Source organism: Notothenia rossii (genome assembly GCF_949606895.1).
Source record: "Notothenia rossii genome assembly, chromosome: 2".
Classification (NCBI taxonomy): Eukaryota; Metazoa; Chordata; class Actinopteri; order Perciformes; family Nototheniidae; genus Notothenia; species Notothenia rossii.
Genome location: NC_136904.1, coordinates 46133615 through 46201352, shown reverse-complemented (window position 1 = coordinate 46201352; position 67738 = coordinate 46133615). Strand labels below are relative to the sequence as shown.

At 42.3% G+C, this 67738-nt stretch overlaps 2 protein-coding genes and 3 long non-coding RNA genes across 7 annotated transcripts; 3 read left to right on the top strand and 2 right to left on the bottom strand.

Moving 5' to 3' along the window:
* The first annotated feature begins 21349 nt into the window (after window positions 1–21349).
* LOC307028987 lies at window positions 21350–22884 on the top strand. Its single transcript, XR_013805186.1, has 3 exons — window positions 21350–21410; window positions 21844–22215; window positions 22779–22884. It is a non-coding gene; the product is annotated as an uncharacterized lncRNA (long non-coding RNA).
* On the bottom strand, window positions 22422–25114 carry LOC307028986. Its single transcript, XR_013805185.1, has 3 exons — window positions 24633–25114; window positions 23498–24237; window positions 22422–23318 (listed from the first exon to the last, which is right to left on the bottom strand). It is a non-coding gene; the product is annotated as an uncharacterized lncRNA (long non-coding RNA).
* Window positions 25115–25639: 525 nt separating this feature from the next.
* On the top strand, window positions 25640–30441 carry LOC307028607 (uncharacterized protein). Of its 3 annotated transcripts, none has more exons than XM_079663777.1 (4): window positions 25640–26077; window positions 26309–26490; window positions 28082–29089; window positions 29333–30441. In XM_079663777.1, the coding sequence occupies exons 3-4, from the start codon at window positions 28939–28941 to the stop codon at window positions 30160–30162; spliced, it is 981 nt and encodes a 326-aa protein (XP_079519903.1). In that variant the 5' UTR covers window positions 25640–26077; window positions 26309–26490; window positions 28082–28938; the 3' UTR covers window positions 30163–30441. The 3 variants fall into 3 exon arrangements, with proteins under 3 accessions (XP_079519903.1, XP_079519904.1, XP_079519902.1); XM_079663778.1 differs by having other exon boundaries at window positions 25640–26490; window positions 28082–28691; window positions 28833–29089; XM_079663776.1 differs by having other exon boundaries at window positions 25640–26490.
* On the bottom strand, window positions 30391–52589 carry LOC307028608 (proteasome subunit beta type-3-like). The gene is made up of 4 exons (XM_079663779.1): window positions 52506–52589; window positions 31505–31689; window positions 31039–31146; window positions 30391–30937 (listed from the first exon to the last, which is right to left on the bottom strand). Exons 1-4 carry the CDS (start codon window positions 52506–52508, stop codon window positions 30718–30720), a joined length of 516 nt encoding a protein of 171 aa, XP_079519905.1. The 5' UTR covers window positions 52509–52589; the 3' UTR covers window positions 30391–30717.
* A 180-nt stretch (window positions 52590–52769) lies between these two features.
* LOC307028609 lies at window positions 52770–54112 on the top strand. The gene is made up of 2 exons (XR_013805049.1): window positions 52770–53454; window positions 53979–54112. It is a non-coding gene; the product is annotated as an uncharacterized lncRNA (long non-coding RNA).
* The last annotated feature ends 13626 nt before the right edge of the window (window positions 54113–67738 follow it).

The following is a 67738-nucleotide window of genomic DNA, read 5'->3' as shown; positions in this document are numbered from 1 at the left end:
GACACAACAAATAGCAACTTCTATTAGCATTACTAATGGTTGCACTATTTAAAATAAAAAACGCAAAGCAGCCAGGAGTTACATGTGGAGTCCATGTAGCCCTGACATGTAGTTACATTTATGAAGAGCAGCTCCGCTCCGCTAGAACCCTTAACATGACTACCAGTGTGTTGGAACGCACCCTCAGGCTCATGATGTTCCTGTTTTGACTTCCCCCCAGCTAATGGCTACGATACAAATCCTGCTTTCCCTGGATCTTTGGTTGGACACTTCCTACTAAAACACCTGGAATACATTTTAGAATGTCACTTTCAAGAATATCCCATAATGGATTTCTGAGACCAATACTAATATTGATATTATAGCATTTTTTACATGACCTTTCAGAAGAAAGATGAAATATACAATATATCTACCAGTATGCCTTTCTTCAGCAATCACATAGCATACACAAGCATTTTGAGAAGGATTCCTTACATTTTGTTATTAAAGCTGCATATACTCAAAAGTCCATTTGTTGTCCGATCATTTCACACTGATATTTCCACGCTTGGATAGCATTTATAATCCCGCAGCTACATATTTAATACCCTGAAAAGTACATAAACTAAAAGCAAGGACCGAAAAATATTTTTAAAAGAAAATGTTGCCGGGCTAACGTGATAAAAATCGAATCTCCTCTCCACGTATTCACACTGAGCACAGAAACAGTTTAGGATGGGTTGTGAAATTGCCATGACAGCAGTGTTATTCTGCCTCACCCAGGGTTTCCCCACCATGCATCTTGGATTGCACTCTGGCCATAGACAAAGCGGGTAATTGGATTCACATTGTGTCTGTGAGGGAGGAGGGAACAACCCCCAACTCTCCCCAGGCTGGCCCATGGCGGCCAGTGTGATGGTGATATTGTACTGACCCTGCCTTTCAGGGGTCACAATGAGGAATTATAGTGTCAGCTGTCAAGCTGAGACCCATAATCTGCCCAGAGGTGAGGCAAACACACAGCCCCTAACCAGACTCTCTGACACACTCACACACAGACAGAGAAACACACACTGTATATCTCTGTTTCTGACTCTCATTCTCTCTCAGTACACAGCTTGCTCTCATTGGCTGTACGAGCCAGTGGTTGCCCTCCAGGGGTGAGAGAGGGGAGAGAGGGGGGAGAGAGAGGGGAGAGAGAGGGGAGAGAAATCAGCCAGCTACAGCAGAGCCACTGATTGAGAGCGACAGACTGAGGCCCGATGGCTACTGTGACATCAGTTCATACAAAACCAACAACTATTGTAAAGGCCCTCAAAACGATAACAGTAAATACTTTGAGTAGGGGGGCTCAGCTTTTCCTATAGTTGTATACAACTGTATCGTCTTTGTACATCTGATGACCAGCCTGAACAAAATGATATTGTATTTGTATTGATAATGTCTTAATCTATTACATGTTTTTTAATTAATGTCTAGGAAAATTTCCCCATCAAGTGACCTTTTTCTCTGTAAAAATGTTCCCACACTTGGAAATGTTGGTCTGGCAAATTGTAATGTGTGTGTGTAACACATTTTTTTAAGTCAACAAATTGTTTTAATTTGCTTTTGTAATCATAGTGAGATAATGTGATTTGGAAACCCTTTGTATCAGGCCATACAGTAGTAGGATTAGTTTGGCCCTCCACAAAAGAATTTGAGTGTACACTGAAACATTGAAACATTGACCAAATTTCCCATGACTGTATTAGGTTAGGTGAAAGCAATACTATTAAGTTGAACCTAATATATATATTTTTTTAGGGCTGTCAGTTGATTAAAATATTTAATTGCGATTAATCGCATGATGTCCATAGTTAATCGCGATTAATCGCACATTTTTTATCTGTTCTAAATGTACCTTAGAGGAATATTTTTCAAGTTTTTAATACTCTTATATCAACATATGAGTTGACAAATATGCTCTATGCAAATGTTTGTTTATTATCATTGCAACAATGACAAATATTCTCCTGAATATTCTCAACACAACAACCTCTGAACAATGACAAATATTCTCCTGAATATTTTCAATACAACAACCTGGAACCTCTCTCCCTCTCTTACACTCTCTCCCAAACCTGTGTACTTCTTAGCACTGAGCCAGTTGCTCAAACAGACAAGCCTGTTTACAGTTGTCGGCGAAATGCCGCTCCTCTGTCTTCATAACAGTCACAGCATGAGACTGAGGTTACCTACTGTAACCCCAGCTTCAATGAGTAAATGGCGCAGCCCTCTAAGGCTATCGCTATTGGGTAATCCCCCTGCGCACCCGCGCAGCACTGAAGCACTTGTAGTCCACGCCCACCCGCAAGGTGGGCCCCACCCTCGGGCCTCCTTCCGGTATAAATAGGAAGGAGGCCCGGCAATCTGCTCCCATACCAAATAACTTTTCTTCAGCTATTCGTAGAGCCAGTGGGGCCCAGCACTTAGAGGGCTACGCCATTTACTCATAGAAGCTGGGGTTACAGTAGGTAACCTCAGTTCTATTTCGTATTTGGCTTCGCCCTCTAAGGCTATCGCAATTGGGTTAAGGGCGAAGCATGATGTAGTCTGCGCCCCACTGGGTCCGCCCGGCACTAGAAGCACAGACACACCTGCTCAATAACACCCCATGCCTGTTGTGCCATGCGTAATGGCGCATCACCGTCCCTGGAACATAGCAAAACATGCCCATCTTCCCTGACGGGATGAAGGCTGGGAACAATACATACCCAGCCGCTGTGAGAAAGTAGAGACGAAGGTCCCACCTTGCCCAGCGATCATAGAGGGGGAACAGCAGCTCTCTACGTGTCAGACAGGAGAGCGCCCAGCTGGATCCCTGACGTCACTCACTCTCACAAGACACTCCGTACAAGGTGCGTCAGAGAGGAATGGGAGACATCCCTTAAATACAATTGAATAAATGAACAGGGGGAAGACCAAGATGCAGCAGTGCAAATGTCTTCCACTGACATTCCTCCGTGCAAAGCCGTGGAGGAGGACATTCCTCCGGTGGAGTGCGCATTGATGTTCTCCGGGGGATCCACCCCATGAGGAGACATGCCTGTGACACAGCTTCACACAGCCAGTGTGACAGCCGTTGTGCAGACGGAGGCTGCCCGATCGAGCGCTCTCTATAGTGCACAAACAGGCGCTGAGAATGGCGCAAGGCAGCCGTGCGCGCCACTAGCAGGACAGCGCGCGCACAGGACAGAGGAGATGAGACGCGGCTTCTTCCTCCGACCTGTGAGGGGGGGGAAAGAAGCCATCCAAGGTGATCACTCATGACTCTAACGCCCTAAACTTTGGCATAAAAGCCGGGTTAGGGCGTAAAACAGGTGAACTGCCATCTCCTTGGATCCGGAGGCATGACGGAGTCACAGAGAGAGCAGACAAATCACTCACCCTTTTCACTGATAGAGCCAAAAGTAATACTACTTTGGCTGACAACAGTTTAAGGGGAACCTGGTCTAAAGGTTCAAATGGGGCTTTGCTTTAGTGCGCGTAACACCAAAGCCAAATCCCACTCAGGCGCCAGTGTGCGTGACACAGTTCTGAGTCTCCGTACTCTCGCATAACACGGCTGCTGCGCTCTGCGAGCCCCTCTGTTCAATTCGCCGGGAATATACATTGCTCTGATGAGAGCAACGTGTGTGCGGGCCCAGAACAGCAGCCGCCTGGCTGCGTTCAGAAGCTGCGCAGATCGTACTCCTCCCTGGCGATTGAGGTAGGCTGCTTCCATAGCCGTGGCCTGTTGTCTATGGAAATAAACATATTGATTGTGCAGCAACGGGGCGACACCCCCGTTTTTTTCCGAGATTTGGAAAAATAGCGTAAAAACCGTGCAAGACACTGTTCCTGGGATGACAGGAGTATCTTGTATCCCATGGAACTGCTGGGGGGGGAGACTTCTCTGTGATGTGCCGTAATGGTCGTCATGGTGACGAGCCACGGCATCACCGCCGCTGCCCGTGAGGCAAAAGGGCTGCGAGGGAGTTTCCACACGCTGCATTTCACTCCGTCTCTCATCATGAGGCGCGTACACGCCCAGGGGATGAGAGGTGTGTGCATGCTGTCCACACGAGGCGTTATAACGGTGCTCGTGGGTTATTATGACCGTGTGTAGGAGGCATATCTGGGACAGAGGAATAGCGAGCTCTGCAGTTTATAAACCAATAGGTTAAAAACAGCAGGCTTCTGCAGTGGATGAACCACCTCTGGAGACCCCCTGTTGGAAGAGACCCAGGGGTATCATCACGTGACCAGCTGACGCCAACGCAGAGCAGCTGCGTCACGGAGAGGGCTGTGTGGGTTGTGACACGCTGGAGGAGAGCTGTCAGTTCCTCCCCTCGCTGCCGCGAGAGTCGCGCTCTCATGCTGGCTGAGTTTAACTCCACTCCCAGATAACGATTGTCTGAGAGGGAAGAGGACAGCTCTCCTTCCAATTTATTATGAAACCCAGGCTTTGACAGATGCGACACGAGATGTACCGTCTGTAAAGCGACTTCCTCTCTGGAGCGAGCCAGCAAATAGCAGGTCGTCCAGAGAAAACCACACTCTCATCCCTCCTCTGTGTAGTGGCTACAGCCTTCTCTAAACAAAAATGCGAGGAGCCAGGAAATATCCGAACGGCAGACGATTGTCTGGTCTGATATTCCCTGAAATGAGAAAACGCAGGAATTTCCTGTGTTTCGGGATGGTGGGTACGTGGAAGTATGCATCCTTCAGGTGGAAGTGAACCAGTCGTCCTGGTGAACACATTCCAGCACCTGTTCGATCGTCAGCATGTGGAATACTGACAGATCTAGGATGTCTCATTCCCCCAGTCTTTTTCGGGATTAGAAAATTAACGGGTGTGAAAACCCCTGATTTTCCTCCCTTTGAGGAACCCTGGAAAAATCCTCTTTCAACAGGAGTTCCAGCAGCTCGGATTGGACCGCAAGACATAGCTTCTGGGATAACAGGAGTGTTTCCTGTATCCCATTGAACTATCGGGGGGGGAGAGGCGAACTGCAGGACGTATCCTCTGCTGATCAGCCTGCTCATCCATCTGTCCATCTGAGAAAAACTCAGAGAAAAACTCTGAGAGCGGGCGCACGTGCTCGAGATGTGTTTTTGGTCATCATGGTGACGAGCCACGCCACGCCAGAGCCCCTGCCGCCGCTGCCCGTGAGGCAACCCAAGGTGTGCTTGGACCGAAAGGGCCGAAACCAGGCTTCTACAGCGAGCCCCGCTGTCTACTAATCAACAGATTAGTGGCAGCCGGCTTAATTAGCACGCTCTGAAATGTATTAACCGACAGGTGAAAACCAGGCTTTAGCAACGAGCCCTGCTGGCTATTAACCGACAGGTTATAGGCAGCTGGTTTACACAGGGCGTGAGGCAACCCAAGGTGGGCTTGGACCGAAAGGGCTGCGCGGGGGCCTCCACACGCTGCGTCTCACTCCGACTCTCATCATGAGGCGCGTACACGCTCAGGGGATAGATGGAGGTGTGTGCAGTGCTGCCCACATGAGGCGTTATATAACGGCGCTCATGGGTTTATTATGACCGTGTGTAGGAGGCGTATCTCGGACAGAGGAATGCCGCGAGCTCTGCAGGTTATTAACCGAGGTTAAAACCAGCAGGCTTCTGCAGCGAGCCCTGCTGTCTACTAATCAACAGATTAGTGGCAGCCGGCTTAATTAGCGAGCTCTGCAGTTTATTAACCGATAGGTTAAAACCAGCAGGCTTCTGCAGCAAGCCCTAGGCGCCGTGGCGCTGCGGCCGCTGCCGCTGGGGGCACTCAGCCTGGAATACTGCTCATTCCCCCTGTTCTGGCTTCTCTGTGATGTGCTGTGCTGGTCGTCATGGTGACGAGCCACGCCATTGCCCTCGCCGCTGCCCGGGCGCTGGATCTGTGTCACCCACGCGGAAATCCTCGCCTGGGAGACAGCGACGGACGCGCACAGAGTGAGCGCCGTGCTGGCCGCCTTGCTGATTTCCTCTGCCTCTGTGATGAACCGCTCTAACAGTGTCACCACCGAGTTGGAGAGCAGCGCGATGATATTCGCCGCCGCCTGAAAGGCACACTGGTGCACCCGGTCGGCCTGGCGGGCGACATACTCTCTGGGGGAGCTCAACGTAGGGCGCCGTCCTGTGGCGACGGAGAAGGGGACCGGCACAATGTGAGCAAGCGACCTGCTGGCTGAGAGCCGCGTCTGCGTGCTCTGGCCCCAGGCAGGATTCGCACATTGCGTGCTGGTCGTAGCTCATGATATATCCTGAGCCACATGAGTATGGTTCTGTGCTTCAGTAACTGCCGAGGTTTGATGAAGAAAAGAGGGAGCAGATTGCCGGGCCTCCTTCCTATTTATACCGGAAGGAGGCCCGAGGGCGGGGCCCACCTTGCGGGTGGGCGTGGACTACAAGTGTTTCAGTGCTGCGCGGGTGCGCAGGGGGATTACCCAATAGCGATAGCCTTAGAGGTCGAAGCCATATACAAAATAGAACTGAAGTTCCCACAGTGGGTCACAATAATACGCTGTGATGTGCAGTCGACACGTTGGATGCGATCCGAATTATCTAACGCAGCCCCTCGTCCTCCACAATGTTAAGCTGTAGCCACCCATTTAGCTATCGCTGTTGAAAGCTTGTTGCTGGTAGAAGTGTCCGGGGGGGTATATTACAAAGCTGGTTCAACCTAACCTGGATATGTTTGAGTTAGCCGGTTGGCCTAATCCAAAACATACGCGCTCTCGCTAAACGGTACTACGACGCGGGTTATCAAGTGGATCGCTCAAGCCAGCCGTGTCCTATCAGCCGTGTCCTATCTAGTTAGGTGCGCGTTCACATGAGAGGGGTGGTATTTGGAGCATTCGACCAATCAAAAACGTGGAGAAGCGTACTGACAGCGCGGCGTCATACTTCCTGAATGAAAAGTCAACTATAATATTAGACATATGAAGAAGTTAAACTTTAAACATCCATGACTCAAACACTTTATCCAGGATAAAAGCCACATAGCTTTGCAAGGTGAAAACAGCTGGTAAAAGAAAAAGTGTTTTAATGCGTACATTAACAGGTTTATGATATCACTGCCAAGATACCACTAAGACAAGAGTGGATCTGATTTGAATTACATTTGTCTCGAGTGTTTCGTCAACTTAATGTGTTGCTTAAAATAATACTTCTGCATACAGTATGTGACACTGTGAGTGTTGCACGGCCAGATACGGCTCAGCTGACTCAGATAAGGAAATATATAATACATTATGATGTGATATGCCGCGGACTGTACTTAATGTTACTTTGATCCGGTTACTTATGTTGTGGCAGATATTTAAGTAAGCTTTCTTAACGCTAATGTTATAATAGTCAGATTGCTCCGTAGATGGGAGGTGATATTCTATTAATGTTCACGTTCACACAGTCGGTGATTTTTGCCGGCCGTCCTTCCTGCAACGGCAGCTTTTCTGTATTTCCTTTCTCCTGTAATATAACTTGATCGCTTTAAACTCCGCACACTGAGCTCTGATTGGTCAGCAGGCAGTGCTTTCACTGAGTTGAGCTCTTAGCCTGCAACCTAACCTGCTCCGGGGCAGGTTAGCCGCACAGCATAAGTTACCATGGAGATCTAGCCTGCTAAAAAGAGACCCAGCTTCGTAGGACCGGAAACCCCGACTTTTCCCTGAAGTTAGCCGGCTAAGCGAAAATCCTGCTTCGTAGTATACCCCCCAGGCGTCTCCCCGGAAAACTTTCAAGCATGGTCTGCGAGCGGCAAGAGCGGGGCTGTCAGCATCCGCTGTCTGCTTGGCTTTCTGTTTAAAACACCTTTTTTTTTATCCATATCTCTCGCTAGAATCTCCCACCATCCAACTAACAACAACAACAACAACGTTGTCAAGCCTTTGGGCTCTGAAACTACGGGGTGGGCCGAGGACAAATACACATGCGTTAATCGTACGTTAAAATAATTATTAACGCGTTAACTTGACAGCCCTAATCTTTCTTGTATTAATATGGTTGCTTTCAACTAACCTAATACATTCATGTGAAATTGGTTGACATGATACATTTAATTAAAGTCAATGGTTCAGGTTTTTTTAGAGTAAGATCCCTTTGTTTTATTGATCCATGTATTTACCCATGGAAGACATTTATTTGTATTTCAGTGTTAAGACATGTTGTGAGGAACTTGCAAATAATATAAAATAGGTTAAAATTATTTTCATCAAGTTATTTTGAGGCAATATGTTTCTTCATCGAGGCAAACTAACTGCTTTTCTGCACATGGTATAGTTTATTTCACTCACAGGGACTTGACTCAAGCATCATTACAAATTAATCTTTTATTTTATTGAAACATTTATTAGCCATTTAACGTTTGGTAACAATTGACCTGACCCTTGTCTTACTGTACTCACGTATTTAGTTGTAGTTCCAAAGTCAGTCAAATAAATGATAAGTAAATAGTTTTGCTCTTGCAGAGTCTGTAGAGTCTCTCGTCAATGTGTACACAAACATGAATTTTAGTTGTTGGCCTCTCCTCGCAGCCAGCCGTGTGCTTAAGAAGAACCTGTCTCCTGTCCGGCTTTTTCTATCTTCTCCCGTCACACGCTGACACCACAGCAGCACTTCAAAGGGGCCGTCTTTTGATGCTAACCGTCAATATGCATTTCATCCTGCACCACTTTCTCCCCAGCATTCCTCCTCTGTGTCCTCTCTCCGCAGTAATTGCCTTCAAAGCCAATTAGCGCAAATTATTTGCGACCGCACTGGTGGTAAAAACCCACCGCTTGTCGGCAGAGGTGTCCTGGAGGTCAGATGTATTAGCTCAGTTGCTCTCATTTTCTGTAAGCTCTTTCCGGTCTCTACTTGTACAAATAGACTCTGAGTATAACCCGTGTCAACCTTACTACATTAATCTCCAAATGTGGGTTCTGTAAATGCGCTATTATAAAAAAGCAGCAGCTCACAATTTTTCAAGGCTCACGGGGCATGCTTTCCTAAATGTGAGACTGGTAAGTACGTTTAGTTAATTTGTCGGGTTGTGTGTTGGTGGTTTGCATCCGCAGCCTAAGCCGATGTTTGGCTAATGCTGCCAGGGCTATTTCTGCTGTATCTCCCCTCAGAAAATACATGTTTCACTCTGTGAGCCAGATCAAAGCCAAGACGCCGGGATCAAAGACCGGCATCACGCCGCTTTGGTCACATCTGTGTTGTTTACATGAATGCTAAAGGCACTATCACATATGACCAACTTTGAAAGATATATGTGTTGAATCAAAGTATTTTGATGTCACTTTTGAAGTACATCAGTGCATTCGGGGATAATTTTGAAAATCTCCCCACAATTTCACAACAATTTTGTAAGCCTTAAACAAGATGGGAGAACTTAGCCCTGGTAGAGTATGCATCTGTAAGCATCACCCCCTACCTTTCCCACTCCCATTTCCAAATTCCGCCACATCCTCCCTATAACAGCGTGGCCCCCTGTAGGTATGTCTCTGAGAGCTTAGCCTCCCAGTGTCCTACCAATGGACTTAAAAATGCAGGATCAAAAACTTCATCAGCCCTTACCATATAAGATAGGGAAATAAAGAAACATAAGGGGGGGATACTGTACCTCTCTCTCTGGCTGTTGTTTATCTGTTGACCTCAGATTTTCTCTGAAGTGAGGAAGCGGAGGGGGAGTGGATGTGGTGGGGGGGGGGTGAGGAGCTAGGAGGGAGGAGGAGGAGAAGAAGGGGGTTCAATGACCTGTGAGCCTGCCTGCTGTTGGGCTGGGGGCTAAACACCCACCCGATCGTCGACCCCCCCTTTACCTCTAACTGGATTATAGATGTTGCCATTCGCCTTGCAAAGGAGCAGGCAAGACACACACACAGACACACACACAGACACACACACAGACACACACACACACACACACACACACACACACACACACACACACACACACACACACACACAAGGGGTCCTCTCACAAACAGAATTCACCCCTCCTGTTGTTGGTGGTCTCTTCACTCTTGCTACGTCTCCTCCAGGTACAGCCCCCCCCCCCCCCCCCCCCCCCCCCTGTCTTACACTGTGTGTCTGCCAGCAGCTGACCCTCCTCAGTGGTTTGTGTTGGAGATAAGTATGTCAGGGCTCCGGAGGAATGTGGGCTTCAGAGTTTCAGCAAGACTCGAACAACAGCCCTGTTCACCAACAAAACACATGCTTTGTTATTTTAGAACTGAAAAATGACCTCATATTGAATTTGATTGTCATGTTGTTATTTTTAAACAGTGTAATGTAATATGTATCCATTTGTTAGCATTAAAAGTTGTTTCTGCTATCCAAGAGTGAAATAAGATGGATCCTAACCCTCCTGTTGTGTGCGGGTCAAATCTGACTACTTCCATCAATCATAAATATTGTTTTACATTTGATTGCTTCAAGGCCTTATGCTACCCTCCACAGTAGGCATTTGAACATATACAATTACTGATCACAACATTCATTGCATTTTGAGAGGTTTAGTCAACTTTGTAACACCTATGGTGTTACTGGTCAAAAATGACCGCCATAGGAATTAAATGTTCATCCACACACAGAAATCCACAAAATGTTTTGGAAAACATTTTCAGTGTCTATTCTTTGTATATTCTCTGCAGTTATTCATGTAATAATGTAAAAAAGAATTGACCTCCATTTTGTTTAGGGGGGGATATATCTCCCCACCTGGACAGATCTAACTCAAACTATCTGCATGATATATATGCATTTTTGACTTTGTAAGCTAAAACACTGATAAAAAACAATGTGGAATAACTTCTATGTGAACTCTTGCTGCGTTGCCTCCTTCTTTCTCACTCCCCCAAGAAACTAGGGGGAGAGATAGAGCAGCATTCCCAAACGAAGAGAGGTTGGATGAAAGACACAGACTGTATATCATATAGTTGTACTCCAGCTCCCGGTGCATGAGAGGTGCAGCTCGGTACGGTTCAGCAGGCAGGTCAGCGCTTCAAGGTTCTGCTGAATGACAGTCTGCTCTCACAGGCTGAGTGGCCGGAGCCCTTCATGAGTAAAGCTGCTCTGCTACCTTCACATGTCATGGAGAGGAGCTGGCAGGCGGAGAGCAGCCAACAGATGCAGGCCGACACTCCCAGGCCCCGGAGCCAAAGCACAATCACAAATGCCTGCTCAGGCAACCGGAAGAGGTGACAAAACACATCAGGTAACTTTGCCTTTCCGGATGGTTCCCACCCTCTCCTGTCACAGATGCCTTCACTTCAGACGTTAATGGTCACTGAAAGTGACAGGGACCTTTCCAAGGTAGGACGTGTGCATCCGGGGCGTTTAGCTGATCATTAACTGGTGCAGCTCAAAACAACTGGTAGTACCCAGTGAGAGAAAACAAACCTGTAAATATTGACATTGTAAGAAGGCTGTGCTAGGGCCTGACAGGTCTCTGAAGAGATGAGGTGTTCATTTGCACAACGGACAGGTGTCAGGAGAAAGGGAGAGCATCATCAAGAAAGCAGAGCTCATTAGTGGCCCTGATGGTGTTCATTAGGACAATGTCTTAGGGTGCTCATTGCTCCTCATGCTATATAGTTGTATGCATTGACAGGCAGAAACATTAAGACTGGCTGTGAATACCAAAGATCTGCATCACAATGAAGTCTTACTTTTACCTCTGCATTGTTAATTGAAACCTTTTATAAATAATGTTACATCTACATTTAAACACCTGTGCACAATATTATCTTTCCTCGCAGTCATACCTATATTAAAAAATAACTAGCTTTTGCTACAGTCCAACAACTTAATTACAACAAAAGTTGCTGTAATTCGAGTCCAAAAAGAGATTTGTGAAGTCATATAAATTGACCGCTTCTCAAGGTTTCAAGGTTTCAAGGCTTTTATTGTCATGTGAGCATAGCTACGGTGTAGTTATGACAATGGAAATCTTAGGTCACAGGCTCCTCCAACAGGTCAAGATTCTCTCTATGGTGCACCTGTAGAAGGTCAGGATCCTCTCCATGGTGCACCTGTAGAAGGTCAGGATGCTCTCTATGGTGCACCTGTAGAAGGTCAGGATCCTCTCTATGGTGCACCTGTAGAAGGTCAGGATCCTCTCCATGGTGCACCTGTAGAAGGTCAGGATGCTCTCTATGGTGCACCTGTAGAAGGTCAGGATGCTCTCTATGGTGCACCTGTAGAAGGTCAGGATTCTCTCTATGGAGCACCTGTAGAAGGTCAGGATGCTCTCTATGGTGCACCTGTAGAAGGTCAGGATCCTCTCTATGGTGCACCTGTAGAAGGTCAGGATCCTCTATATGGTGCACCTGTAGAAGGTCAGGATGCTCTCTATGGTACACCTGTAGAAGGTCAGGATGCTCTCTATGGTGCACCTGTAGAAGGTCAGGATCCTCTCTATGGTGCACCATTAGAAGGTCAGGATCCTCTCTATGGTGCACCTGTAGAAGGTCAGGATTCTCTCTATGGAGCACCTGTAGAAGGTCAGGATGCTCTCTATGGTGCACCTGTAGAAGGTCAGGATCCTCTCTATGGTGCACCTGTAGAAGGTCAGGATCCTCTATATGGTGCACCTGTAGAAGGTCAGGATGCTCTCTATGGTACACCTGTAGAAGGTCAGGATGCTCTCTATGTTGCACCTGTAGAAGGTCAGGATCCTCTCTATGGTGCACCATTAGAAGGTCAGGATCCTCTCTATGGTGCACCTGTAGAAGGTCAGGATCCTCTCTATGGTACACCTGTAGAAGGTCAGGATGCTCTCTATGGTGCACCTGTAGAAGGTCAGGATCCTCTCTATGGTGCACCATTAGAAGGTCAGGATCCTCTCTATGGTGCACCTGTAGAAGGTCAGGATCCTCTCTATGGTGCACCTGTAGAAGGTGCCGTCGGTGATCAGGCGGTGATCAGGCCGATGACGGTTGTGTCGTCAGCAAACTTCACGATGGTGTTGGAGCTGTGTGTGGCCACGCAGTCGTGAGTGAACAGGGAGTAGAGCAGAGGGCTGAGCAAGCAGCCTTGAGGGGCACTGGTGTTGAGGATCAGGGTGGAGGATTTGATGTTTCCCACCCGCACTGCCTGGGGTCTGCCCATCAGGAAGTTCAGGATCTAATCACAGAGGGCGCTGTTGAGCTGTTCTTGCCAGTGTTGGGCAAGTTACTTCCAAAATGTAATATATTACATATTACTTATTACTCTCTTTTGAAAGTAATAAGTTACATTACAATATTACTGTCTCTGAAATGTAATGAGTTACACTACTTTAGTTACTTTTTAGTTAATTTCACCAAAATAACCGCAAAAGAATAGCTAGGTATTTTAAATGCTAAAATGTAGTTTAGTGCAGCTCATTATGCATCCAGTGAAGGGCAATGTGGTATAGCATAACAACTGTGTAGGCCCTTAAGGCTACTAACAACTTGTATTACAGGGCGTAGTTGAATACTCCATTCTGATTGTAAATTCTTAACATGTGACACGTTGTTAATACAGCAGTACAGACCGCTGTCAAGGACTATAATGAAGGTTAACATATTGTAAATCAAGGCAAATATTATTTAGACAATGCTCATGGTTTGAAATGGCAAACATTGAAAGGCAAAAGTATTATTAAAACCATGTAGCCTACTACATCATCACCTTGGTCCCATCATATACGCTGGGAAGAGAATATTTACTGTGCTTGAAAACTGGTATCACATCATCATGTGAGGTTGACTTTGTGACCTGGAGAACATTTCAGCTGCAACATCAGCTCGTTGATAATAAGCTTGGGATATGAGATATCTTTGTAGCCATTCGTGGTGAAGGCATCTGTGCTATTGTATGCATTATTTTTGACCCAACATTTCTACAGGCATGTCAGAATATGGTACTATTTTCACATGAATATTCTAGCCATTGTCTATTTTTATACCACAAGCTGCAAAATGACCGCCTTACCCCACTGTACAGGCGGGTAGTTGTTTAAATATACCTGGCACCTGCGGGCCGCAGAGAGGCGGCGTAGTTTCAGGCGACGAAGGACCTGACACAATTTGTTGTTTTTATTTTTCGCTACGTTCTCTTTTTTGAATGGTTGCATAACGTTCAACTTCCCCGAAGATCTCGACGCGAAGCCTGAAGGGTAAACACCAGGTTTACTAATCTACCCGCACAATTTTTCCGGTGTCGGAATGTCTCGCTATGTTAGTACATTCTTAAAAAACAAAACACCATTTAATTTCGGGTTAAAATGTGTTGTAACTGCGTTACTGAGCATTGTAACGGGTAATATATTACCCACATTTCATTAGTAATGCGTTACATTACTTCGTTACAGCAAAAAGTAATATATTACTGTAACTCCGTTACTTTTGTAACGCGTTACACCCAACACTGGTTCTTGCCTATACATCCATCATAAACCCAACACTCCAACAAGTCCCTTCCTCATCACTCCCTCACTGTGAGTGTTACCAAGGAAACTCACCTGATTCCACTGCAGCCAATTAACAAAAACTAAAACAAAAAGCAACTACAATGGTTTGGCTTACTGAAAGCTAATGTGCTAACAGGATCCTTGCTATCTCCAGTTTGTCTCGTCATGGTTGATTGCACTTATTGTAAGTCGCTTTGGATAAAAGCCTCAGCTAAATGTAATGTCATCTCTGCTGCAGGCTACACAAAACATTCTTAAAATGTCAAGATACATATTTTGTCTTGCAAACGGTTAGATTAGAAACTTCAGTTCACACGTCTCGTATCCAAATTGAAGAAAATTACCATAAAGAAATACAAATTATCACAAATTAATAAATTCCATTTCAGAAGTCTACTAATCAAGGACAGTATAATTAAATACTATCAAGCAATGAAGCAGTCTAATGTTAACTAACTTTGTGTACAATTGTCTTGAACAAAATATTGAGTAAATATTCTAAATTCAATATGAATTTGATACCTTAACCTGTTAAGCACCATCCCCCCGGGGGGAAAAACGCATCATCTGCAGGAAACAGCGTCTGAGGGCTTCTTACTATTTAATAAACTATGAATGCTTTATATCAATGTAACGGGAAGAAACTCATATTTATGTATAAAAGACATCAAAAAGTGCATTTTGCATGATAGGTCCCCTTTAACAGGACTATTGACGTAAGCAATGATTCACAGTCATTATTAGTTTGTACTTGAGAATAGAGTTTTGGTAAATGCCTGGTTAATTTACCTTAAAGCATAACAAACAACAAGCCAGAGCAGCAAAATAAACTATTCATAACTGCAGCAAAATTCAGGAGAGGGCTTCATTTTGAAAATAGATTCAGTCATCTGTCATTTTAGATCACATAATCAACTAAGCATGCACAGCAGAAAATGAAGAAATGGGGGATATTAAACGTTAATTGGCCACAGTTTTGTTCTGTGCAGATGTCTGTGAGTGTACTGCAGGGTGATTACATGCAGGGTGGCATACCAAGTCCAGTCATTAGTCCTGCTGGTTCTTGAAATCTCACATCACAGCCAGGGCCCGGCCCTCAGTGAAGCCCCTCCACTGCTGCGATTGGTGTCATTACACTGAAATATTAAACACTTGTGCGTATCATGCTTTTTAAATGCACTGAAGCATATTTTGTGTAGTGCTTAGGAATATTAAAGCATAATTTATATTTCAAGAGTTTGACACCTTGACATTTTGGCACCTCTGTTTTGAATTTCAGCATGCGGTTTGACATGTTTGTATTAATAACATTGTGATCTCGGAGGGCCATGGCCTCAGGCTACTTGAACAAGACTACTAAAGAAAGGGATTTCAAAAGGAATTGTAGAGCAGCCTAGGGACTCGTCAAAATCAGCCCTGATACTGTTGCCCTGATAAAAATCCATTACCCGCAAACGTGAAGGGGGATGGTGGTGATGTGTGTGTGTGTGTGTGTGTGTGTGTGTGTGTGTGTGTGTGTGTGTGTGTGTGTGTGTGTGTGTGTGTGTGTGTGTGTGTGTGTGTGTGTGTGTGCGCGCGCGTGCGTGCGTGTGCGCGCGCGAGAGAGAGAGAGAGAGAGAGAGAGAGAGAGAGAGAGAGAGAGAGAGTCGTGTAGTGTTTAACGAGGGCGTTCCGTTTTTTATTTATCCTTTTGGACTGTTTGTGGTGAATCTGGTGTGATCTCCTCGCTGCATCATATCTGATCTCTCCTAAACCAAACATGTATCTTTTCTCTCCCTTTATTGTGTTTCACACAGGGTAAAAAGTCATTTCCAGCACTAGTTTTGTGTCTCAATTGGGATACTTTCCTTGGTACACTGCCATGTGGTTCACAGTGAACACATGCAGGTGTGTGTGCATTTCGATCAGGTAGCTTCTCAAATGGCACCCTCCTGCTGTGCACTCACCAGAAGTGCTAGCAACATTATTGTTTGTAGCAGTCATTACATTATTGTGGTAGGTTCAGTGCTTGAATTGGGCCGGTACTCACCGGTACGCAGTACCGGCACTTCTCATTTTTACCCATGTGGTACCGGCACTTCAAAAAATGCCGGTACTCAGCCGCCGGCAGCACGTCATGACGGCCCGGACTGGCCATCAGGAGGACCGGGAGGTTTCCCGATGGCCTGGCTTGTTAAGTGGCCTGCTGGCCTGAGGACTTTTTTTATATGTATGTATTGTGAACACAACGCTACGCAAATGTGGGTCTGACTCTGCCTCACAGAGGGTGACTGGCTGTCTACATGATGTGGCCTGCCAAAATGGCCACTTTCATACAGATCATAGCCTACTAATGCCCTCGCTTGGTCTCTGTGTGTCATTCAAGCTCGGGAGGCAGGGCCGCCTTAACCCTTTGGAGTCCTGGGCTAATTTGGCCGTTTTCGCATACTTTTGATTTGTCTTACTAAACCCCATTAAGATATTGTTGCCATGTCAATGTTTCGTATCCTATTTTTAAGGACAACCTCACCTATATAACCTGATAGTTATTTATTTCATTTTGAGATACTATATGAACATTTTGGACCCAAAATCACAAAAAAATGTAAAAACCAGATTTTGAAAATGATATTATTTTTCATATAGGTAACACAAACATACACAACGAAACCATTTGAAAGCTGGAAATATATACATGGGATGTCACTATGATAATGTGAAAGTTTGATTGAGGTAGCATAAACCTATATACACATTTTATGAACAAATAACAGGTGTATCCATAGGCTTTTTTCCCTCATTTCTCAAGTTCTGTCAACAGTGACACAGTAGGCACAACAAAACATTTAAAAGCTTAAATAATGTACATGGGATTTCATTCTGATAAGGCAAAAGTGTTATTATAAATATAATACGAATATATATATACTAGGGCCGGGACTTTAACGCGTTAATTAAGATTAATTAATTACACAAAGATGTACGCGTTAAAAAGATTTACGCATTTTAATCGCACTTATTTTTGCACCGCGGAACGTTTCTTACTGGATGAGTTTCAGGGGTACCGATTATACTGGAGCACCAACTAACGTTCATGACTTCAGACAACAACAAACCACAGTGAACAATAGTCAAACGTGAACGAAGAAGCTGATGAGGCCGCTTTGGTTGGCCCCCTGGATGGGACATTTTGTTTGAAAAAATGGACGGATGGAAGCGTCAATACAATTATGCAAAAAGGAATTTGCATATCACCGCAGCACATCAAGCCTCAAGTATCACCTCAATGCAAAACCTATAGCAGCTAGCGTGGAAGCTAGCGTGGACGTTAGCCCGACTCGGAGTACAAGGACCCACACCCAATTCGCGTTGATCAAACAGTGGCCTATGCAACAGAGAGATTTTATTTTTCATCAGGATATTGGAAGAATAGGAGGGATTGAGGTCAGTCACTGGCACTTTTTTTATTTTATTTTAAATGGTACAGTACACTTTATGTTGAACTATTTATTATGTTGTTGGTGCAACTGGCACTTTATGTTGAACTGTTTATTGTTTTGGCCAAGGTTATTGAGAGAGTTGGACTGAAATGTATTAGATTTTTTAAATCAACTATTGGTAAATCAACAAAGTCTGTTATGGCCTCTGAAGCAACAGAGAGATGTTTTCTAATAGTCAGGGTTTCCAATGTTCTGAATGTACTTGAAAGTATTGTGTTTTACTTAAAAAACAAAGTGTTATAGTTTACAGAAGGTCTACCTACCTATAGGCTACCTGAATCTCTGAAATGTACTATATTCCTAAATATGCTATTGCTACACTTTATGGCAAAAATTTCACTTTTCTGTTGGTCTTGGTTAAGTACCACCTTGAAAAAATAAACAATGTTTTGTTGCTTAAGCTTATGTATTCAGTCATTATTCAATGGTATACTAAAATCCATGTGAAAAAAATTGCTTCTCACTGTTCTCAGGTCAAATATTTATATGTGATTAAAAATGCGATTAATTTCGATTAATTAATTACAAAGCCTGTAATTAATTAGATTAATTTTTTTAATCGAGTCCCGGCCCTAATATATACAGGACTGTCTCAGAAAATTAGAATATTGTGATAAAGTTCTTTATTTTCTGTAATGCAATTAAAAAAACAAAAATGTCCTACATTCTGGATTCATTACAAATCAACTGAAATATTGCAAGCCTTTTATTATTTTAATATTGCTGATTATGGCATACAGCTTAAGAAAACTCAAATATCCTATCTCAAAAAATTAGAATATCATGAAAAAGTATACTAGTAGGGTGTTCAACGAATCACTTGAATCGTCTAATTAACTCGAAACACCTGCAAGGGTTTCCTGAGCCTTGAAAAACACTCAGCTTGGTTCAGTAAACTAAATCACAAGTATGGGGAAGACTGCTGATCTGACTGCTGTCCAGAGGACCGTCATTGACACCCTCCATCAGGAGGGTAAGACACAAAAAGAAATTTCTCAAAGAGCAAGCTGTTCACAGAGTGCAGTTTCAAAGCACATCCACAAAAAGTCTGTTGGAAGGGGGAAATGTGGCAGGAAACGCTGCACAACCAAGAGAGATGACCGCAGCCTTAACAGCATTGTGAAGAAGAGTCGCTTCCAGAATTTGGGGGAGCTTCAAAGACAGTGGACTGAAGCTGGAGTCCAGGTATCAAAAGTCACTGTTCACAGACGTGTCCGGGAAATGGGCTACAATAGCCGTATTCCCATGGTCAAGCCACTTCTGAACTCAAGACAACGGAAGAGGCGTCTGACTTGGGCTAAGGAAAAGAAGCACTGGACAGTTGCACAGTGGTCCAAAGTCCTCTTTTCAGACGAAAGCAAGTTTTGTATTTCATTTGGAAGTCAAGGCGCCAGAGTCTGGAGAAAGGCTGGAGAGGAGCAAAATCCAAGTTGCTTGAAATCCAGTGTGAAGTTCCCACAGTCAGCGATGGTTTGGGGAGCCATGTCAGCTGCTGGTGTTGGTCCACTGTGTTTCATCAAGCCCAGAGTAAATGCAGCTGTGTACCAAGAGATTTTAGAGCACTACATGCTTCCGTCTGCTGAAAAGCTCTATGGAGATGAGGAATTCATTTTCCAGCATGATCTGGCACCTGCCCACAGTGCCAAAACCACCAGTAACTGGTGTACTGACCATGGCATTACTGTCCTCGATTGGCCTGCAAATTCCCCTGACCTGAACCCCATAGAGAATATGTGGGGTATTGTGAAGAAGAAGCTGAAAGACACCAGACCCAACAATGCTAATGAGCTAAAGGCCGCTATTGAAGCATCCTGCGCATCCATAACACCTCAGCAATGCCACAGGCTGATTGCCTCCATGCCACGCCGCATTGATGCAGTAATCCGTGCAAAAGGATTCCCAACCAAGTACTGAGTGCATTAATGGACATTTTCAAATGTTTGATTGTGTTTTGCTGTTATAAATCTTTTTTTTTTTACTTGGTCTGAGGAACTATTCTAATTTTTTGAGATAGGATTTTTGAGTTTTCTTAAGCTGTATGCCATAATCAGCAATATTAAAATAATAAAAGGCTTGCAATATTTCAGTTGATTTGTAATGAATCCAGAATGTATGACATTTTTGTTTTTTTTAATTGCATTACAGAAAATAAAGAACTTTATCACAATATTCTAATTTTCTGAGACAGTCCTGTACACATTATGTACAAAAATCTTTTTTTTCTGTCTTTATCTGTGCCACGCTTCAAAGCAGTTTCTGTCAACTACACAGAGGGCAACATCACAGGCTCCTCCTCCTCCTCCATGTCAAAAAACAAGCTTATAGCTTGACTCACGTTCAGAGTTCTCTTCATCATAGTTGAATCTTCAAAACTCAAAATCTATCTAACTATATCTAAATTCTCAATGTTTGTCTGTCACTTTACTTCAATCGCCTTCAATAGTCTCCCGCCGTCTCTCTTCGTCTCCCGCCGCCTGTCTTCGTATATCTTCGTCTCTCTCCATTTCCCACCGTCTCTCTTTGGTTCCCGCCATCCCTCTTCGTCTCTTTTCGTCTCGCTTCGTATCACTCCGTTTACCTGATTACCTCACCCCATCCCTCGTAAATACATCCTGTTGAGCAGAATCTACAGTTTCCAGTATTTTCCGTTTCGTAAAATGATCAAATACGGCGAAGATATTCAAATATGTGTTTCCACTTTTGAAATATATTTGTATTAACTTTATATAATCGTATCTCCATATTTACTGGGTCTTTTTGCATGAAACAAAGCCAGTACTTCCGAAAGAAACACACGGCAATGTTGTCCGGACTGTTGTTTTTATGAGGCACCGGCTTGAACGGGTCATGTAATATGATCACGCCGGCGTGACCGTCGACTGTCAAGTTCAAATAAAAAAATAAAAAATAAGATTTTAATTTTTTTTTTTTATAGGCTCATCACAGGCCCCCGATCTGAAGCCCAGGGGCATACGGAGATCGGGGGCCTATGATGAGCCAATACAAAAAAATTAAAATCTTATTTTTTTTATGTCGGGTGTTTTATTTTAAATAAACAAAGTCTTGGCTTTCAGAATATGACATTTTTATTTCCAAAATCACACGATAAATACATTTTTGAAGCTTGTAAAGGGAATAATACAGCTCTCCCTCGCCACTCTGCTGTTCCACAGCGCCGCTCCCCCTCCCTCCGCTGAAATTATGAATGTAAGGCATAGTAATCATAGATAACACGGCAAGGTCCGTTACAGTTTGTTTTAATCTAATTTCAAATAAACAAAGTCTTGGCTTTCAGAATATTAAACTTGTTTCGGCAAATTCAGATGATAAATACAACTTTGAAGCTTGTAACGGCCAGCGCCACTATAGATAGAAGAGTTACGACAGCGGAAGTCCAAAAACGGTTATCGTCACGTGGTTCATGCAGACGAGGATCGTTCCCCGGAAGTTCATGGCGGGTAATGTGAATGCATTGATAACAGGAGATAGATCTACGATTTTTGGTAATTATTAGTGAATAAAAGTTTTGATTTGGAATATTTATACAATAAATCGATATGTGTATGTATTTACATCAATATGTTTTATAAAATAAAATAGAATTTGCTAATATTAAGTGATAATATTAGGATTAGTGTGAACAACTAGTTTACATGTTAGGCTAACAGTGCCTTGGTTAAAGAGCCTGTTGCTGTTTATTTATAGCTTTGAATTCTTTAAAACCAATATTATCTTCTTAAACTTGTATGATAGTCAGGAGCATCACTTTCTAATGTTTATTGATATATTTAGAGGGAGGGGATCTAAAGGAATGCTTCAAAATTCAGATTAGATTCATTTCTACCATTTTCTTAAATTCATGGTAGTTTCAGTAATCCCATGGTAATTGAGGACACAAGTTATCTAAATGACTAATGTCATCTTTATGGCTTTCAGAAAGGACAGGAGACCGACAGGTGACTATCAAAGGAATAGCAGCAGCAGCAGCAGCAGCAGCAGCAGCATGATGATGATGTTAAATGTGTTGTTTTAGGAACATCCATTCATTTAATACATGCCAAATACATGGAATTCAATAAACATTGAATGGCATATCATGCAGTTTGTCTCAGCCTTTTCCTCCGTGTTGTCCTGGTTTTCTGTGCTGCCTCCTAGTCGCCACCATGGTTTGCTGTGCTGCCTGGGGATGCTCAAATCGCTCCGAGAAAGGAGTATGAATGTACGGCTTCCCCACTGACACAGAGCGCAGGAAAAAATGGCTGGCTCAAGTCAGCAGGAGCAATTTCCAGACCAACAGCAAAAAAATATGTGAGGTTATTATATACAAACACTGCATTTGCACTTTTTCACAAAACGAAAACCACACCATTGGGAAAGCTTAATGTTTTTGTTTAATACAAAAAAAAAGGGAAAGGCTTGAAAAACACTGAGAGTTGAGACTCAGGGTGCAGGGTGAGGTTCTCAGTGCAGGTATTCAGGCTCCATTGAATCCCCCTCTGGTTCTTGTGCTGAAAGAGGGAGTAACAGACAGGAGAAAGGGTTATACACACCTATATAGCACACCTATTGGATGGGAAATTGCCTTGGGGAGATAAGGTGTGGTCTTTGTTCCCAACTGATGTTATGGAACTTTATTGTTTGTGAGTTGAACAAAGTATGACAAATGGCATCAGTAACAGATGTGATATGAATTTCTATAAAGTTGTCTCACATTCTTGGTCATATTTTATATACAGTATGTAATGACTATAACATGTCCAGTAAGTATAAAGTGTTTCCTAATACCGTGTATTCAACCACTATGGAATATGTATGTGGGCAGACAAAACTGAGTTGTTCTGTGTGTGAAGTAACCTCAAGTCACTCCGCAGGCACATTTTGATGCAGACCAGTTTGTCAAGACAAAAAAGGGCAAGACTAGGCTGAGAGCAGAGGCTCCATCTTCGTGCATCGCCCTGTGGTCAAAAAGAGAAGGGCCCCTGCACCACGATTCACCCCGGGACCTGTATCTACAAAGCCCATAGCTCATAATCACAGCTATAGAGTGAAAGGTGACACAGGTATAATAAGTATGAACTCTTAGTAAAAAAAGTCATATTTCTTATTTTTAAGTGGTATCATATTTTAAATGTTCGAAAATATACAGTGCCATGTCTTCTACTTACATTAGTCTCAAAGATTGAGGGAAGAAGGGATGAGGAGACTGAGAGAAAGGAAAGTGAGGGTGAAGAAAGAGAGGACATGGCTAGTGAGGAGAGACAGGGAGGGTGGACACCACGCACTCAGCAGCCAGTCAGCATACGAGGGAACCAGCAGCCAGTCAGCATACGAGGGAACCAGCAGCCAGTCAGCATACGAGGAAACCAGCAGCCAGTCAGCATACGAGGGAACCAGCAGCCAGTCAAACAGATCTATTAAAAAAATGTAAGAGAAAATTAAAGAGCCAAGAAGGAATCACCAAAAAAGCAAAGTCTGCACTAACAAAAATCAGGAAGGAAAATGCAGCTCTCAAGAAAACAATGAAAATTAGGGACAACAAATATAAGAAAACGTTTTCAAAAGACCAACTTAAGGCATTAGGCAGACTCACCACAAAGGGGATGAAATGGAGCAATGAGACAATTAAGAAGGCTTTAAAAATTCGCTTTGCGTGCGGACCAACAGGTTAAAAAACTCTGCAGGAATTGCAGATTCCCCTTCCAGGAATAAGGACACTGCAAAGAAGGATGCAATGTGTTAAGTTTGAGCCTGGTGTGTAACAGCTAACATCAATGCCCCTCCACCCGTAACATCACTGCCCCTCCACCCGTAACATCACTGCCCTCCACCTGCCAACATCACTGCCCTCCACCTGCCAGCACCCAGCCAGAGGAGCGCAAACAACAAAAACAAGCAAGGTGTCCCGTCATGCACCTGGAAGTTTGGGTTGGCAAAATGGAGTAAGAGAGGGACTTGAAAAACCTTGGTGGCTCTCTACTCATGTTGCTACAGTTGTCTTGGTTACAGCTCTCAAGTTTTTTTTTGTTGCCATTTCCACATCTTTAGAAAATATGAAATAAATGAAGTGAAATCAACCTCTTCTCTGGAGAACAAACTTTGATTTCTCTGTCTTGTGAGTTTGCAGTCTTGCAGTTTTGCTCCTCCACCTGTAACATCACTGCCCCTCCACCTGCCATACAGTAGGTTACTAACAAGATTACTTATATAATACAGTGATAGAATACATGTTTAGTATGCTTACTTATATAAAACAGTAGTATTAAACTTATCTTGTGTTTTCACTCTCACTTAAGTCCCTCTCCCTTTGCCATCAATCCAAAATCAGCTGAGCTGCAACATTATACAGACAGGAAATAATCAACATAATCACAAGGACACAATATGGCTCTGCTAAAAACACTCACTCTTACACGCACCAAAGTTATATTTATCTAATATTTAACTCCCTCCATCCCCGCATACAATCCCGTTTAGAAGCCCCTCTTCTCTAATTCAACAACGTTGGACGAAATGACATTAAGAGAACGGAATTTACAATTAAAAGGCTGTTCAACGTGTGTTGCTAACTTGATCCGTTATCCTAGCTTTATCTGTTATCTGTAAACGTTCCCTAAATCTACTAATTTAGGGATAATCCACTGAAATCCTTTAATACACATGTTAATTTGAATCAGATGTAGCCTACTGATAATATCCGCAATATGAATCTTTAAACTTCTTCTTACCTTTAAAAGTCTGTCACGAACGGTCTATTATGCTGCAACTCTACAGCTCTGCTAGCCTTGGCGCTAACTTCCGGGGAACGATTGAGAGGCTCCACGATCCGCCATTGCTGTAAAAAAGTGGTCCATTGGAGTGAACGGAGATGACGTAACTCTCAGTCTATACGGCGCTGGTAACGGCATAATTACAAGCGGAGAACGGAGTAACTTGACGTCACAGCAGGCATAACAACAGCCGATGTTTCTCGTTATTGTTTTCCCCGTGAAACACAATACACACAAACGCAAAAATACACAAACACACACGTATACACACACACTCGCGAGCTTCTCCCAGACCAGTAATCCAAACGTAAATATCTTCCCTCCATACTATTTTGATCATTTGCTCCGCTAATCAATCAGATCGATGGATTCCAGAGATTTTTCTCAAAAATGATGACTCCGTAACAGTCAGTGGGCACCAATTAACAGCCAATCAGAATGAGAATATGTTTCTCATGTGACTTATTCAAATTGCGAGTGATTGAGTGACAGATAAAGGTTGTTTAGGAGACAATTTCGGAGAAGAAAAAGTTTGAGAGTGGCGTTCGGAAAAGGAAACCTAACACTGATGTCAATTGAGCATGACATTCTTCGTGAGATGGATTTTAAGAACATCATAAAGGCTTTTTCGGAAGCACTGCTAAAGAGGTAAGGCAATGCTGCACTATTCATTGATTCCCAGTAGCCTGCAGGTTTAAATGTGTTGTGCATCGTTTTACATAACTAGGTTTGTGTTAATCCACCGGAGATAATGATCATTCTCATCTACTGATACCTGGCATATGTTGCTGTTCATGGTGCTCAATTAGTGGTGTGTGTGTGTGTGTGTGTGTGTGTGTGTGTGTGTGTGTGTGTGTGTGTGTGTGTGTGTGCGTGCGTGCGTGCGTGCGTGCGTGCGTGCGTGCGTGCGTGATCACAGAGCCTGCCGAGGCTATAAATGACTTTGATTTGTTGTTTAAGGCCTGATGGCAGGTTAAGGCGGGCTTGTCGGGAGGTTGTGTGTTAAGGCCCTGACACACCAGGCCTATTTTGGCCGTTTTCGTTAGTCGGAAGACAAAGCGTGTACTGTCGCCCAAACTCAATTTGGTGTGTCCCCCACCGTCGGCAACGACACACGCCTTATTTGGACTGCCTGACCAAGCAATCACTCTGATTGGCTGTTCAGCTAGCGAATCAGTGCATGAGAAGCGAAACGGAAGTGAGGGACGTAAACAAACGATTTAAGAAGGCACACACAGACTGTATTTTCATCTCATCATGGCGATCTGGAATGACGGAAACGAAGACCTGGTCATCACCTTGATCCAGGCCAGCTCTGTACGACATCACAGAGAAAAGGTACTCGAACCGAGTAGTGAAAACCGGACTCTGGCGAGAGATTGAAACGCAACTTGGTTTCTCGGGTAAGATTATCTTTTTCATCCATTGAGCTCTTTAGCAGATACTGTTGGCTTTTTATTGTTTGCCAGCGTACGGTGACGTTAACGTGAAATATAATTTGTTATTTCAACCTTGTGTTTTGTTGTTATCTTGTTGCTAGCTGTTGCTAGCTGGACAGTTTGGCACTGCATATAGATATGAATTGGACATGCTAACTAGCCACAATGCTTACATCGTTTATTTGTGTGCTTCAGAGAAAGAGCTGAGGAACAAGTGGGATTCGATACGAACCCAGTACACCCGGTACAGGAAACTTGCCCCTTCAGGTAGTTGTGAAGCACAAAGGACTGGCAGACAGCAGTGGATCCTGACCAGGCTGCAGTTTTTAGAGCCCTACACAAGAAGGAAGGAGAGTACTTCGAACCTCACCATCACTGTAACTATTTTATTTGTTGAGTACAAATAAGTGTTTCTTGCTTCTTTCATTTACAAAAACATTATTTTCATTCATTGGGTTGTTACAGTGGTAAATATAACAATAACAGAATAATATATATATATTATTGTATTATAATTATTGATGTGCTCATCACCTTAATGTTGCAGCTGGTAAAGGAGGAGCTAATTGAAATTACATGATATACTGCTGGGTAGCTTATGAAATTCACCATGGGATCAATCACGCTTTTATCTTAATCTATAATAATACATGATAAAATATGTCTTGATTATATTTTGTAGTGTCAGGGCTCGACATTAAGGGCTGCCCGATGGCCCGGGGCCATCTAGTATTTAGCTCGGGCAATGAAGCCTCACCTGCTGGTTGCCCGATCGGGCAATCTATTATGCCAGTATCATGCAGCTCGCGGATCCAGTAATGAGTGACCCGACAGTAAAACTAAACATATCTATAACTAGTTTAGGTAGTTTGAGAGGTAATTAAAATAGCTACGTGTGATATTCTAACCTGAAGTGTGTGTTTTGTCCGCTCACCGCTGCATGTGATCATGCAGAGCTGCGTGTCGACTCGTCAGCAGCAGCTGATCTCTCTCTCCCGTCAGATTAGACTTCACTCGCGTTTATGTCCATATTGATCAGATCTAGCTAGTTCTAGCTAATGATGTGACTACCTGCTTATTAAAAGACACCTAAACAATAAGTGTCGCTATGCAACTGGGTGAGGCCACAAAGTATAGCGCAGCCCTATTGGCGCAACTGAAGCGGTATTGCACTAAAGGGAAATTATTTTGACGGAAGAGATTTAGATTTGCCGGCTCTGACGTCGCCATTTTGTGTCCTTCGCGGATGCTCGACTGCTGCTCGGTCAGCTTCCGGATGAGGAGGCATTCATTCGACCAACTTACAGTAGATAACATTACAAACATTTTTAACAGGGGCCATAATAGTGTAAATAATGTTTGTTTTGGCAGTTATAACTGAATGTAATGTTTTCTACTTTTTTACATCTGGGAAGGCATTTGCCTTCATCAGATGGAAACTTAAGTATTTCTTATAGCTATGCAGGGCATGCAAGCGAGCAAACACAAACAAGAACAAACAAACAAGTGAAATGAAGAATAAAATTGAAATTGTACAATATAATATTGTGGTGGTGCATCTTATAATTCAGTCGAGAGAATGCACCAGACAGCATCTAAGACCTGCAAAAATCTAAATTTTCTAGGGGGAGGCACCCCAAACCCTTCGTGCCATTCCGTCCACGCGCATTTATCAGGGCAATCTCTATTGGGCTCAGGGCCATCTGTAAATTAGCTTAGATGGCCCACAGGGCCATCTCCCAAAATCCTTAATGTCATGCACTGAGTGTTCTGAATCTTCTAGAAGTATGTCTTTAGCATCTGAATAGAGCCATCACAATGTGTCTACAATGTACCTCTCACACTTGACCACACCCCAAACTAATGGCACACACATTTCAGGGTATTGTTTTGAATGCTTAGTAAACAGTTTTAAGAAGCCATGGTATTAAATCCAACTAACTGTGAATTTATTTTTTAAAAATTAAGGAACGTCCGGTGGCTGCAGAATCAACCCCCGGTGGCACCAGCAGTGAAACCTCGACCAGCACCACGAGGAGTCCTTACACTTTGATGCTGAGCCCTGCACTCCCCTGGCAGAATTCACCATCTGCACCACACCGGCACCGCTCGGAGAGAGGCCAAGCACACTCAGCGCTCAAAGGACTCCGGTGAAGCACAGGATGATGATACTAAATTAGATACTGTCTACCGCTGTTCATTGTTCAAGATTGAAATGTAAATGTGCAAGCCGGTTGTCTGCCCCTCTATAGCTTGGTTTCACTAGACGTCACACCGCTGCGTTGCTTTGGCGCGAAATTCCATTGGAGGTCAGGAAGTAATTTTTATACAGAGGATCTAGCTGCTGTTACCATTGTGAAAATGCCGGTGTGTTGTGTAGTTTACGGTTGTTCCAATCGATCCGGCCGAGAGAAAAACAAGAAGTTTTACCGAGTGCCGAAGGTTGTCGTCCATAAAGCTGAGCAATTTAAGAAGCTAATCGAAGAACGCCGGAAAAAATGGCTTTCAAACCTACATCTGCGGTCGGGAGGAGCAGAGTCGTCTAATGCACGTGTGTGCAGCGACCACTTCATCAGAGGTATTAGCTAACTTGGTTTTTGTGGCTTTGTTTATGTATTATTGGGTTGTGGTTAAATGCTTATGTACTTAGTAATACTGATCATGTTTAAGTTACCTGTAGTCTAATATGGACTTTGTTGGGACTTTTTGGGTGCCCTAGCGCTTTGGGTGACGTTGAGTCGGTAGACTGGGCTCCCACTGTTAGCCTCGGTTACCACACAACAAGTAAGCCCAGATCAGAGGCATCTCTTTGACGAGAGCAGAGGATGGAGCTCAAGGAAGACCAACAAAGACAATCAGAATGTGCAGAGGCTTTGTTGGATCTCCTGCAGACAACCGAGAGCCCAGAACCGACGCAGCCCCCGTCTGACAGCCCACAACCAGAGGACACCAGTGGGATATTAAATGACCAACAAGGTAAATTAACCACCAGCATTATTATTAAATATTACAAATGTGATTGTCAGAAAATCAATGCAAACTTTGAATTAGGTTTAGGTTTAGAAAATAGAGTACTAACTTGAGAATCTGCAATAATTGGAACAGAGAACTTGCATGTGTGTAAAAAGGTTGTCAAAAAGATAACATCACAACAATTCACATACATATTTGACTATTTTAAATAACTAATTATGCTTGCTACTGCTATATTGTATGCAGATGCAGGATGCCAGACTGATTTAACGATGGAGGACATCGAGAGGATGGAGGATGTTCTGAGACAGAACACAACAGAGCTGGGAGATCTTCGGACAAAGGCACTGGACACAAAGTTCAACCAGGAGTCCTTTGAGAACAACGAAGAGAAGACAAAGTTTTACACCGGGCTCCCCAACTTCTTAGTTTTACTTCAGGTTTTTCAACTGTGCGAGCCCTACATCTCCTGTGGCCCTATGTCTGTGCTCTCCAAATTTGAACAGTTCATTTTAGTTTTGCTGAGGCTGAGACTAAATCTCCCTCTGAAAGATTTGGCTTTCAGGTTCAACATCTCTCTCTCCACTGCTTCTAGAATTTGGCATAAGTTAATTGACATACTTCATGAGAGTACAGAATTTATAATTGAGTGGCCAGAACGACATGTACTTCAAGCTACAATGCCAATGGGATTCATACAGGCATTTGGATGTAGAGTTGCTGTGATTGTTGACTGTTTTGAAGTTTTTATTGAGAGGCCCTCTAATTTACTAGCTAGAGCACAAACATGGTCCAACTACAAGCATCACCATACTGTTACATTTCTGATTGGTGTTGCTCCCCAAGGCTATGTCACTTACATATCTTGTGCCTGGGGAGGAAGAGTTAGTGATAAACAGATCACAATACAGAGTGGGCTCCTAAAAAACCTGTTACCTGGAGATATTGTCCTAGCAGACCGTGGGTTCGATATTGGCGATAGTGTGGGATTTTACTGTGCTTCACTAAAGATGCCTGCATTCACCAGGGGAAAAGTCAGCTGTCAGCATACGAGGTGGAAGAGACAAGAAAAATAGCTAATGTGCGTATTCATGTCGAAAGAGTCATAGGATTAGTCAGAAGAAAATATCAGATTCTGCAAAGCAGGGCTGTGCCCATAGAGCACATGCTAACAAAACCAGGTGAGGCACTAGCATTAATTGACAAGATTGGGGTTATTTGCTGTGCCTTGTCTAATCTGTCAGTGTCTGTCGTCCCATTGGAGTAAAGTCATGGAGCTGTAGTCTTGTAAATAAGAAACCATGTATTATTCAGTATCATTTAATCTTTTCAGTAAACATCTTTTTGTGTTCAAACATCTTGTGTTCAAGTCTTTTCAGTAAACATCTTTTTGTGTGTTGTAAATTGTGTAGCCCTAATCAATATACAACTTTCATCTACATTCAGGCTTAATTCATTCAACAATATTCTAGAGATGACAATTGGTCTGGTGATGCTCCCATGTATGGCCATTGAGGGTTATTGTAAATGTAAATAAGAAACCATGTATTATTCAGTCTTCTTAGTATCATTTAATCTTTTCAGTAAACATCTTTTTTACAATAGCAATATATCACACAGCCCTACTTCCTCTAGTGAGTGTGGTCAGTGAATATGAAGGTGCTGTAATGCAGGTTAAAGAGCTGCCACTGTGCAAATAATAATGCAACAAGGAGAGAACCACAACTTCCGCTCACAACAAAGTCTTCTGTCACCATGGGGCAGCCAATCAGATCCAAGGAGCAGATGAATGGTTCGGAGGTTTTCGGATCTATTCCGGCGATCACAGGCTCGATGTAGTATGGCCCAAACCTGATGAGAGCATGACATATTTACCATTTATGCAGGTATTTGTGCCTACTGTAAGCAGCTTAAATGTGGACATGGGTCTATATTAAGTTCAGTGCACTCACCTCTTCTCGTACAACAGGTTGGACACCATGCTCATGAAGGTCTTGGGCTTGATCTGGCGACCCTCCTTCAGCTCGTACAGGTTCAGTCTGAATTTAAGCCTCTGGGATCTACACACAAGGCAAAGACGTCCATCAATCCTCAGATATTTACATTGAATTCAGTCATCACAAATCTAACTTATTTCAAAGCTATGGATAGCAGAATTTCTAATAACGTTTTCTCCCCTATTTATTAGAATGCATAGTAATACTATTCAACTACAACACTTTTGTTGTTGGTATAAACATTATAGGTTTAGTATTGTACTTGACACTCCAGGCTTTCTCTAAATGAGAAGTCTTACTGAGTCTAGATCTGAGAGTTGTAGCTTTATAGAGTTGTAAATCAATCCTGTCATCATAGTACCCTGGTGTTCACAACTGTTTAGCCACTTTGAGAGAACAAGGTGGAGGTCTACACACTCACACTGTCTGAACATCAGTGGCCAGTCCTGCCAGCCCAATATACAGCTTATCTCCCATGGGGAAGATCTTCTGGAAGTCTGTGGTGACCATCTGAGCCTGGATGCCAAACCTCCGGTCCGCTGCTATCGCCACACAGTTCTTCCCTCGCATGGCCATTACGGCCCCTCCGTTATAGGACATAATAGACTGGATGAAGAAGGAGAAACGTAAGAAGAGTTAAGTTAGTCAGAGCTTAAACCATTGATAGATCAAACAACTGATTAAGTGACAAATCAAACTATTTAAACATAAAGCTCATTTTTAAGCACATTCATTAAAATAAAAATTAAGTTTAAGTTGAGGCCCTTCTATACAGCATAACATGTAAAGAATATCCTAAGAATATGTATTATTTGCAACATGCAAATAAGATACTGAATAATGTTGTCCTCAAAATAAATGACTGAAATCTATGTATTTCATTTAAGGACCAAAAACATGACTCAGGGTTATTTCCAACCACCCAAATGTGTAAACATGGAGCATAACGTTCATCTAAAATCATTTCAACGATCAAAAGAAATAAAAGTAAGATAAAATAAAAAGTGTAGTTGTAGAACATTATTATTGAACCAAAGTCTTTATTATCCCGCGTTATACATGTTTAAATGTAATGATGTATAGTGAAACCTCGTTGCTGGGTTGTTGAAGTTGTTGCAGTTGTCTGCTGTCAGTGGACTCACATTAACAAATTGCTGACTAGCTTAGTAGGTTGAAGCTATATCTAACCAAACTAGCAATGTCTAATTAACCAAACGTTAGCTGATGTTGACCCAAACGCAACATCAGCCCTTTAAGTGAACCGGATTTATTGAATCATAATGCCATTAAAGTGAATTCGGGGAATGATTGTAACAGTTAAGTTAGCCTACAAGACACAACGTTAGCTCGTGTGCAGCTAGGTAAGCTAAGTATTTAGCATTGCAGCTATGCCCCGGCTACCATCACAATGAAATGTTTTGTATAATTAACTACAACATTGAATATATTGAAACGTTTAGAGTTGTGAGATTGAAGTTACTTGCCACCCCAAACTTAAAATATGTTTTCATTGAATATTTGCTAAGTTTAAGCAGGATGGAGAAGTCTATAAGGTAGCTGGCTACCAACATTAGCTTAGCCATCTCTTGTAACTGTTACCCTTAAAGAGCCTGTGACACGATTTTCCCCCATCATCCAAACCCATCAATTTGAGTAATTATTGTCCCCTTGAAAACCGTTACTGAACTGATTTTGGATATTTGTACTTTGATAACCATTAATCTGCCCTTCAATGTTGACCATTTCCTGGATCTTCTCAGGGATTCTTCAAGTCCCGCCAAATTATGGGTGACGTCAATGCGGGCACAGCGCTCCAGCTGCACCGTTCAGGATCCCAGCATCTGCATGTAAACGCACGATGGCGCACACAGCAGCAAGCTCAGACAGCGATGACAGTTTAATTTTGAACGTGTCTGAGAGCTCATATGAGGCTGAAGGATCGGTTTATTTTGTATCTGTTAGAAGTTTAGGAATTAGGTGCGTAAATATGGGCGATCATACGGTCATGTAGCCAGTGGTGGACTGGGACTAAAAATCAGCCCGGGACTCTCGACCGGCCCACTTCGGTACAACTAGTAAATTGTCAACGGGGGGAGTGGGGGATGTGCTAGTGACTTATCTGACCGGCCCACTTCGGTACCGGCCCATCGGCCAGTCCGCCACTGCACCCAGCCCAGCCCACGTAAACTGTCAACGGGGGGAGCCTCGCTGCGGGGAAACGGTGGACCTAGTGTCCCGATCGGAGTGGGAATAATAATAATAATAATAATAATAATAATAATCCGTGCATTTTATCCATTAATTTCCCCAACATTGTGGTAAAAAAAAACACGTTTAATCCATGTTGGTGTACTACTACAACCAGTGGTGTAGTGGGGATGTTTAACTGGGTGGACGGGGTGGTGGGTGGACGGGAGACACTATGGACGTGAACTGTCAACGGGGGGGGGGGGGGCTTGGGGACCTCTGTTTCGCCTGTCAGCGCAATTTACATGATGCCGTTTAGACAATATAATAATAAAGGGCGGTGCCGGCTGTCAGCGAACCGATCCGGCCTTTCTGCGCGACTATCACTCAAATGCGGGACATAGTTGTAGATCATTCTCATATGATTAAGTTTGTCCTTTGCAGGCCACCGTAGATGGTGCGCCACCCGGTGACGTGTTAAGATAATAGGCATTCAGTTGTTAGTCGGCATGCAACGTACATGTTCACTGTTCATGCTGTGGTCATAAATAAAGCCACCACTTGCCTATGCATTGTGTATTCCTTGTACATACACACATGCATGTATTAAGAAGTATCGACAACTTCTACATGGTGTCAGAAGACGGCACGAGCCTCTCCTCGTCTGGAGAATTTCTTTTCCACGGACCGTGCTAACGCTAACTAGCTGGCTGAAGCTAGCCCCAGCTACAATGGCGGATGGATTTCGCCGTCCGGACCCTGTTATGTTTGAAGGAAACGTCGCGGAGAGCTGGCGGATCTTTGAGAGGGAATATGAAATCTTCATCGCCGCAGCGCACCCAGACAAGGCTGCCAGGACTAAGGCTTACATCCTCCTCAATCTTGCTGGACCAGAAGCCATTGAACGTGAACGATCCTTTATGTATGCAGCTGAAGTGCGCGCGCCAGGCCCCGACGGTGCAGTGATCTCCCCAGCTGAATCAAGGGAGGACCCGGACTGTTTGATACGGAAATTCAGAGAAATATGCAACCCTCAACATAACAAAATAATGGAAAGGCACAGGTTTCATTCAAGAAATCAGAAGCAAGGTGAAAGCATTGAGTCATTCATCAGTGATCTGAAGATAAAAGCTAAAAGTTGCCATTTTGGAGACTTAGCTGAGGAACTAATCTGTGACAGAATAGTATGTGGCATAATCAATGACTCTTTAAGAAAAACTCTGTTGAGAGACAGTGAACTGACACTTGCTAAAGCTGTTTCTGTCTGCCGTATACACGAAATGACAGAGGAAAGCAGCAGGACGTTAGCCGTTCAAGCTACCAGTGTTGATGCAGTGAGACCTGTTTCTAGCAGAAGATATCAGCCAAAGCCACAGTCACTCGCTCACTCCCAGAGCATCTCTAACTGTAATAATTGCGGAGGCAGCCATGCAGCTATGCGAGAAAAGTGTCCAGCTTTCGGGCAAAAGTGCCACAACTGTGAAAAAGTGAATCACTACAAAAAATGCTGCAAGTCTAAACCACGCAGCTACAGTCATTCAAATAGAAATAATTTTAACCAGTCTGTACATGAAGTAACAGTGGAAGAGCCCACAACACACAGAGAAGACACGTTCTACGTGGATGGCGTAGATATCGAAAGACATGTTGATAGTGTTAATCCTCAAGCTAAAGACAAAGAAGAAGGATTTGTTACAATTCACATTAATGGCATACCAACTGAAATGAAAGTTGACACAGGAGCTAAATGCAATGTGTTGTCTCAAGAAGCGTTCACACAAGTGACCAATGGCGAGCAACTTGTGAAGCAAGAGACTGCTATAAACCTTGTTGCTTATGGAGGAAGCAGGATTGAGACCAAAGGCCTGGCCACACTGCCTTGCTGGTTAAAGGAGCAGCACCATTCGTTGCCTTTCTTCATAGTGAACAAAGATGTGCAGCCACTACTGGGATTTCGGGCATGCGTGGACATGGGAATTTTCACATTGAGCAAAGATGAACACCAGATCACTACGGAAAGCAACACGGATTTCACCACACAGACACTCATGCAGTACAAAGACCTGTTTGATGATGAACTTGGAGAACTACCAATCACTTACTCCATGACAGTTGATCCTAGTGTACAACCTGTGGTTAGACCTGCCCACCGCATTCCTATTGCAATGCAAGACAGAGTTAAAGCTGAACTTAACCGCATGCAAAACATAGGTGTCATTATACCAGTTACTGAGCCCACAGACTGGGTCTCATCTATGGTGGCAGCACACAAAAAAGACAAGCAGGAAATAAGATTGTGTATCAATCCACAAGACCTCAACACAGCGCTGAAAAGACCACATCACCCTATGAGAACAGTAGAAGAAGTTGCAGCACAGATGTCAGGAGCAAAAGTGTTTTCTGTGCTAGATGCTAAAAGCTCCTTCTGGCAGATACGTCTCGACAAGAAATCCTCCATGTTGACGACCTTCAGTACTCCATTTGGGCGGTACAGATTCCTAAGGATGCCCTTCGGCATTAGCTCTGCTAGTGAGGTATTTCAACGCTCGATGGAACAGCTATTTGCAGGTTACCCATGTTCTGTCATCGTTGACGACATCATCATTGCTGGCCGCGGAGTTGCTGAGCATGATGCCAACCTCAAGAAGGTGCTGGAACGAGTGAGAGAAGTCAACCTAAAGCTGAATCCAGCCAAGTGCAAGTTTCGCTTGGATCATGTAGGATATGTAGGTCACATTTTCACAAGTGAAGGCCTAAAGGCAGACCCTTCTAAGACAGATGCAATCACTAACATGCCAGTCCCCACAGACGTTGTCTCACTACAGCGTTTCCTCGGTATGGTTAACTACCTCGGCAAGTTCATCCCGAACTTCAGCGACATCGCAGCACCACTGAGAAAACTCATCCACAAGGACACTGCATGGTGTTGGTTCCAGCAGCATCAGGATGCATTTGACCTTCTTAGATCATGCTTATCAAGTCCACCTGTCCTGTCATACTATGATGTCAGAAGACCAGTCACGCTCACCTGTGATGCGTCGTGCTACGGACTTGGAGCAGCGTGCATGCAAGATGGCAGGCCAGTAGCGTTTGCATCACGCACCCTCACTGACACAGAGACAAGGTATGCACAAATTGAAAAAGAACTGCTAGCTGTCGTGTTTGCCTGTACAAAATTCAAAGACTATGTGTATGGAAAGCCTGTAGTGGTGGAGACTGACCACCAACCTTTAGTGACTATCTTAAAGAAGCCCATCCACACAGCCCCTGCCCGTCTGCAGAGAATGTTACTCCGGCTGCAGAGCTACGACATCAGTTTGGTGTACAAAAAGGGCAAGTATATGTATGTAGCAGACACACTTTCACGTGCCCCAACCACACAAACATCTCAAAGCCCTGCTGAAAATGATGCTTATGAAGTTATGTCTGTGAGCTACATCTCCACAGCCCGCTTGGAAGAACTCAGAAAGCACACAGCAGAGGACGAAGATCTGCAAGCCCTCAGTGCAGTCATTAATAGAGGATGGCCCATCCGACAGAATCAGCTCCAACCTGCTGTCCGTCTCTTCTTTCCCTACAGAGATGAAATGACAGTAGAAGAGGGAATTGTCATGAAAGGCCACAAAACTGTCATTCCTCAATCCCTGCACAGAGAGTACATCAAAATAGTGCACAGAGGGCACCCCGGCATTGAAGCAACCAAACGCAGAGCAAGAAGCATCATCTTTTGGCCAGAAATGTCTAGAGACATCACTGAGGAGTTGCTTTCATGTGCGGTGTGCAACAGCACCAGATCCCATCAGCAAAAGGAGCCCCTCCAGCTTCATCCTGTGCCAGATCTCCCATGGTCCACAGTGGCAACAGACATCTTTGAGTGGCATGGAAAACGGTATCAGGTGCTGGTTGACTCATACTCTGGCTGGTTTGAAATCGACCTTCTCCGGGATGTGACCTCATCAACTGTGATAACTAAATTAAAGAGACATTTCTCTGTTTTCGGCACACCACACACACTCATCTCTGATAATGCTGGACAGTACGCCAGTCAGCATTTCAAGGACTTTGCAAAACAGTGGGACTTTGTTCACATCACCAGCAGTCCTGAATACCCACAGTCAAACGGACTAGCAGAGAGAGCAGTTCGCAGTGCAAAGCAGCTGATGGAACGTTCACACAGAGATGGCACAGATGTCTTCCTCAACCTGGTAAATCTCAGAAACATTCCCCGTGATCTGACGTTAGGCTCTCCTGCTGAACGCCTGATGTCGCGACAAACACGTGCAGCCATCCCTGTGAGCACCAAACTGTTACAGCCAAACCCAAAAGATGCACAACTAATCAGAACACAACTCCTCAACAAGCGGCTCATCTTAAAGCGCCACTATGACATCTCAAGTTCTCCTCTAAAACCCCTGGCAGAGGGACAAGTGATCAGGATGCAGACCCCAAAAGGATATGATCGGCTTGGCGTTGTCAAGGACGTGAGCGAGAAACCACGCTCTTACATAATCCAAGCCAACGGGACTTCATACAGACGGAATCGTCGTCACATCATTCCTGTTCTCGAGCCGTTGCTCCAGCAACAGCAGCCTCAAGATTTCGACCCTCAAAACACTGACCCCTCTATGATGGACTGTGTACCCCACACACCACAAACACCTGAGAGAAACAGCAGGCTGACACAGAACAGTTCCCCTTCACTACCAAGACACACATCAAATTTCCCTTGCAACAACAGTGACACACCATACATAACACGATCAGGTCGCACATGCAAACCAAACCCTAAATATGTGCAGTAACACTGTTGGACAATCTTGTTAAAGTGATATGTTTAGTCATTTCCTTTTCCTGTTACCTGGTAAGGTATTTAGTAATGGTTTATTGTTTGTGTCACCAAATGCTAAAGGAATGTTCAATATCCTCTGCCTTAAATGTTATTTACTTTCAGATAGAAACATCAGCTAAAGAGAAGGAATGTAGATCATTCTCATATGATTAAGTTTGTCCTTTGCAGGCCACCGTAGATGGTGCGCCACCCGGTGACGTGTTAAGATAATAGGCATTCAGTTGTTAGTCGGCATGCAACGTACATGTTCACTGTTCATGCTGTGGTCATAAATAAAGCCACCACTTGCCTATGCATTGTGTATTCCTTGTACATACACACATGCATGTATTAAGAAGTATCGACAACTTCTACATGGTGTCAGAAGACGGCACGAGCCTCTCCTCGTCTGGAGAATTTCTTTTCCACGGACCGTGCTAACGCTAACTAGCTGGCTGAAGCTAGCCCCAGCTACAATGGCGGATGGATTTCGCCGTCCGGACCCTGTTATGTTTGAAGGAAACGTCGCGGAGAGCTGGCGGATCTTTGAGAGGGAATATGAAATCTTCATCGCCGCAGCGCACCCAGACAAGGCTGCCAGGACTAAGGCTTACATCCTCCTCAATCTTGCTGGACCAGAAGCCATTGAACGTGAACGATCCTTTATGTATGCAGCTGAAGTGCGCGCGCCAGGCCCCGACGGTGCAGTGATCTCCCCAGCTGAATCAAGGGAGGACCCGGACTGTTTGATACGGAAATTCAGAGAAATATGCAACCCTCAACATAACAAAATAATGGAAAGGCACAGGTTTCATTCAAGAAATCAGAAGCAAGGTGAAAGCATTGAGTCATTCATCAGTGATCTGAAGATAAAAGCTAAAAGTTGCCATTTTGGAGACTTAGCTGAGGAACTAATCTGTGACAGAATAGTATGTGGCATAATCAATGACTCTTTAAGAAAAACTCTGTTGAGAGACAGTGAACTGACACTTGCTAAAGCTGTTTCTGTCTGCCGTATACACGAAATGACAGAGGAAAGCAGCAGGACGTTAGCCGTTCAAGCTACCAGTGTTGATGCAGTGAGACCTGTTTCTAGCAGAAGATATCAGCCAAAGCCACAGTCACTCGCTCACTCCCAGAGCATCTCTAACTGTAATAATTGCGGAGGCAGCCATGCAGCTATGCGAGAAAAGTGTCCAGCTTTCGGGCAAAAGTGCCACAACTGTGAAAAAGTGAATCACTACAAAAAATGCTGCAAGTCTAAACCACGCAGCTACAGTCATTCAAATAGAAATAATTTTAACCAGTCTGTACATGAAGTAACAGTGGAAGAGCCCACAACACACAGAGAAGACACGTTCTACGTGGATGGCGTAGATATCGAAAGACATGTTGATAGTGTTAATCCTCAAGCTAAAGACAAAGAAGAAGGATTTGTTACAATTCACATTAATGGCATACCAACTGAAATGAAAGTTGACACAGGAGCTAAATGCAATGTGTTGTCTCAAGAAGCGTTCACACAAGTGACCAATGGCGAGCAACTTGTGAAGCAAGAGACTGCTATAAACCTTGTTGCTTATGGAGGAAGCAGGATTGAGACCAAAGGCCTGGCCACACTGCCTTGCTGGTTAAAGGAGCAGCACCATTCGTTGCCTTTCTTCATAGTGAACAAAGATGTGCAGCCACTACTGGGATTTCGGGCATGCGTGGACATGGGAATTTTCACATTGAGCAAAGATGAACACCAGATCACTACGGAAAGCAACACGGATTTCACCACACAGACATTGTACATCCTTGTACATACACACATGCATGTATTAAGAAGTATCGACAACTTCTACAATAGTCTCAATGTGTGGGACGCGGGACAAATAATAAAAATGCTGTGTGTGCAGTCCCGCACAGTGCGGGACACCTGGTCACCCTACACACACAGTTCTGCCTCACACACACACGCTTCAAATCAAGTTGCATAAATGCTTGAGCTACGTTTTTATTATAATTACTGTGAAATCTGCCTATTATGTTTTCGTCATTATTACAACAAACACACACTTGCAACTGATAACACTGGCAATGATTTTAGATGTATTAGACTATTAAAAAAAGAAATCATGCTTCAAATAAGTGGGGGTGCGGCGTACGCCCGCGTCCAACGCCCACTACACCACTGACTGCAACTACGAAAAGCTAAGGTTTGTTTTCTCATCAGGAAATGCAGACCGGCTCAAACAAAATATTTTTACATCATCATCCTCACGATCATTTAATGTATCATATGTTCGCCGAATTGACATGAAAGCACTAATAAATGTAGTTTCATCCACTTGAGTTTACAAAAAATATCGATTTGTTTTTATATCACATCCGACGGGAGGAAATTCAGCAGCTCTCACTACTGTTAACTGTGTTCGTTATTCTCCCGACCAGGAGAGAAGCTTTAAAATAGGAGACTAAATGGAGTCTCTGTGAAAGTTCAATTGGGTACTTTAATTTAAAAAGGCGCGGTAGTGTTACAGACAGAATATTGTTCCGTCAGACAAACAGCTGTGATCTGGCTCTCCTCGATAGGGAAGAGAAGAGAGCGGATCTCTCCTCCGGTGCTGTTTATATATCGTCTGCTGGCTCCTCCCCGCAAGCCGGCTCGCCTCGTCTCCATCTATGTACTGGCTGGAAAATGTTGGGCCAGTCTCTGTCGCTCCGTCACATCTTGACCTCACTAGTTGTGTGGACACAATAGTTTTCTGTGTGGGGGAACAACATCACTTGTAATCTGTATCCTTCTCATAATTACAAAAATAGTCTGCTAAATGTTCTACTCTGCTACTTCTAATTGGTGGATGCTCTGTGTAAATGCAAATTCAAAACAAAAGGAGCAAATTGAATTTGCATTTCACGAAATGGCGATTGCCCTGTCTTTGTTTTTCCACATGTGGGGTGTAAACAAGATGGCACCCGATTATTTCGCACTCTGACCTGTAGACAAAGAGATTTGTCCATGCGGCTCTCAGGTGGGAGTTTAAACAATGGCGAGGTGATCTTTAAAGGAACCGTAACAAAGTAAACCACTGGTGTGGTATTATAAACCCTGAAATCCAAGCCAAAAAAACACTTAGTTTAAAATAACAACATTTCTAACTAGCTTACTATGAAAAAAATGGGCTTTATCTTATTGATATCATCACTTAAAGTTAGGAACCCTTACGCACTAGCTATAAACCTGTTCACGTAATATTTGACTTTATAGTCGACTATGGGCTTTATCTTATTGATATCATCACTTAAAGTTAGGAACCCTTACGCACTAGCTATAAACCTGTTCACGTAATATTTGACTTTATAGTCGACTATGGTTAACTGTTGCTATTTGGACACGCCAAACTGGGACTAATATGGAGACCTATCAGCCACTGATAATAGACCGTCGTCTTATTACTGCACTGCTGCTGTAACTCCGATTACCGTAACCCACCCGCAATATCTTTTTTTTAAACAGAACAGTTTTAACCACTGATAAAGGCTTAGACCTTAACCAAGCCTTTCTTAAAAAGGACTTTCTTTAAAGCACTGACTTCGGTCTTAACCCTTAGTTGATTCACTATGCCCCGCTGGTTTTCACTTACTCGGCCCTTAACCGATTCGCTATGTCTCCAGATCTTAACAAAAAATCGTCAAATGGGCTATATACCCTTACGTCATAGGCTAACTAACTATTAACGTAACAAGAGACACCCATGTGAAAGCAGCAAGGCACCTATCCGAAGTACAATGTCCACACACTATATATTTAAAATTCAACACCCACACGTGGTTAATAGCATGCAGGGTTAATGGAACAAAAGAAAGTGTGAACTCACCCTGCTTGTGACAAAACAACGCCTCGTGGTTTTAGAGTGATTATTTTATCAATTTGGGTTGTTTTAACATTAAAATGCACAGCTATTTTCAGGATCAGCCGGCTGCCATCAAACACACAAATCTAACTTTGCCTAGTTTAACTAGTGAAGAATCTTTGTCATAACAGGCATCTTCTTACCGATTGATTTGAGCTCTTGTGTGTCGAATGGCTGCAAGCGTCTCCAGGAAACAGCCGGTTGGTTTTCTCTCCTCGGTCAGCGGGATCACGTCGGGGTCACCAGATTGTTAACTGTGTTCGTTATTCTCTCGACCAGGAGATAAACTTTAAAATAGGAGACTAAATGGAGTCTCTGTGAAAGTTCAATTGGGTACTTTAATTTAAAAAGGCGCGGTAGTGTTACAGACAGAATATTGTTCCGTCAGACAAACAGCTGTGATCTGGCTCTCCTCGATAGGGAAGAGAAGAGAGCGGATCTCTCCTCCGGTGCTGTTTATATATCGTCTGCCGGCTCCTCCCCGCAAGCCGGCTCGCCTCGTCTCCAATGTCCGTTATTGCATTTAAACAGAGGATAGGTTCTTTTCACATTCAATATATGCTTAACACGCCGTTTCTCCTCATATTCTCTTTCATCACTTTTCATTTAACACATTCTAAACGCTGTAATCAATACTCTAAACAATACTTCTCGGCTCGTTTGGTTTCCGGTCATTCCGGATGTTGTCACATGCTACTCTCGTCTGTAAACAATAATGTATTCAAATAAACTGTACCTTCATTTAATATTCAGCATGGTAGTATCTCGACATCTATAGTTGTAGTGTTAAATCAGTAGGCTTCGGTTTGCACCACTCCATATCATTTCGCTACTAAATTCACCTCTTCAGGAAATCGTATATTAGCCACATGCTAAATGCTAACCGGAGATGAAGGATTTTCAGAATAAAAGCTTAACTGCTTGTACACAAGAATTTCTGGTTTTTCAGTATAAAAGAGCATTAAAACTGACGGCATGTTTAAACTACATTTCCCCATTAAAACATTGATTTTAATTTCTAACAGTCCCTCCTTACACACCTAAAAGGTGTGTATAATACTGAAATCAATGAGTTCTTCATCTGAACTTTGCATATTACATATCTCATATTAACAAACATACAATCAAATGGAATGGTTTTACAGCCGGCTTTACAAAAATACAAAATAAATTCTTGTCTGTGTTCAAACATAAAAGTTTTCCCTTGTGCATAACTTCTAGTGTTTACATTCAATATCATTCTTCAAAATAGCAGCAATGGCTTGGTATCAGAACATTTCTTCCTCCCTCCTTTCACAGAAACCGTTCTCATACCACGCTCAGTGCAAGGGCGCCGGAAGCAGGGGGGCCAGGGGGCCATTGGCCCCCCCACTTTTCAGCCCTGCCCCACATTTTCGCAGCAGCAGATGCCGCGGAAAACTGTACAAATCCCGTTTCAATAATTCCCCTCTACTCTAAAGTCGCATCTAAAACGCGATCTGATCTAGCTGTGTACATTTTGTTATTTTTGATTGTTATATTCAGTCTCACTAGCTTCAGGCATGTTTGAAGCTTGTAAAGGGAAGATGACAGCTCTCACTCGCCACTCTGCTGTTCCTCAGCGCCGCTCCCCCTCCCTCCCGCTGAAATTATGAATGTAAGGTGTAGGCCTATAGTAATCATAGATAACACGGCAGGGTCCGTTACAGTTTGTTTTTATCTGATTTCAAATAAGAAAAGTCTTGGCTTTCAGTACATTAAACTTGTTTCGGCAAATTCAGATGATAAATAGGCCTACAACTTTGAAGCTTGTAACGGAATAATTATAAGCGGAGAACGGAGTAATTTAACGTCACTGCAGGCATAACAACAGCCTCTCGTGAGTCTTTTCCCCGGGAAACAAACACAATACACACAAACGCAAAAATACACAAACACACACGTATTCCTACACGCGGCGCGGAACACTGTACAGATCCCGTTTCAATAATTCCCCTCTACTCTAAAGTCGCATCTAAAACGCGATCTGATCTAGCTGTGTATATTTTGTTATTTTGTATTGTTATATATATTCAATCTCATTAGCTACACGCATTTTTTAAGCTTGTAAAGGGAAGACCACAGCTCGCCTCTCACTGGCCACTCTGCTCTTCCGCAGCGCCGCTCCCCCTCCCTCCCGCTGAAATTATGAATGTAAGGCATAGTAATCATAGATAACACGGCAGGGTCCGTTACAGTTCGTTTTCATCTGATTTCAAATAAACAAAGTCTTGGCTTTCAGAATATTCAACTTGTTTCGGCAAATGCAGATGATAAATACAGGTTTGAAGTTTGTAATGGCATAATTACAAGCGGAGAACTGAGTAATTTAACGTTACAACAGGCATAACAACAGCCGGTGTTTCCCGTGAGTGCAGTAATCCAAACGAAAATATCTTCCCTCCGTAGTATTTTTGATCATTTGCTCCGCTAATAATAAATCAGATCGATGGATTCCAGAGAAGAGAAACACTTTAAAGGCCTTTTTCTCAAAACGATGACTCTGTAACAGTCATTATATAATGTGGCATATTTTGCTTAATATTTGGAGTACAAAAACAATCCTGATCTCATTAGAAAGCTAGGAATCAAAATGTGTCTTCGGGTCAATGCGAACGATTTCGATGGAGCAGGTCACTTTGCATTAGGTAAAATAAAGCAGGCAGACATAACAGGAAGAATATGTACATTTTAACCCAATCAAATAGGACATTGTCACACCATTCAAATGTATCCATGTAAATTACAACCAATAAAAAAAGCTTAGATTTGTTTATTTGTTACGTTGTTTACTTTATTTGTTACGTTGTTCTGCTGTGTGTGTCAGCCGTTAACCTAGAGATATAAAGAATATATACACTTGCAAACATGTCAGAAGAACCAGCGCAGAAGAAAACTAAATACGGTCAATCTAAACTTAAATTTAACAACTGGAAGGTCACATCCCTGACTACCACATCTCCGGAGGCTGGACCTTCTTCAAACAGCGAAGCCAGATGAACCCAAAAGCAGCAGCTCTAGTCTGCGGCCGCAGAAACTGTCAAAACCGCCGCCGACCCCACCGCCGCCGTTGTTGAACCGAAACAGGCTGGTTCCAACTGCATGGAGGTTTGCTGTCGGGACATTGAGGCGGTTAAAGCTGTACAGCTAACTATCAGAAAAAAGGAGACCGCTAGTAGATTATTTGGGCAAAGAGAAGGTACTTCAACGCAGAATGGTACAAAAACAGAGTGGTTAATTCTTTGCAAAACCACTAAACGATAGTGATACATTGCGATGTTAACAACCTCATGATAACCTCATTTTTTTTTTTACTTAGGATCATACCTGTGTTTAGTCTAGAAAAAGGTGAATGTGTGCATTTTATTATAAAATTGTGTAGCCTATATTTACAGACTGTTGCAAACACTAAGAAGCTTATAAACATCAGGTTTAAAACTAAGAGCTTTACAAAAAAGTAACACAATTAAAGATGTTTGGAGTTTTATTTGAGTTATTCATTTACATTTTTTGTCAAAGAGATGCTGATTTGAAACCGTTGTAGCCGTTACGGCATTTCCTGTTTCTGCCGGAGAGAGGGGAGTTTGTCCCAAAGCTTGCCGCTGTATTTACTCCCTCCATCTGACAGGAGGGAGCCTCATGTGTCACTCCACGGAGTTCACTCCGTCACGGAGGGGGAGTGTCTAGGGCGTAGTTTGGGATTGGGCCATACACACGCACTTTTTTTGGCCCCCCCAATTCTAAAATGAATCCGGCGCGCCTGGCTCAGTGTTAAGGCACTTGTTTTTACAAAGTGAAAAGAAATAAACCATTTTAGAATAGCAATGATTTTTACAACATGAGATCCACCATATTAGAATAGTATAAAGTAAACAAAGAATAAAATAAAATATCTTGGATTGGCAAAGTAAATTGAAAAATAAAAATAAACTATCTTGGAATAGTGTAAAGTAAATTGAAATGGATTCACTCCATTTTAGCATTTTATTTTGCTCACTTCTTCACATGATTTCATAATGTAAAGAATCACATCAGCTGGACATTCATTGATCAATCTCATCTCCGAACATCCATATCATTTAAACTAACTCATCATTGTGTATCAACATCTGAATACGGGGGTTGGTCGTCTTGTTCTGCTAGCATTTGTAATTATCTCCTCATGAGAAATTTACCCTCCCTCCTTTCATACCATTTAAGGTATGAAAGTAATATGTTCTCTAGAAGGGGCCGTCGTGATCAATCGGTACGTTCTACTCTGGGATACGGCATTCTAGACAGTCATTTCTGGGAGAAGATTTTGGTCAGTTACAACAGTTGTAGAGTTTCATCACTTAAAAGTTCCTTCTCATTACCTTTGGGTGGTCTGTTCTAATGCAGTGATAAAGTCCCTGAAATGGTGTGAGAACCAGTGGAATATCAATAACGCATTATACTAATTTATCTTCAATTCTGGTCTACTTAAATAGCTATGCTAACCCCTTTAACAGTGCCTTGGGTGCTAGAGCATGTGATAATTACTCCCTCCTTTAACAAGAACTTTAAAACAGAAGTCATTTCATTAATGGTTTGCAGTTCAATTCAGGAATTTACACCTATGGCAGATATGTTTCTCCTTTAAATAACATCTCTAAAAGTCAGGTCATCACTGATTGAATGGATGACCTTTAGGAGCTGGTGGCGCTTGTCTTTTAAAACTCATACTCTGGTGTCGTGCGCTCCCTCTGAAGCTGCAAGTAAGATTTAAAACATCTGCATGGTGGGTCGAGCGACCCCTTCTCCCTGAACGATATTTGTTGTAAAATATGCACCATCACAATGAGTGATCCAAGGCCCGCATGTATTACTCCCAATTATATTAGTTTTTTTTAATTAAAATGTGCAATCTCTCTTTTGTCTTTTTAAAACTCTACATCTTGGACAAAAAACAACTGTTATTTCCACCTTAATCTTCCCTCCTGAGGTAATAACCATGCTACAATGGAGATATCAATACTCTAGATTGGAATACTATCTTTGGCTTGGTACTAGCTCTACCTTTAACATTTTCCATACAAATAAAGATTTGTCTACTTTTATAGAGTGGTTACTAAAACCATCCCTTTAAACTGTAGGTCTATACTGTAACAAATTCAATCTTACCCATATTCACACATGAATAAAAAAAACTCTTAAAGAATAATTTGTTCATATGATGAAAAGATTGAATAATATGTTCTACCCTCAGTGTGTTTTTAGGGTTATTTAATAGTTTCCTCTTTCTTTCTTTATAAATTCACCAATTGATTAATTCATGGCTAATAAACCTTTTTCTTTACGTATTTCTCGTTGGTGAATAAGTGTGTTTATGTGTAAACTCACTCACTCCCGTTTTCCTTCTCTCCCCCTCTGGTTGTCAAGCCACGACCCCCTCACGTTCTGCCGGACCATGCCAACTCCTCCGTCCTGTCCTCTTCTCCGTCCACCTTCTCCTCTGCGCTTGGATCCTTCCGCTGTAACTCTCTTCAGTGTCCCATCTGCTTTGCTTTTCATCTCCTCCTTTACAGTCTCTACTTTGTTGCATGGAGGGCGTATTCTGCTCTCATGTCCCACACTCTGCTCTTGTGTCCAAATCTTGTGGCTCAGCTTGGAACTTCATGTCCTGTGGGGGACCGATGAGAGTGTGCCTTTTATGTCACCTGTAGTTCTGGATTCCTCAGGTGGAGATGTTTCTGGATAAAGTCTTGTCATTGTTGGTTCAGCTCTGTTTCTCTGTCTGTTCGATGGAGGAGGAGGAGTCTTCCGTGGTGAGGTCTTTTGTCTGCTTGGACGATGGGGTCGTAGCGTTCTGACAGGTGGAGAGAGAGAGAGAGAGATCTCGGGACGCATTATCTATAGTTAATTCTAACACACTGAGGTAAAATAAATCCAATCTTTCCCACTCCATTTTCCTAACCATACTATCTTTCTTTGATGTTAAATGTCATCTAAGCCCAGTTAATGTCTTCTAATAATTGTACCATATCACTAAACATTGTTTTCACCCACTGTAACATGTTTACTCCAATTAACTCTTTCAGGAAACCACTTTCTTCCATACATTTAAATACCTAGATGCTTCAAGCACCACATATTTCACACACTATAAAAGAACGTCTCCATATTTTCTCCATCACTTTAAATCTCACTGTTATTTAGAACATAAGTAACTTTGGTGACTGGACATATCTGCAATGTCGCCACTGTCTGCTAGGAAATGTTGTTCATAGAGTTTGTACGTACAAAGCTGTACTTGTGGGTTAGTAGCCTGTGTACTCTTATCCCTAGGGGACCCCACAATTGGTTTGGCTTTGTTCTCGTCATCATCTCTATTTTATCCCTGGTTGTGTCCGTTACAGAATTTAAATAATGAGTCCAAAAATAACATACAAAAAATTGGACTCTTTTTCAGATGTAAAACAAAAAAATAGGTTTTCACATTAATGTACAATCTATAAAAATCTATAGACAATTTGTCTTTTGAGCTGTTTCTATCTTTATCTTATTTCTATTTATTGTTTTGTTCCAGCTCTGCCAAATCAGTCCTAACTCCCAATAATGTTCTGGAAGTTGCCAGTGAAGGGTGACAATGTGTGAGGTGGTGTCAATTTGCTCCTTTTTCTTTACCTTTAAACCGGAGCGCGTGTGAAGTTTGTTACAACCTTTCACGCTTCCGTCCACCGGGGATGAGCCCACTGTCTTTTGTGAACTTTCACCCTCACCCAATCACCTGGCCGAACAGGAGTCTCTTCTGGTGTCTCGTCTGGTTCTCTGTAGTTTTCCTAGCCTGCTGTGTAGACAAAACTTGCATAATATTACTCAGAGTTCTGACATATTCATCCACTTCTATTTGTCTAATATCTAAAACTGGACCACTCCCTCCTTGGAGAAGGCCCAAGCTTTGGCATACCTCTTGTTGTTTTATGACCTATTGTTGACTACATGTTATTATTTATTAACTACGTCACTGAAATCAACATATCTGTATAATCATGACACTCCCTCCTTTGAGCATAAAGTGCTCAATTAATATTGCAATGATTACCCTATTATGAACAGAACATGTAAAACCCATAACGTTGCATTAAATAAATATAACTTCTCCGTGTACCCACAAGGCGTACAAAAATATCATATGATGTATGGCTTTCTGATGGCATAAATGCATATTCACAAAACATTTCCCATTAGCACTTCTAATAGTTTACTTGTTTCAATAATGGCTTTGTTTCAATAATGGCTTTTGTCATGGTATTATGCATCATCGTTGCTGCGAAAAACAATACCCCTGGTGTTGCTAATGCGTCTCAATAATTCTAGGATTAGAGGATTGGTTGACACTGCTTAACTAACATATGATAAAATAATCTGTCTCCAAACTGGAGGGAAAATATGAACTATTCTCACAGAGGGTGACCTGCATGAAGGGCTGGTGCTCCTCACTCATAATGAGATATTGCCTTACGCACTACACTATAAATCAGTAAAGTTACTCAAGAATAAATAAATAAAGACTGATTCTTGAAACTGTTGTAAAAACCCTACAACTTCTTCATCAGTGTTATGTTATTTAATCTGCGGCTCATGCCTTAAAACAGACACTTCAGACCGATTATAAAATTGTGTTTATGAGAAAAATGTAATCTGACTCCATAAATCACATAATTGTTTGATTAAAAACTGCACTTCTGGCTAAGAATAAATGAAGTTCCCCTTTAAACACAGCCCCGGTCTTCTGACGGGGTCTATCTATGTACTGGCTGGAAAATGTTGGGCCAGTCTCTGTCGCTCCGTCACATCTTGACCTCACTAGTTGTGTGGACACAATAGTTTTCTGTGTGGGGGAACAACATCACTTGTAATCTGTATCCTTCTCATAATTACAAAAATAGTCTGCTAAATGTTCTACTCTGCTACTTCTAATTGGTGGATGCTCTGTGTAAATGCAAATTCAAAGCAAAAGGAGCAAATTGAATTTGCATTTCACGAAATGGCGATTGCCCTGTCTTTGTTTTTCCACATGTGGGGTGTAAACAAGATGGCACCCGATTATTTCGCACTCTGACCTGTAGACAAAGAGATTTGTCCATGCGGCTCTCAGGTGGGAGTTTAAACAATGGCGAGGTGATCTTTAAAGGAACCGTAACAAAGTAAACCACTGGTGTGGTATTATAAACCCTGAAATCCAAGCCAAAAAAACACTTAGTTTAAAATAACAACATTTCTAACTAGCTTACTATGAAAAAAATGGGCTTTATCTTATTGATATCATCACTTAAAGTTAGGAACCCTTACGCACTAGCTATAAACCTGTTCACGTAATATTTGACTTTATAGTCGACTATGGGCTTTATCTTATTGATATCATCACTTAAAGTTAGGAACCCTTACGCACTAGCTATAAACCTGTTCACGTAATATTTGACTTTATAGTCGACTATGGTTAACTGTTGCTATTTGGACACGCCAAACTGGGACTAATATGGAGACCTATCAGCCACTGATAATAGACCGTCGTCTTATTACTGCACTGCTGCTGTAACTCCGATTACCGTAACCCACCCGCAATATCTTTTTTTAAACAGAACAGTTTTAACCACTGATAAAGGCTTAGACCTTAACCAAGCCTTTCTTGAAAAGGACTTTCTTTAAAGCACTGACTTCGGTCTTAACCCTTAGTTGATTCACTATGCCCCGCTGGTTTTCACTTACTCGGCCCTTAACCGATTCGCTATGTCTCCAGATCTTAACAAAAAATCGTCAAATGGGCTATATACCCTTACGTCATAGGCTAACTAACTATTAACGTAACAAGAGACACCCATGTGAAAGCAGCAAGGCACCTATCCGAAGTACAATGTCCACACACTATATATTTAAAATTCAACACCCACACGTGGTTAATAGCATGCAGTGTTAATGGAACAAAAGAAAGTGTGAACTCACCCTGCTTGTGACAAAACAACGCCTCGTGGTTTTAGAGTGATTATTTTATCAATTTGGGTTGTTTTAACATTAAAATGCACAGCTATTTTCAGGATCAGCCGGCTGCCATCAAACACACAAATCTAACTTTGCCTAGTTTAACTAGTGAAGAATCTTTGTCATAACAGGCATCTTCTTACCGATTGATTTGAGCTCTTGTGTGTCGAATGGCTGCAAGCGTCTCCAGGAAACAGCCGGTTGGTTTTCTCTCCTCGGTCAGCGGGATCACGTCGGGGTCACCAGATTGTTAACTGTGTTCGTTATTCTCCCGACCAGGAGAGAAGCTTTAAAATAGGAGACTAAATGGAGTCTCTGTGAAAGTTCAATTGGGTACTTTAATTTAAAAAGGCGCGGTAGTGTTACAGACAGAATATTGTTCAGTCAGACAAACAGCTGTGATCTGGCTCTCCTCGATAGGGAAGAGAAGAGAGCGGATCTCTCCTCCGGTGCTGTTTATATATCGTCTGCTGGCTCCTCCCCGCAAGCCGGCTCGCCTCGTCTCCAATGTCCGTTATTGCATTTAAACAGAGGATAGGTTCTTTTCACATTCAATATGCTTAACATGCCGTTTCTCCTCATATTCTCTTTCATCACTTTTCATTTAACACATTCTAAACGCTGTAATCAATACTCTAAACAATACTTCTCGGCTCGTTTGGTTTCCGGTCATTCCGGATGTTGTCACATGTCTGTAAACAATAATGTATTCAAATAAACTGTACCTTCATTTAATATTCAGCATGGTAGTATCTCGACATCTATAGTTGTAGTGTTAAATCAGTAGGCTTCGGTTTGCACCACTCCATATCATTTCGCTACTAAATTCACCTCTTCAGGAAATCGTATATTAGCCACATGCTAAATGCTAACCGGAGATGAAGGATTTTCAGAATAAAAGCTTAACTGCTTGTACACAAGAATTTCTGGTTTTTCAGTATAAAAGAGCATTAAAACTGACGGCATGTTTAAACTACATTTCCCCATTAAAACATTGATTTTAATTTCTAACACTACCGATTTTTAATCCTAATTTAATCATCATCTTCACCACGATCATTTATGTTTATGTTCGCCGAATTGACATGAAAGCACTGACAAATATAAATATACTGTAGTCAACTTCATTAAAACGTTATTAACGTGCCTAAACTCAGTAATTCACCATTTCTACGCATGACAACACACTTTGTCCGTGTTTGGCTCTCTCGCCGCACAGTGAAGCGTTCCCGCATTGACGTCACTTCCGGCTTCCCCCAAAACCTCAAAATGAGTCGAAGGAATTTTCCCGCGATGTTCGAAATTATTGATATTTATCGGAACGGTATCGCTTTTTCTTTTTTAAACTGACGGTTCGAGATTACTAGTAGCCCACTATTTCATTGCACAACAGTTGTTGGGTTCGTGTCACAGGCTCTTTAAATACTAGTTACATTTGACCATTTACCTAAAAACACATTGGCATGTGATCTAATGTCTGGTGCTCTTACCATTGTGAGTGTGTTGTGATTTTTTCACGATATCTGCGGCGTGCAGGTTAATTTAATTGTTTGACATAGTCGGTGTCCTTCATAATTCCTGCGTTGATGAATGATTGCGTTTTCACTTCCTGACCTCCACTTGAATTTTGCGCGTCATAGAAGTCACGTGACTGAAACCAAGCTATTCACATGTAGCCTTTCATACGTGATGGTTTCTTCATTCTCGAACTATTGTGGAGCAGAACTATAAAGTTGCAGGATTAGTCTCAAGTACCTCAATACAAATATAGTATGTCTGCACTTTAAGTGCTCATTTCATCATTCATTCATGTATTTTATATTCTACTAAAACTGAATCAAACCATAAACAAGGTGGCCTGTTGGGATTACTATATATATTATAATGTTCTTATCCGGACGTAAGAACCGCAGACTTAACACGAAGATAAACTCCACTCAAAATGAAGAAAAAGAGTTGTCGTCGTAGTTGGGAAACTTTACTGGTAACTCCTTCACCATGACATGGAGTGAAAACTGCAACAATAAATACAGAATGCAAAACGATCTTAGTCTTGTGTTGTCTATTTGTAAATGTATACAATATAACATTACGTTTTTCTTAATTTCTTAAACATCTTTCCATCAAATAAGCATTGATATGGGAACTTCTACATGTTAACAATGAAATGTAATCACTTACGACATTGATTGATCGGTCTTTTCATGCAGATGCAAATGGATCCTAACAGTGCCTAAACATGTGGCTTCCTTGAGTTTCTACCATTTTCCAGCGCCATATAGACTGAGAGTTACGTCATCTCCGTTCACTCCAATGGACCACTTTTTTACAGCAATGTCGGATCGTGGAGCCTCTCAATCGTTCCCCGGAAGTTAGCGCCAAGGCTAGCAGAGCTGTAGAGTTGCAGCATAATAGACCGTTCGTGACGGACTTTTAAAGGTAAGAAGAAGTTTAAAGATTTATATTGCAGATATTATCAGTACATCTGATTCAAATTAACATGTGTATTAAAGGATGTCAGTGGATTATCCCTAAATTAGTAGATTTAGGGAACGTTTACAGATAACAGGTAAAGCTAGGATACTAGCTTAATCTGTTATCTGTAAACGTGTATTCAACCACTATGGTATAGTGTATGGTACTATGGCATAGTACCATACACTATACCATAGTGGTTGAATACACAGTATTAGGAAACACTTTATACTTACTGGACATGTTATACTCATTACATACTGTATATAAAATATGACCAAGAATGTGAGACAACTTTATAGAAATTCATATCACATCTGTTACTGATGCCATTTGTCATACTTTGTTCAACTCACAAACAATAAAGTTCCATAACATCAGTTGGGAACAAAGACCACACCTTATCTCCCCAAGGCAATTTCCCATCCAATAGGTGTGCTATATAGGTGTGTATAACCCTTTCTCCTGTCTGTTACTCCCTCTTTCAGCACAAGAACCAGAGGGGGATTCAATGGAGCCTGAATACCTGCACTGAGACCCTCACCCTGCACCCTGAGTCTCAACTCTCAGTGTTTTTCAAGCCTTTCCCTGTTTTTTTGTATTAAACAAAACATTAAGCTTTCCCAATGGTGTGGTTTTCGTTTTGTGAAAAAGTGCAAATGCAGTGTTTGTATATAATAACCTCACATATTTTTTTGCTGTTGGTCGTGAAATTGCTCCTGCTGACTTGAGCCAGCCATTTTTTCCTCCGCTCTGTGTCAGTGGGGAAGCCGTACATTCATACTCCTTTCTCAGAGCGATTTGAGCATCCCCAGGCAGCACAACAAACCATGGTGGCGACTAGGAGGCAGCACAGCAAACCAGGACAACACGGAGGAAAAGGCACAGACAAACTGCATGATATGCTATTCAATGTTTATTGAATTCCATGTATTTGCAATGGATGTTCCTAAAATAACACATTTAACATCATCATCATCATGCTGCTGCTGCTGCTGCTGCTAGTCCTTTGATAGTCACCTGTCGGTCTCCTGTCCTTAAAGCCATAAAGATGACATTAGTCATTTAGATAACTTGTGTCCTCAATTACCATGGGATTACTGAAACTACCATGAATTTAAGAAAATGATAGAAATGAATCTAATCTGAATTTTGAAGCATTCCTTTAGATCCCCTCCCTCTAAATATATCAATAAACATTAGAAAATGATGCTCCTGACAACCATACAAGTTTAAGAAGATAATATTGGTTTTAAAGAATTCAAAGCTATAAATAAACAGCAACAGGCTCTTTAACCAAGGCACTGTTAGCCTAACATGTAAACTAGTTGTTCACACTAATCCTAATATTATCAGTAGCGTGGCGTGGGGAAAAAATTAGGGGAAGCCAATAACACGTCCTTTCTTTTGGGGTGGGGGGGTGTGGTGGTCAATGTAATAACGTAACCAGATGAGTGATTACAGCACCCGGTATCATTTTACACACATTTGTATCATACAGATGCAAGACTTACACACGCCTGTGACCGACGGGTCCGCACCATAGACCGCACGCACTCTCCAGCCGAAACTCTAATAAGCATTCATTCACAAACTAAATCAGGAGACCTTTAACGTTTTACGTCCGATTAGCGCCTTTTTCCCTCGCTGTACACAGCTCCAGTTTGGGCTTTGGCCTGTCATCAGATTGTATTTGTTGTTGCTGCTGCAGCGGAAGTTTAGTACAATTATTTTTGATTAAATACTCCAAATCTCAACCCTCCATAATTGCACTTGCTTCAGTTGTTTGCTACTTTCTAACGGCGGTGAGAGTGGTGCAGTGACGCTATCTATCTTCTATCGATTAGATTTATGATTCGAAAATTATAAAAGTAGGGTAGACATGTGGATATTATCCGACTGAACAAAACATGCATTTATCTAACAGGTTTGTTTTCCACTGACCTTATTTCAAGCTATTTTTCCAAAATCCTATGGAGAAATCCCATAGCTTTTTTTGTCGATTTGTCATATAAATCCATGAGGGAAACCGGGCGCAGCTTACTTCCGGGTTTTATGACGCGTCACTGCGCCACTAAATTGATGTGATTTGATTGGATTGTGAGGCAAGGGAAGCCGGCCGCCGCTGGCTTCCCTTGGCATGGCCCTGACCAATCACAGGTTGGCAGGGGCATGACGTGAACCTCATCTGATTGGTCAATCCCTCCATTTTTTTTCACCAAGGGAAGCAAATTTCGGCTGGCCTCCTCTCGCAACTGAGAGTGCAATCTACTGTTTCACCATAACATCTAGAGGGGCGCTGTTTCACTCTTTCTAAAATACTCAATGAGAATGGGGGAGATACGGGCCGGCAGCAACACACAACAAAGAATTTCCGAAACCAAACAAAGTGTTTTTATTTATTTATTAAAATTATAACTACAATCCGAAAAAACAGGGGAAGCCTGGCTTCCCTTGGCCTCCAGGAGAAAACGCCACTGAATATTATCACTTAATATTAGCAAATTCTATTTTATTTTTTAAAACATATTGATGTAAATACATACACATATCGATTTGTTGTATAAATATTGCAAATCAAAACCTTTATTCACTAATAATTACCAGAAATCGTAGTTCTATCTCCTGTTATCAATGCATTCACATTGCCCGCCATGAACTTCCGGAGAACGATCCTCGTCTACATGAACCACGTGACAATAACCGTTTTTGGACTTCCGCTGTCGTAACTCTTCTATCTATATGGCGCTGCCATTTTCTAACAGCATGACAGGAAGTGATGCAATATTGACAGGAAGTGATACATTCAAATAACTTTATGGACAGTGTCAAATAAACAAACGTTACAAGCCACCTGAAAGGTGCTGCAAAGCAGTATTTTAACCTTACAAATTATATGAAGTGTTTTTGAAAACACCACATATATATATATATATATATATATATATATATATATATAATATCTGCATTATTTTATCCCACTTTATGCTTTGCTCTTGCTGCGTGTTTTACAGATTTTATATCTTATTTCTTACTGATGTAAAGCACTTTGAACTGCAATCCCCTGTATGAAAGGTGCTATACAAATAAAGTTATTATTATTCAGATGGATGTTTCTGACCCTCTGTTCATTCTCCCATTATCCTCCTCAATCTGCCTAGAAGTATTTTAATGTTGTAGCTGTTACTATAACCAATACTAATGCTAGGGCTGCAACTGACAGTTTTGTAGGCACATTGTTATCATTTCTTATCGTGGGATTAAAAGAATAAACACAAATATCACGATAGGCAATGCAAAACTTTATTTCGTACCTTCATACACACAACACAACATTAGAATGAGCTTTTATCAACGCCTACATGATGTTAACCTGTCAACATGACAGGAAAATCGGTTCTTCTTCTCTGTCTTCGGTTGTTGCCTCTTTTGAATTACGAATAAACACTACCGCCGCCTGCTGGTAAGGAGAGTTATTGCCACTCACGCACTGAAGTCTTTGCGGTGCATGGGCGCGGGAAGGGGGGTGCTGAGGGCGCTGCGGAGCTCCCCTGTCTGAATTATTATTTGACGGTTATTGCTGCTCCCGCTGTGCATAATCTGTGTAATATGTAGCCAATAAATTCCACATTGTTGGTAAAATAATATTTTGGCCTGCCCCGAATGTTTTTTCTGTAGCCCCGGACAATTCTACCTCAATAATATAATACATTAACCGTGCTTTACGTGAACCTCATCAAGACACTAGAAAGGACGGCAGGACTGTAATTTCCCGTGTTCAGTGAATGCAACAGAGGCAAGACACCAGACCAATCAGAGAGTTGCATGGAAATAAAAGTGTGCTTGTGTCATTCAAGCTCGCGGCTCTGTGTGTGTGCGGAAATAGCGCATTTAGTGTGTGTGAGAGAGGGGGAGAGAGAGAGGGACCGGTGCCAGCAGCAGGGACCGTGTTGTTAGCATCTGGTTAGCTAGCTGCACTAACGGACATACGGAGCTGTTTGTTCCACAACAAGCTGGAGGAGAGCTCTCCTCTCAGACTGAGGGGCTCAGGTGAGCTAAAGGACTCTCTGAGTGTTTAGATAGTTAACTTTAGTCTAAGTTATCTCAGTGGGTCTCAAACGGTTTGGTCAAAAATTATTCAAAAGATTATTTCCGTGGCACACCTTCATATGATCATTATAGTTATAAAAAAAATAAGAGAATAAAGGAAAAACAGTTATGAAATACTATATGGCAGTAAAACAAGAATACAGTTTGAAAGGGGAGTGATTTGTAAAATATCCATAAAGAAAAAGAACTTCTGCTTACAGTTGTGTTTCATCTGGGTGTTGAGAGATGTATCCATAGATCTCTTAATGTTGCTCTCAAAGTGCACCAGCTTGATGCTTTTAACTTCAATATTTAAAAAAAATCTTCCCGGGGGAGCATCCCCCCGGACCCTAGAGAAGGTGAGGTCCACTCCCCACTCGTAAAAAATAGCACTTTACCCCTGCCTATATGCCGTGAGCTGATTATCGAGCCTTCATTGTAACAGTCGCGGGTTTACTGTGTGTTTGCGTGTGGGGAGTTTTTTTGTGCGTGCTCTATAGTGCCCGTAATAGTGTTCACTGGAGTCCAGCACCTCAGCACCCCCACTCAAAATACCTTCCCGCGCCTCTGTTGCGGTGTGTTCCCGTGCGACTCATGGCCAAGACGCAGGAGAACACGGCGACGCAACAGCCGGCGTCGGCGAGTCCTCTGGTGACTGCTTGGTGTGTTAGGGCCTTTAGTGTATGTGTGGCACGAGCGATCGAGAAAGCGCGCGCACCGGTTACATGTATTGTTGTTAGCATTTGGTGCTAGCTAGCTGCGCTAACGGATATAAGGAGCTGTTTCAACAACAAGGTGGAGGAGAGTCCTCTGCTGTCAGACTGAGAGGCTGATAACTACAGCTCAGGTGAGGTAAATTACTCTCTGAGTGTTTAGATAGTTAAATTAGTCTAAGTTCTCTGTGGGTCTCAAACGGTTCTGTCACCATTTATGTAAATACATATTTCCATTTGAGGGGGTAGTGATTAGTAAAATATGCATGAATAATAAAAATAAAATGTTAACTAGGTGAAAAAAGGTAAGATAAACTTGTTGAGAGCTAAAACGAGTCTTTGCTGCTGCCTCAAAGAGGAGCAGGGGGGAGAGGGGGGAGACGGGTGAGGCTGGTTCAGGAGCCCAGACACACTCACAACTATAAATGAACCAGAAACAAATAAATAAACAAGTTTCAATGTTTTTTCATATTGGATGTGGTATGTTATTGGTTATGGCCATGTACTTATGATTTTAGGATTATTTAAATGTGTGCAGTTCTGTTTCATATGGGTGTAGACTCTTTATTTCCCCCTCAAAATGCACCAGATTGATGCATTTAAGTCCAACATTTAAAAAAAATCTTACCGGGGGAATATGCCCCCGGACCCCCCTATTGGATTTGAGGTCCACCTACACTTAAAATATGCTCACATGGATAGGTTCCTAAAGAGATTTGCCCATTTTTTAAAATGGTAACTCATCTCCATATGTTTATTTTTGGGTAGTAGATTTAAACTAGAGGGCTATCACTATGGGCAGCAACTCTGTAAATATTGACAAATAAATCCAGCAAAATGGCACAAAAAACTAGTAGTGGCCTGGCTGGGTGTATAATTCCCGGCCTGACTTATTGTCCCAGTCCGGCCCTGATTGACGAATGACAACAAATATGCCCAGCGTACCTATGATGCGCCGCAGCGATAGACTAGAGCAGAAAAGACATCACATAACGTTAGCATTTCGAAAATGTTAGCGTGGCTTAATAATAGTGCGAAAAGACAGCGGTTGTCGCCGGACAAGATTCCCTCTCTCCTTTCCTGCTGAAAGATGGTGAGTGTACTCAGGGACGAGGAGTCATTTAACCAGCCACCAGTAGGAGTCAGGCTTTACTTTCTTTTATATCCATAAAGAAAAAGTTAATCTGTTTACAGTTCTGTTTCATTATGAATGTTGAGAGGTATCCATATATCTCTTCATTTTGCTCTCAAAGTGCACCAGATTGATGCATCTAACTTCAATATTTAAAAACAAATCTTCCCGGGGGAGCATGCCCCTGGACCCCCCTAGGGTGTCAGGTCCACTCCCCACTTATAAAAATAGCACTTTACCACTGCACCCCCTCTAATCTCAGATGCACCCTGAGTCATTTTGTTTAAGTACAGTGAGCCTTTCTAAAATATACAGTAAAGAGACAAACCCACCAGCATTATAGGACATACTATGACTTTGAGCCAAATACTTTCTTTTGGGCTGTATAAATAAATTGACTTGAAACAGTTGCTGATTTAGAGTACTGGCACCGTTTTTATTCCAATTCAAGCACTGGGTAGGTTTATTAAATACTGAAATAAAAAACACATGTATATCTGGTCTCGTCACTTTTGGTCCAGTGATCCACAATTGTGACATAAGTGGTGGCTTTTTGTGTCCACTTAAGATGAGTAACCGCCGGGGATTGTAGACTAACGTTAAGGCGCAGAGCGCTGGTGGGCAGAAACATAGTTCTAATCACAGTGAATACAGCGCAATACAGCAGTTGGCATTAAGAGCTACAGTATAATGCCACAAAGATCGATTAAAAAATAACTTGTAAAGATATGGGGGTTTCGACCGACAGTCTAAGGGAGTTTTTAATTCCGGGTTCTACTATGGTTAAAGGTGATAAAGTGAGTCATTACATAAATAACCATCAGCTCTCGGACAACGTTAGCTAGCTTACTTGACTTAATAATAATAATAATAATAATAATAATAATAATATTATTTTATTTATAAATGTGTCTTTCAAGGTACACAAAACAAAAAACAAAATAGAAAAAAAAACACACAATATAATCAATAAAACAGAGGACGTGTGATGTGATCGCATATGCCAGTGTGAAGATATGTTTTGAGACGTGATTTTGAAAAGCAGAGTTTCCACTGTAACTGTTCACAGCCATGCCAACTGGCCCCTCCAAGACAACAATTATATATATATATACAACACAGTCTCGCTCTCTGATAGTCCAATAGCGACGCTTGGTCAGGGTCCCGTGGCATGCAGTTGTGACGCGCCGAGGCTCCTTCAGCTTCATAAACGGACGCAAAGAGCTTTCAACTGATTGCAATGTATTCCCATCGGCGGCGGTCTTTGACGCTCAGGGAAGCACCGCATCGGTCCATGTCGGCGGCACTTAAAGGCAATGTGAGCGTCCATTCCCATTGGATAACGGAACATTCTACACCCGGAAGTAAGTATTCTCCTTACTGTCGATTGATTTTACAGTGATATCTGCACTACTCATCAACTCAAAAACACCAGATTATCCTTGTTAATTACACAACATTGATTGGTTTAAATTGTGTATAATGCTTTTGTAGCCCCCCAGAACTACACATGTGTGTTTCGCAATATGTTCTGTGGCGCGTCTCTACTGGGAATTGTAGTTTTAAAAGACCCTTTCGTATTTACAATAATTAGAAGTTGCCAGTATTAAACTGTGTTCATCCCTGGAGGTTTAGGGGATGGGAAGCACATTGGTGTTATCACATTTTTAAAATATCTATAAATGGGTGAAAATTGCTTGTGTCCATAATGGGCAGCATTACCATGACAGCTCAGGTCAGAACAGTTTTATTTAACAGCTGGTCTTATTCTTAGTTCACAAGTCTTTAATATCCAAACAGTCTCAGGTAACAACAGCAGAACAGGGGTGGGGATTTTTTCGAAATTGCTTTGATCAGTTTAACAGAACAAGTGTTGTTGGCCTACAGGTAATTAACTGGCTTGGTTATGCACGGTACACTAAAAAGAGGGAGTCTGTGATTTGATAAATAAATCTGTGAAACAGTAGTCAGTTACTCCTCTAGCATCTAATTTATACACCCTACTACACCACCAGATTGCTCCATGGTTAGGGTGATAATCTCGTGTTTGCTTCTTTTTTTTTTTTTTTATTTTGATTTGATTTTGATATACTTTATTAATCCCTGTGGGGAAATTGTTTTTCTGCATTTGACCCATCCTAGTGTTAGGAGCAGTGGGCTGCCATTATGTACGGCGTCCGGGGAGCAGTGTAGGGAACGGTGCCTTGCTCAGGGACACCTCGGTAGCACTTGGTCTTGCTGGGACTTGAACTGTTGACCTTCCAGTTGCCAAGCCAAGTCCCTATCGACTTTGCCACCACCGCCCTGTGCTTGTGTACTACGTTCCGTCACCAGCGACGTCAGCATGTTTGCTTTGCATGATTATATCTGCAGCCTTTGACAACTGTTAAACCTCTGATGGAGGTAGAGACATGGGGCTGAGATACTGCTGCCTGAGATGAAAGGGACAGGTGTAGCTGGTGTTCTGAAACAACAGGCAGTGAGTTATAGAGTGGACAGGGAGGGAGGACAGATAGTAGTAGGCTGACCCGAAAGTTTAAAGCTATGGGATATTTCCACTGGAAACACATTCATGATACTCACACATTATGTTGAGCAGAATAACATATAAACATGTTAACACCACTTAATGTTTTTCAAGCGTAGATGCAGTCTCCAGAAGTAAAAAGCGAATGTTACACTCTAAACCACATCATGGTCACATGACTTCACTTAACCACTAAGCTAAACTAGAATTGGAGGATGAAGCCCTCTTTAATGGTCACACGTGTTCATGCACACAGCACACACAGTGAAATGTAACCTCTGCATTTAACCCATCCTAGTACTAGGAGCATTGGGCAGCTATTGTACAGCGCCTGGGGAGCAATGGGGAGTGGGGGCGAGGAGGGGTGTCCAAGACCCAGGAGGTGAACTGGGACCTCTCCAAGTAGCAGTCCACACTCCATATTTAGGTCTGTTCAGGGACTTGAACCGGCGACCATACGGCTCCCATTCCAAGCCCCTACAGACTGAGCCACTGCCGGACCAAGGTATGGAAAACTTGTTGGGCGTGATGAAGTTTATCAGTCTCATTTATAGACTTGATAGCTTCAGACATTTACCAGTGGGGTATTTATTGTTGTAGAACATTAGGTTAAAATCTCTTCAGCTTGTGTTAAACACAGACCTTAGGCATATCATCAAAAACACAACCATAAGTGGTAAAATGCCAACTTTTTTCAAGGTTTAAAGACTCATTCCTTAACCACTTTTTTGTGAAAAAAAACAAATCTTTTAAAAACGGGTACAACGAGCGGATACAGACTTGCTGTCGACATGACGTCAAATCGGCGGCGGACCAACAGAAAGTTGCTGTCAGAAACATTTTGGACGTAATCTCGTCTTTGTTTACATTAGCAAGCCTCGCTAACACTCAGAGCTAACCTGTACTGGAGAGCACATGTGTTTAAAAAGCAGGAAATAAAAAAAGGAACTCACCTTGTGATAAACCCGCAAGAGAAAAAGCATTTGAGCTCCATACTGTTTCAGAGATAATGTGGTTTAGAACAGGATGGCGTTTTATCACAGCAGAATTTAACTTTATCTCTGGTAGAATTCTGATCAGGCATTAGCTCCGCCTCCTCTTATTTATTTTTTTCAGGCTAAGGACCAAAATCCGTGTTTCTCTAACAGGGCTGCAAAAGAGGGGTATGAGCAGTATGAGGGATGGCTACAATGGGTGAACTGTTTGGTATTTTAAGCAAAAAACATCACAGACATGTTTTGTATAGGTATGGCCCTACAATATATGTTTCCAATATAGCACAATAGGTCCACTTTAACTAACATTCATTGCCACAATGTGTGACACAATTTCTAGTTTTCAATCATCACTGAATCATATCTGAAAACAGACATATAATTGTATGTTTTTAAACTGGGATAAATTGTGAATAAACATTGAAAACCCCTGAAGAACATGTTAACATGTTTCCAAGTTAAAACAATGCTCATCTTTTTGAGAAAAGACTCCATCCATATCCCAAAGTGACCACTTTTTACAGCGAGTTAATTGTAAAAGTGTACTTTGAAGGTTAGCCAAGCTGCTCTGCTGCTTCTGATTCTTGTCTAAATGAAGTGGATATCTGACAAAGGGGCAGAATCCCCTCTCTGTGCTGACAGGGGTCCTTGTTGAGCAGCAGAGGGACAATAGAGGGAATTGAAGTTGAAATTGCATGTCATGTAGTTATAACAATATATTGTTATGTTAATACTACATAAAGCACTATGCTAGAGAAAATTATTGTCAAGCACTGAATTAAAATAAAAAATAAAGAAAGTGAAAGTGAAAAGGAACAATCTTCAAGAAGTGATTTATGGAGCAAATCATTTTCCTCTGGTCTGAAGGTAGTTTATCCTGTTTCTACATTTAAATAAAAACTCAAACTTGTTTATCACCACTTTAAGTGATCTGCATCACAATGTTCAAATAAATCTAAAAAAGATTCACTTATACCGCAAACATGAATTTATCACACTGTATCGATAATCCTGTGTGCTGCTGCTGCCCCCTCTGAATGTGGGACCACGGGGGTCTCAGACAGCCAGGACCCTATGTTCCACCCCGCTGCACAGAGCTCCACCTGATGGTCTCGTGGTCATCTCAGCATCAGCGATGCACTCCATCCTTAATGATTCACAAACCTCCCACAACAACGGTGAGACCCCCCCCCCCCCCCCGCCTGCAGGTCCACTGCTTGAAGAGTGGAACAAGATCACATGTTCTAATACATTTCAGCTTTACATCTGACATCAAAATGGTGCATTAACTCACAACTAAATATTCACTTTCTCTAATGTGAAATATAAGAGGACATTTTGAAACCCCTCCTATTACTCTTTATTTTTTACTTTTTTTACTTTAGATTTTGTATGTATATATTAATTCCCTGTCGGTGAATATTAATTTCACCGAGTGGTTTATCTTATGGTTAATTTTTGTTGTATTTGTTTGTTTTTTTTGCACTACAAATGTCAGCTTTGTTCACATCATGTGGTTACCTTCTTGTATTCCATGGAACCATGTGATAACATTTTTTTGTTTGTCTTGAATTAAATGTTTTCATATGTTCTGTTTGTCTTGTGTGCCACTTGTCAAAGCACTGAGCTACATCCTGTGTATGAAAAGTGCTACACAAATAAAAGCTTATTATTGATACTGAGGCCGCACCTTTAACCTAGTCCCAGGGCACAGGCTGTGGATATTGAAAACATAGATTGGTTTAATTGAATTTCCAGTGTCCTCCAGTCCGAGTCACCAGAGGAGAGATAATTCCCTTATCCACATCAATGCAGCCCCTCTGCTGGGCTCAGTGAAAGGGTCTGTGGACCTGCTGTTTGCTGGCAGGATCTGCCACAACCACTTACACAAGCCTTGTTAAATACCCGCCATTTCCTGACTCTGCTCAACCCACACTGACGGTGAGCTCAGTTACAGTTTTTCTCAATCGCTAAACCCACTTTTTAGAATCTAAATTCATTTCTTCAAAACAAGAGCATAGCCATCTAAACAGAAACACACTTGCCATAACTCTGAATATCTTTTGCAAAATGCACTTACATGACCAAAACTGAAAATACTGGTCACAAAAAAGAATAAGTCGATCGAAACAGAACAAATTGTCCTCTAATGAGACACATGTGTTTTCATAACTGAAACTCCGGTCACCATAATAACCCATTCTACCATAACAATATACATTTCTTGCAAAGTGCTCTAAGGCACTCAAAACTAAAAATACCCCTTCCAAAACCAGATACCTTCTCCAAAAACAAACATTTGTCAGCTCATGAGAAGACTATTTGAACAGTCATTACTAAGTGGCACACTAAATACTGACTACAATCATCAATACACAAACCTCAAGCTATCGATATTGGAAACTGAACGGAAAACTGACAAGTTGGGAGAAACAAACTTACATATAGGAAAAACAGAGTCTTACTGTAACTATGCCATTGTTTTTATTGTCTCATTTTCAGAAGAGCACCGTAACAGAAACAAAAGACGAATAGCAATACACTGGAAAAAAATAACATGGGTAAATGATGTAAATCAGCAGTAAAGCAGAGAATGAGATCTATATAACTTTACTGATCTGCTCTTTGGCGTCTGTCTGGCCACATAGCCTCATCTACGTCACAGCGTATGTCTTCCCTTGCAAGGCAGCGTGGGAAATATCTCCTTGCGTGTCGACACCACCCTTGACAGGATTCCGCAGAGATGTCCCGACAGCCAGCATTCATTGCGTCCAAAAGGGGCATTCTGTCATGAGGATGATGGTCATAAACCTTCCATCTCCAGGCAGAGAAGAACTCCTCAATGGGGTTTAGAAATGGGGAGTATGGAGGGAGGAACTCCATGGCCATGTGTGGATGAGCCTCAAACCATGCCCTCACGTCACGAGAGTGGTGGAATGCCACATTGTCCCATATGACCACATGAACCGACCTCACTTGATCCCTCTCTTCTGGTGGCACAAGTCCGTCATACAGGACATCCAGGAAGGCAAGGACACGTTGCGTGTTATATGCTCCCATTAAAGGGATGTGAGCAATGACGCCTTGTGTCGAGATAGCCGCACACAATGTTATGTTTCCTCCCCTTTGGCCTGGAACAAAGACTGTCGCTCTTTGCCCAATAAGGTTCCTCCCACGTCTCCTCACTTTGGAGAGGTTGAAGCCTGCTTCATCCACATATACAAAAACATGTGGTAATGCATTGCCTTCCAGCTCCATCATTCGCTAAAGAAAATGAAACAAACAGAGGACCGTTTTACATTACTGTAAGCAGTCAGACATACTAAAAATATAGGCAAGCCATCAGTGTGATTGAGGTCCTTACCTGTACATACCGGTGCCTTAACTCCTTCACACGGTCAGAGTTGCGTTCAAAAGGAACCTTATAGATCTGTTTCATTCTGAGGTGTTGCCTCTTTAACACCCGGTCAATGGTTGCAACACTTATAGACTGAATGTTACTGAAGACATCCTGGTCTGCAATTATTCTGGCCTGAATCTCCCTTAAGCGGATTTCATTGTTGGCCACAACCATATCAACAATGGCAGACTCTTGTTCTGGAGTAAAGGCCTTTCGTCTGCCACCAGAGCGGGGTGCTCTTTCAGTTCTATCAATAAATATTTGAGAATGTTATGTACTGTAATATAAAAACAGTGATCGAAACCTACATCAAAATAGAAATGCATGAAGTGCTGTAAAAAAGGGTTACAGTAGCTTACCTATTTTCGTGCCTGAAGATCCTAATAATGGATGCCACTGTTGATCTCGGTATATTGGGCTGAACCCTTTGGCCAGCCTCACTGAGGGACATGCCATGGTTTATGACGTGGTCCACAATAGTTGCACGGGTGTTGTCCGAAACTACTGTTCGCATTGGTCCCCTTTCAACTCTTCCACCACGCATACGTACAGCCCTCCCTCTTCCTCTCTGAACATGAGGGTTCCCTCTTCCTCTCTGAACATCAGCTCTCCCTCTTCCTCTCTGAACATCAGCTCTCCCTCTTCCTCTCTGAACATCAGCCCTCCCTCTTCCTCGCTGAACAACAGGGTTCCTTCTTCCTCTCAGAGCTCCTCTACCTACTCGATCAGCCATTTTGTTTACACAAACATCTTACTGAAGTGAGGGAGGTCTTTTATAGGATTCTCACTAATTACAATTACTATAGGAAATTCATTGATGTCAGCTGTGAGCAATTCATTTACATGGAAGTGAAGTACTCAATTCACCCCAATACAAAAAAAAACATTTCTCAATGTGCAAAAAGGAAAAGACCACAATTACTGACTGTAAAAATGTTGTATCAGCTATAGCTAATCCTCCCCATATGAACATCTCAAAGACCTATGCAAGTCATATCAACACTATTATAGCTTTACCGGCACCATTTAAAAAAATATTTTAAGTACAGTCATGCAAATTCTATCATGTAAATGTTTTCAATGTAACATCATTACTGTAAGGTATACAGTACATTCCATGGAGTTACCTTTTTCAATGGGGTGATTGACTGATAACAAGTGTTAATATTTTGCACATCAAGTGTCAATTAGTGTAGCTATGGTCTAAGTTTATGAGGAAGTGTTATCCACTGTGAGAAGATTATTTGTTGTTTTGTAGACATGAGTTACACAACAGATTTTTGATCTTTGTGTAGAGAATTGTAACTTCAGTTAGAGAATTGTGTGATCTGTTTTGCAAAACACTGCTTAGCATCTGCATTTTGTGTGATATCAATGAGAAATGGTATACTG

Bases quoted from the DNA above. Each gene is read 5' to 3' on its own strand.
- LOC307028608 (XM_079663779.1), bottom strand. The intron at 31,147-31,504 runs GTGAGTGTGTAG...CCTTGTGTGTAG, and splicing joins GCCACTGATGTTCAGACAGT to ATCCCAGAGGCTTAAATTCA. The intron at 30,938-31,038 runs GTGAGTGCACTG...TGCTCTCATCAG, and splicing joins AACCTGTTGTACGAGAAGAG to GTTTGGGCCATACTACATCG.
- LOC307028607 (XM_079663777.1), top strand. From the start codon at position 28,939: ATGGAGCTCAAGGAAGACCAACAAAGACAATCAGAATGTGCAGAGGCT. The intron at 29,090-29,332 runs GTAAATTAACCA...TATTGTATGCAG, and splicing joins GATATTAAATGACCAACAAG to ATGCAGGATGCCAGACTGAT.